This window comes from Eschscholzia californica, unplaced genomic scaffold (assembly GCF_041429995.1).
Source record: "Eschscholzia californica isolate CP2 unplaced genomic scaffold, dmEscCali1.0.p SCAF_1, whole genome shotgun sequence".
Taxonomy (NCBI): domain Eukaryota; kingdom Viridiplantae; phylum Streptophyta; class Magnoliopsida; order Ranunculales; family Papaveraceae; genus Eschscholzia; species Eschscholzia californica.
In genome coordinates, this window is record NW_028238198.1 from 19,408,728 (window position 1) to 19,462,492 (window position 53,765).

The 53,765-nt window shown below is 35.8% G+C and overlaps 5 protein-coding genes across 7 annotated transcripts in view; 3 read left to right on the top strand and 2 right to left on the bottom strand.

Annotated features, from left to right (window-relative positions):
• The window catches only part of LOC147564909 (uncharacterized), a 7,985-nt gene extending 6,921 nt beyond the window's left edge, over positions 1-1,064 (top strand). The window contains exons 21-23 of the mRNA XM_086651146.1: positions 17-211; positions 300-371; positions 712-1,064. Of these exons, the coding sequence (XP_086507272.1) occupies positions 17-211; positions 300-371; positions 712-864 (420 nt within the window). The 3' untranslated portion in view covers positions 865-1,064. The remainder of the gene's footprint in view (positions 1-16; positions 212-299; positions 372-711) is intronic.
• Positions 1,065-13,351: 12,287 nt separating this feature from the next.
• On the bottom strand, positions 13,352-17,062 carry LOC147564910 (ubiquitin carboxyl-terminal hydrolase 16-like). Its single transcript, XM_086651183.1, has 6 exons — positions 16,358-17,062; positions 14,559-15,834; positions 14,364-14,452; positions 14,106-14,191; positions 13,819-13,981; positions 13,352-13,722 (listed from the first exon to the last, which is right to left on the bottom strand). The coding sequence occupies exons 1-6, from the start codon at positions 16,639-16,641 to the stop codon at positions 13,692-13,694; spliced, it is 1,929 nt and encodes a 642-aa protein (XP_086507309.1). The 5' UTR covers positions 16,642-17,062; the 3' UTR covers positions 13,352-13,691.
• A 4,600-nt stretch (positions 17,063-21,662) lies between these two features.
• Positions 21,663-30,372, bottom strand: LOC147564911 (uncharacterized). Its single transcript, XM_086651220.1, has 19 exons — positions 30,212-30,372; positions 29,230-29,307; positions 28,890-28,965; positions 28,434-28,507; positions 27,284-27,307; positions 27,087-27,200; positions 26,303-26,466; positions 26,101-26,221; positions 25,745-25,969; positions 25,597-25,656; positions 24,516-24,652; positions 24,077-24,244; positions 23,892-23,997; positions 23,646-23,783; positions 23,379-23,540; positions 22,774-22,974; positions 22,489-22,683; positions 22,329-22,400; positions 21,663-21,986 (listed from the first exon to the last, which is right to left on the bottom strand). The coding sequence occupies exons 1-19, from the start codon at positions 30,305-30,307 to the stop codon at positions 21,834-21,836; spliced, it is 2,364 nt and encodes a 787-aa protein (XP_086507346.1). The 5' UTR covers positions 30,308-30,372; the 3' UTR covers positions 21,663-21,833.
• A 1,204-nt stretch (positions 30,373-31,576) lies between these two features.
• LOC147564912 (uncharacterized) lies at positions 31,577-39,567 on the top strand. Of its 3 annotated transcripts, none has more exons than XM_086651171.1 (23): positions 31,664-31,845; positions 31,967-32,030; positions 32,310-32,519; positions 32,796-33,028; positions 33,128-33,199; positions 33,273-33,407; positions 33,959-34,077; positions 34,177-34,461; positions 34,536-34,623; positions 34,705-34,810; positions 34,894-35,007; positions 35,628-35,791; positions 35,873-35,993; positions 36,125-36,349; positions 36,438-36,625; positions 36,897-37,064; positions 37,144-37,249; positions 37,358-37,495; positions 37,601-37,762; positions 38,167-38,367; positions 38,458-38,652; positions 38,741-38,812; positions 39,155-39,567. In XM_086651171.1, the coding sequence occupies exons 2-23, from the start codon at positions 31,983-31,985 to the stop codon at positions 39,305-39,307; spliced, it is 3,303 nt and encodes a 1,100-aa protein (XP_086507297.1). In that variant the 5' UTR covers positions 31,664-31,845; positions 31,967-31,982; the 3' UTR covers positions 39,308-39,567. The 3 variants fall into 3 exon arrangements, with proteins under 3 accessions (XP_086507281.1, XP_086507297.1, XP_086507289.1); XM_086651163.1 differs by having other exon boundaries at positions 31,688-31,845; positions 32,148-32,519; XM_086651155.1 differs by having other exon boundaries at positions 31,577-32,030; positions 32,148-32,519.
• A 4,193-nt stretch (positions 39,568-43,760) lies between these two features.
• LOC147564913 (ubiquitin carboxyl-terminal hydrolase 17-like) lies at positions 43,761-50,459 on the top strand. The gene is made up of 11 exons (XM_086651230.1): positions 43,761-44,609; positions 45,126-46,401; positions 46,513-46,601; positions 46,774-46,859; positions 46,984-47,146; positions 47,243-47,360; positions 47,503-47,660; positions 48,517-48,601; positions 48,687-48,899; positions 49,605-49,666; positions 49,761-50,459. Exons 1-11 carry the CDS (start codon positions 44,326-44,328, stop codon positions 50,413-50,415), a joined length of 3,189 nt encoding a protein of 1,062 aa, XP_086507356.1. The 5' UTR covers positions 43,761-44,325; the 3' UTR covers positions 50,416-50,459.
• Positions 50,460-53,765: the final 3,306 nt, after the last annotated feature.

The window sequence follows — 53,765 nt, forward strand, 5'->3', positions numbered from 1 at the left end:
TTCTTCTTATGCACAGACGAAGGTCCACAACATGACAAAGTTAAAAACGATTATTCAAGATTCGAAAGAAACGGTGGTAGAATCAGATGTTCGAAGTAGAATGCAACCATTAAAGGACCAACTTGCTAAAACTATAGATCATCTTCATACTGTCTTTGAGACTCGTTTGTTTTTAGTCATCTGTCGAAGATTTTGGGATCGGATGGGAAAAGTTAGTTAAACCGTTACCCAAATAGATTACTCCTTATATTACTAGAAGTATAATCATATCATTAATATGCCCTTTTACTTTGTTCCAGGATGTGCTAAGTTTGTTGGAAAATAGTAAAGAGAACCGATCCTGGTATAAAGGTGCAAGATTTGCAGTTGCTGTGAGTATTAGTTTATTTGTTCCTTTATCCTTGAGCTTTTCTTATGTCGCATGTAAATTTGGCTGGCCTAGGTCCGTCACTGGCCCTGAACCGGACAAGGCTGGACTGCCGAGTCTAGCCTGGGCCTGGCAGTCTAGCATGTTTAGCTTGGGCCTTTATAAAGGCCTGAGAGGTTGTAACGTGCCGCCAAGCGTGTTGGCTTTTATAAGGCCTGCTCTGTTCTGGCCTGGGCCTTCATGGAGAGTGTATGAAAAGCCCAGTATCTACCCGATTTTGGTTAAAAAATGTGAATTTGTTTGTGACTTGCACATTTTGATTAGATTATTTTTGATTTTTGCAGATGTTGGACGACATATTTGCCTCCCAGATGCAACAGTTACTTGGAAATTCACTAGAGGAGAAAGATGTGGAGCCACCCAGATCGATAATGGAAGTCCGGTCGGTGCTATGCAAAGATCCTGTTAATTACAAGGACTCCAACTACTACTTCTAGATTAAGGCCTGAGTTTCTCTGTAAATAGGTGAGGCTAAAAACCTGAGAAGATGAGAGAAATGGCTCAAGTTTTGATATTGATTAGGTAATTGATGTTCTTCTTGAACAACTAGTAGCATTGAGATGTGTACATACCCCGTGTTCGAATATGGACATCTGTTGATAGGTCTAATTCGAGCTCGCTAGATTTCTCTGTGGTACCTTTTTTTTTTTTTGTTGAGGTTTCTCTTAGGTACCTACACTAGCAGGGATCAACAGACTCAAAACCACTAAATAATAAAAATTTACTTGCACCACTTAGAGCAAATCCAATGGGGAGGAGTCCCGGGCCCTTAATTCAAATTAAGGGCCCGGGACACCCCATCCTCCCCATTGGAGTCCCGCCGGTCCCGGGCGGAGGGCGGAACCAAATAAGGGGCGGCCCCTTATTAGGGGCCGGCCCTTTGATTCCCAAGGGACCGTTGGGGATCCCCAACGGTCACCTTGGGGATCAAATCCCACCGTTGGATCACATCCAACGGTGATCCAACGGTGGGATTATTTTTTTTTCCTTTTTTTTTTTGTAAAAATAAAATAAAAATAAATAAAAAAAACTCATTAATTTAAAAACTTAAATAAAAAAACTTAAACAAAAAAACTTAAACTTAAAAAACTTGAATAAAAAAACTTAAATTTAAAAAACTTGAATAAAAAAAACTTAAAGAAACTTCAAATTTAAGGGCCCTGGGACCGCTCCCCATTGGAGTCGATTTTGAGGGTCTGAGCCCGGACCCTTAAATTTGAATGAAAAGGTGAATTAAGGGCCCTGGGACCGGGACTCATTGGACTTGCTCTTAAGTTGTGTAATTAGTCCCCCAAATGCGGTGTTTTATCATAAAGCCTGTTTTAGGTACCCGACGACTAGGGTCAACCACCCTGAGGCAACTTATGTGTGCGAAAAAAACTAAAAAGTGATTACCAGGAATAATAATTAGTGATTATCAGTAATCACTTAAATTATAGATTCCCCTTCAGGAGGGATCCTTTTGGTGGAATGTGCATTTTTGTGCACCTAACATAATATGTACGAGGTTCCTACCCCTGCCCTACGGGCGGGTTGATCTTTTTTCGCTAACGTGTGGTAAATCACATATCAGGAAAGGAAAAATATATTACAAAAAAAAAAAAAAATCAAAAGACTACTATTCACTTCTTCATAGAAATGGAAGACAAGATCATGAACAATTTTTTATTATATGCAAAATCTCTGATTTCTAAAAGTTAAATAGTTGATGACTTTTCTAAAAAAAAAAAAAAAAAGTTGATGACTTTGTGAGTTTTGACCATAATTAGTATCTTTTTTTGTTGAACTACCATAAATAGTATCTAGTGGTCGAAGTTTTATTGCAGCAAAAATAAAGCCACTTTAACATAAAAGTTACCATATACATATTTAACCAAAATTGACCTTATCAAGTTCTCTCTCAATAATCCAATTATATAATCCCTTTGGTTACAATAGGAATTCTTATTTTGCTATCGTTGTAATTATTTGTTAATAGACCAATTCTGATTCCAAAAAATATATAAATTTGTGGTTGCAAGATAAAAACAACATCGTGACGATTGTATATGTCAAAATCATTGTACTTAATGATCTGCATTCGCGAAATCATTTGACAACACCGCCTCTCACTAATAGCCAAACTAGAAAAACAAATAAATATTTAATTCCAATTCAAAGAAATTATTTTTCAAAGTAAAAATGACCCTTTAGATCATATTTTCACCTTATGTGTCTTTTGATTTCATTGATAAGTCATAAGCTTTTTTTTTGTTGAACAAGTCATAAGCTTAATGAGGCAATTAGAAAGCTCAAATAAACATCTTGTTCTCACATGTGTGTTGGCACGTGCACAGTACATCAATCACATAGTATTAAAAATAAATCACTTCTTTTTGTTCTTTTTAGTAGTGCGTTACAATTATTAACAAATAAAACCGAATGACTCTTCCTAGACGTATCACAGATAATGGAAGATTACGTTAGTTCTTTATCGTCGAGTATTATACAATAAACATTACCTAATTTATGTAATTATCTAATCTTTCTATATGTATTTTCTTATCACTATCAATGCAAGTGGAATTTTCTATATTTTTTTTGTTGTGAGAGAGAATAGAGACTTCTTTCAACAAAAAAAAAAGATAGAGACTTGAGTGAGAAAGAGAATATACTATTCTTTTTAATGAGTTCTTTGATATTAGTCATTATTCAACTTTATATTTGTATGGTAAATGACTAAATGTCAAGATTTCCATCAAGTTGGAGGGGGTTTTATGTAGTGATCCAACTTTTACCTAAAAAAAAAAGTATTTTCACAGGAGACATCTTACCTAGAAAAAGAAGATGAATCTCTTTATTTTATTATTGAATCTCATTGTCATGCCTTATATTTAATTAAATAATAAATACGTAAATAAATAAATAAATCAACAAATAACTAAACAATGGTAGTTGACAGATCCCATCTCATTGACAAGTATAGTATAGGGACATCTATTGAGACAAACTCCATGAAAAATGTCTTTAATTTCAACCTCTTAAACTCCATGTTAGGTGAGTCTAATTCTATAATGGTATTTTTAGGCTCATATAAACTTTCTAACCCCTATAAAACAAAGAATGTCAATAATAGATATTCTAGTAGAATAATTGGTCAATATTCAACTTGGGTCTCTACAAAAAATTATGCTAGTCTAGTGCTACAAAATATAATGGCACTAAATATAATGATATTGTAATGTTTATTCACGTGTAGTTAAAACAAATGATAAAGGTATAAAATAATAGGAATGATGGACCCGATTTATCGTCTTCATTTTATTGATAAAATATATAAGAATTTCTTCGTACATTATGGTGGTATAAGAACAACAATTTTATACTAAATCCAACACACTATTTGTTTTGAATTTAGTGAAAAAGGATCTTCAAAGGAGAGGCAACATCATAATTTTATCATGAATATATAGTGAATACCTTGGAATCAAGTTAGAAGTTTAGAACATATTGGCTTGCAACAAAGAAAAAGAGTTAGAACATACTGGTTACCAACCTGAGTAGGGATCCTAATTCCAAACAGGCCCCCACCACCAAAGTAAGAGAGAGAGAGGTCTCCTCTTTGGGTGGGTTAGGGATTAGGGTTTGTCCCTATTCCAACTTTTCTTTTTGTTGAAAGAGTCCCTATTCCAACTTGGTCTTCACTTCTTAATTTGGTGGATGGTGATCAATTTGGACATACCTTTCGTCCTTACTAATCTCCACCCCCAATATTTATTCTTTACTCCATTTAAAAGATATTAGAGCTTCACTTACTAAGCTTTGGTAATATAAAAAAACAATCCTACATGGAAAATGATATTTGACCCGATAAAAATTGTGTCGAACAATTCGAATATGTTGACGTCATGTACACAATTTATCTTGTCGGCCAAATAATGTTATTGTTTTTGCAATTAGTTGTATCAAATGCGATTTGTAATAAATTCTGAATACATTAGATTGTTCTCAATTCTTTTAATTAAATTACATGATTACATGAATATACTACACCATATACAATAGTACATCAAATGACTTGGTTATATCATTTATAACAAATACCTCACAATTGTATTGTGGTGTGAGGGTCTCATCGAAAAAAAAAAAAAAAAAAAACTGTGGTGCGAGGGGCTTGGAAGCACTTATAAAGCCTAGAACCCATATAAAATTACTCATTATCATAGATTAATATAATTTTATTATAATATGGGAAATGATAGAGTGCCCAGCAATTTTGCCCATTAAAATGCCCAACTTTCCTTATTTAGAAATAAAAGCGGTCCCCACCGTAGTCAAACTTTGAAAAACCCTTGTCTTTTAGTGATTCCACATCAGTTGGGCAATTTAATGGGCTAAAAACTGGGCACTCTAGCATATCCCTTATAATATTTATACCATTAATAAATAAACTTCATTCCCACTAAATATGGAATCTGCAACCTGTAGATATTAAAAAACGATAGGATCACTTATTTCGTAAAAATTTGTATGTACTAGTTAAAGAACAAATATTTTTCAGTCTAATACAACCCAGTTGTTTTTCATTCGTAGGTACAAAAAACCCTGTAACATATGTTCCCAAAATAACATCATGAGAAAGATTCTTTACCATTATAAATGGCATTTCTAAACAAATTCCATTATTGCAAACTGCAGTATTTTGTAGCTTGTAATTTACAAGCATTTTTCTACCATCTGCAGCATTTAAAATTTCAGTAGTTTTTGAAAAATATCTGGAGGGTATCAATCCTTCATTGATACAGTTTAAATCTGCTCCAGAGTCTACCATGGCAATTGCAGAGAGAGTATATTCTTTATGAACAATGATTTTAATTTTAATATGCCATTTATGGGTAATAACCCTGTCTAACATATTAACATATGTTAAAGATTCATCCTTCAAAGATCCTTCGTCTTTTGAAGATTTATCTTTAACAGATGTTAAAGTATCTAATTTTTCCTTTAAGGAATACCATTCTTCTTCATCTGACTCATGATCAGAATCAGACTCAGAAAGAATAGATTTATCCTTTTTAATTTCAAGAGAAGTTACTCTAGATTTAAGAGTATTAATTTCTCTTTTGAGAACTTTGACTTCATGCAGTAATTCATTAATGCGAGAAGATTCTCCAGGAGTTTCTTCTTTTGAAATTGAAGTTTTAGCTCTTTGTAAAATTTCTTTTAGACTATAAGTCTCTGGCTCTTCAAATTTTAACCTTTTGTCACCTTTCTTTCCATTGTAATCTTCCAAATACTTTTGAAGCATTTGTCTTTTAGCAATGGGATCAGAAAGTTGATCAATAAGGTCAAGGATGAAATTATCCTCTTTTGTTAAAGGAAATAGACCATTTGCCTGACATAAAGCTTTGTAGTAATCACAATTTCCTTCGCAAGAGTCATCCTCAGATTCTTCTATTTGATCATCAGATCCCTCTGAAGATGATTCTTCCTCAGGATTGTCTTCTGCAATAGCGGCTACTTTAAAATTTTTTCCTTCTTCATTAAGAAGTAATTTTTCAAGTGACCTCTTAAGGCCTTCATCAATATTCAGGCTATTGATTTTCTTTTTCATTCTACACTTATTAGCGTAGTGGCCAGGTTTCTGGCATTTCCAGCAGACAGGGATAGTCTTTTGCCGAGAATTATTCTCAGGTTCAGACTTCCTTTTCTTTCCTTTAAAAATTTTTTTCTTTTTCTGTTTGGGAAAATACTTCTGCTTGGCATAGACCTTATTGGTCCTTTTCCCTCTATTTTCGATAGAGGTTCCAATAGGTGGTAAGCCAATTTGCTCACAAAAGTCCCCTATAATTCTTTTGCCAAGGACTTTCTCTTTTTGGATTTGTCTATGCAATTTTATTTCATTGCATAAATTAATGCCTTCAGCAACCACTTCTGAGGATAAATCCCCATAAGTGTATTCGGAATAAGGAATAATTCCATTGTGTCTTTGCTTAATACGATTGCGTATTTTTTCCGCAAAGAAATGGGGTAGTCCTGATAAGAACTTCTCTTTCCAAAAATCATTTTGACTATCATGTCTGGTGAAGACTTTTGAAAAGAATACGTCTTTATACCATTTGAACTGAGATAAGTTCTGACATTTTAAATTCATCAGTTGCTCTTGAGATCTATCAATAAGCAACGATGTAGTGCCAATAAAATATTTTGCTATTGTATACAGAAGTGTATTGACACAATCTGTAACTTGTACAGCCTGATTGTCTCTAACTTCTGTTTTAACAGCCTGTGAAATATGTATTTTGGCTTCTTCAGGAAGGTAGAAATCCCACCATCCTTTTAATTGACCAGTAAATCCTTGAATTAAGGCTTTGGCAATATTTTGATCAGAATTACCATGTGCTTTACAAGCAGTTGCATACATAGTCATGTAGTGCAATACCGTTTGCATTTGGTATTCTGACATGCTATCTATATTCCATTCATTAATGGATTTTCCATCAAATTGAACAGTCATGAATTCATCATGTTGTTCTAATTGAAGGTCTACAGGTGTAGGCCTATGATAATAGGGCTTTGCAGGAATATTATAAGCCATTTTCTTTTTGTAGGAAGATGCAAGCTTATTTACTTGAAATTTATTTTCATTATTTTTTTGTTCTGATAAGAACATATTCTCCAGAAGATTGATCTTATCTTCTGTTTTTGAAGAATTTTCTGAAGCATCAGAATTATAATCTGACTCATGTGTCTCTAGAGGAGCACATTCATTGTCTTTAATTCCAAGATTTTTTTAATCTTTTTATAATCTCATCAACCATTTTGAAATCAAAGTTTTCAGAACTCATTGGTTTGAATAAAACCTTTTCTTCAAAAGTAGTTTCTGAAATTTTAGAAACATTTGAAGCCTTTTCTTGTTTTTCAAAATCAATATTTTTCTCAATTCTATTTAATTGATCTCCCATTGTTCTGAGAGTTAAATTTGTAAAATTGTTTTGTTCAACAACAGCCTCAATGTTGTCGCTTTTCCTGTAAGGAGTTGCTACAACTTCTTCGTTGTTGATTCTTATTGCTAATTGGGTTTCCGGAGGATGAACACTCCTAAAAACTTTTCCATTTTTAGCAATAAAATTCTTATAAGAAGCTTCAAGAGAAAATATGAAATCTTGATCCTTGAAGTCAGGAAATTCTTCATAATATTGTTCCATAAAAATGAAGAAATCAATAACTTCTCCATTTTTTATTAAAAACCTTTTATAGCGAGAAAACCATTTTTCATGACTCTTAGAGTCTTTAACAAGGAAAAACCATGTTCTCTTAAATTTGTTTTCTTTGGAATAAAATAATTCCTTTGGAAGTCCCCTAAAAGGAAATTTAAATTTGAATTTTTCTTCTTTATGGATCGTTATAGGCGAAAGGCTATAATAACCCATATCAGAAGGAGTGGGGGATGTTCTTTCACTATTAATTTCAGAAGTGGGTAAATTAACCCTATATTCAGGTTGGTTTACTCCGTCAGAGGTAAATTTTGTTCCAGAAATTTTTTCAAAATTAGTTGTTGGAACTGACGAAGTAGAACTTCTACCTGGAATAACTTTGTTGTTTAGGCTTTCCAATTTTAACCTTGCAATTCTCTGATTAGAGAAGACAATTTCAACATCACCGTCAGGGAACTCTTTGATTTCTTCGAGTTCACGGTTATCTTTTTTAACAGGCTCATTAGCCTTTTCAAGTATCCATTTTTCAGGTAAATTAACATGATCCCATGTGATCGTTTTTGGGACCTTTACATTGCTTTTTTCTAAATTGGTTATAAACAAAGTAGTAGACCCCTTTTGATCTTGTAAAATATTTTTCATCTTGGGTACTACGGTGTTCATAAGTTTATACTGAATCCTGTAAATAAGGATTATGTTTTCAGCTCCTTGCATCATATTAAATCCATCAGATTTAATGTCAAGGCAAAGAGAGTACATAATTGTGGGGTCGTTTAATGACAGAGTAAAATTTGGAAAACACGAAAAGAATATGGGTCCGTCACAAAGACTAGACTCCACTATTCCAAGTAATGAGTCATGAAATTTGTTGTGCCTTTTATCACGTACACAAATAATTGCGGACGTGTTTAAGCCTAAACGGGTAGCAGGTTTCAAACCTACTTGAATTAACCCAATATGCAAGAATTTGTATTGTTGTCTATGTTTATCAATCAAATTTTTTGACAACAGTTGGAATGAGTTGTAACCCTCAGTTAAGGGTATAGCCTCTTCTACAGTCTTTACGATATAATCAGAGGTGAATTCAAAAGTTCCTTTCTGTTTATAAACAGAACTTTGAACTGGTAAATTCCAGTTTTGTAAAGATTTTTCAAAATTTTCTTTTAACAAAATTTCTTTATTACAGCTACTATTAGCCTTATCTTGTCTCTTAGACATGGCTCTGGTTATCCCAAGCATATTTGCTCCTGATCACTGTCAACGATTTATGCCAATCCCTTACAACGCCCTCACCGGCTAACACGGGAATTCTAGGCTACGCGACTTAGGGTTTCCCCGGGTTTCACAGGACAAAATTACTTTAGTTCACCAAAGCCACGCTTCAAGACTTAATAAGTATGATAGTATTTAAAGAAATTTAATTTGGACAACAACTTAAACACTTAAAACAAAGATTAAAACAAAAACATAAAACATAAATTTACGAGAATTTAAATGAAACTAAATGGAATTAAAACTATGATATACTACATACCTACTAACTTGGCTCTGATACCACTCTCATGCAAGAAAGAAATATATTGTTACTCTGATATAGGAAGCACCGAGGAATTCTCAAGGTAGTGGAAGAATGGGTGATGATGAAATTAGGGAGAATATTATTCAAAGTTATTATTGCTATGTTACAAGATTGGAAGGTTTTTTTCTCCTCCCTCCCTGGAAGCTAATGGCACCGTTTATATAGATACTAAGAGTAACCGGATGACCTATAAACCGGTTACCGGGAACTTGAGTAGCAGGTAAAAGTAACCCCGGGTGCTCATTGGGCCCCATCGTCAGGTTATTAGTACTGCTAGTGCACGTTCCTTTACAAAAGATAATTGGCATTTTATGCCGACACCAAAAAGAAAAGTAAAATGACCGACAACCTAAAGTGCGAATATTTAAAGTAACTACAATTGTGGTGGATATAATAATATCCTTCTTTTTACAAAATGCTTGACTTTAATAAAAGCGATCATAATTGAGATTTAGACTTTTATGCAAATGGGTCCTGGGAATCTTGCATAGAGTCATCATCTTCAGTGTCGTCATCTTCATCAGATGAGTTGTTTAAAATTTCTCTCAACTGCTTCTTTAGGTCTGACTTTGAGGATGAAGCGAGCAGTTCCTTAAGAAGATCTGAGACATCCTTTTTAGGAGCTTTTGGTGGAGGTGCTGGTTCAAATGAAACAATTCCTTTTTCAGAAAATATCGAATCCTTAAAGAATTCAAATTTATCCCACCATTTAATAAGAATTCTTTTTCCCAAATAAGGGATATGAGAGACTGTTATCTCAAATTTTTTAATAGGAAGATTTGCAATAACAACGTCCCATCTAGCTATCCATGGAACCTGATAATAAGCTGCAAAGATAAGCTCGGGATTTTTTAATGATGGGTTAGATTTAATAAAATCATCAAATATATTCCTAACTTTGTCAGGGAAAATTATAGGGTGTGATCCCCAAGTGTAAAACCATTTGATGAACCACTGTGGAAGATTAGTGGTGTTGAAATCACGAAATTGGAGGAACCAACTGTGTTTCTTTAGTCTATTCTCATAACAGAAGGCTCCTTCCCAGGCTTTAATGTAGTCGAAGTAGTTAAACCAATATTTATCCAATTCTCTTCTTCCAGCTCTGGGTATTTCATGATATTTGAATAAATCACCCTGCCAATTTTCAGGGGTAACAACTTTCTTAATAAAGGCTTTAGAATAAGCCCATTCTGCGCCTGACCTTATGACAGAATCAAAATCCACTGATTGAGTTACTTGCAGGATTGCGCAGTAAAAATTGTATTCCTTAGGATAAAGGAATGGGTCTGCTGATTCCCTAAGGTAAAAGGATGAAGCTTCAACTGGAGAAAGATGAGCGTATTTTAGCTCAATAGGAGCTATCCATATAGTAGTGTAAGGAATATATGGATAGATATATTCATTAGTCTGATTAGACTGAATTGCTGCTAAATAAGCATCTTCTCTTAATTTTAACTCCTTAGGAGTCGCCTTTAAGGCTTCAGCTTTAAGCTGTTCCGTTGTTTTACAAATCATAGTCTTATAAGACTGAGAACTCGCGCTTGAGGGAGAAACTGCCAATTTAGCTTTCCCTTTTCCATTATCAGACTTCTTGCTCATGACTCTGCAAAAATTCACGAGTCAAGAAATCAGGTAGTGAATTACTACTTCCTTTGATAAACTCAATGTCAAAATCAAACACAGACAATATGCCTTGCCATCTGGCAAAAATTTGTTTTGATGCTAAATTTTTAACATCTTTTTCTAAAACATCTTTGGCTGATTTGCAATCAACCCTGACCAAAAATTTTTGGTTTAATAAATCACTTTCGAATTTCTGTATACACAGAACTATAGAAAGGATTTCTTTTTTAATTGTGGAATAATTTTTCCTTGGCCCTTGCCATATCCCAGAAGTAAATCTTACTAGGGTTTCTTTGTTATTAATCCTTTGTTTAAGGATTCCACCATAGCCTAATTCAGAAGCATCAGTTTCAACAATTTTAAAAGCTTTTGGATTAGCAATGGCAAGACAAGGGATTTCCTTAATCTTTAATTTTATCTTTTGGACTGCTTCTGTATGAACATTAGTCCAATCAGGAGGATTTTTCTTAAGCCTGTCAAATAAAGGCTTAGCATCAATTGCTAAGTTTTTATAGAAGTCAGAAATATAATTAAGACTTCCTAAAAACCTTTGCAATTGAGTTTTTTCTTTGATTTCATCTGGAAATTTATCCGCAAAAGCAATAGATCTATCAATAGGGAAAATAGTCCCTTCTTTGATGGTATGGCCAAGAAATCTTATTTCTGTTTGAAATAATTTGATTTTTTTGGCTGACACAACTAAACCAGCATGTTTGACAGCATTAATAAATGCTTGAAGATGTTTAAAGTGTTTATCTATATTCTCCGAAAACACTAAAACATCATCGATATAAACAATACAGAATGACGTATAAGGACTGAAAATGTCATTCATTATATTTTGAAATTCTGAGGGGGCATTCTTAAGCCCAAAAGGCATCACGTTCCACTCATAGTGGCCAAATGGAACTGTGAATGCAGTTTTGTATCTATCCTTTTCATCGATCTGAATTTGCCAAAACCCAGATTTCATATCAAATTTGGACATAACTTTGGCTGAAAACAGCCGATTTAATAAGTCCCTTTTATTAGGGATTGGATACCTTATCCATCTAAGAGCTTTGTTCAAAGGTTTGTAATTAATTACAAGCCTATGAACACCTCTTTCAAGTTCAGCAGCATTTTCAACATAAAATGCAGGACAACTCCAAGGGCTGTATGATTTTCTAATTAAACCTTTGAGTAATAACTCATCAACCTCTTTTTTGCAAATTTCCAAATGGCGAGGTCCCATAGCAATAGGTCTAGCCTTAGTGGGAATTTGCCTTTCATTGAAGTCTGGCTCATAAGGCAGACTAACAATATGTTTCTTTCTTTCCCAGAAGGCATTGGGGATATCAGAACATATTGTTTTGACAATAAGATCATGAAGATCATTTATTTTCTTTTGAATTAAAAGATGTTTGATTTTTTCAGTAATTTTCATGTAACTGATCTCCTGGGATAAGGAGTTAAGAAAATTTTCTTTTCTTTGAATGGGTGATGATGAAAGTAGGGAGAATATTATTCAAAGTTATTATTGCTATGTTACAAGATTGGAAGGGTTTTTTTTTTCTCCTCTCTCCCTGGAAGCTAATGGCACCGTTTATATAGATACTAAGAGTAACCGGATGACCTATAAACCGGTTACCGGGAACTTGAGTAGCAGGTAAAAGTAACCCCGGGTGCTCATTGGGCCCCATCGTCAGGTTATTAGTACTGCTAGTGCACGTTCCTTTACAAAAGATAATTGGCATTTTATGCCGACACCAAAAAGAAAAGTAAAATGACCGACAACCTAAAGTGCGAATATTTAAAGTTACTACAATTGTGGTGGATATAATAATATCCTTCTTTTTACAAAATGCTTGACTTTAATAAAAGCGATCATAATTGAGATTTAGACTTTTATGCAAATGGGTCCTGGGAATCTTGCATAGAGTCATCATCTTCAGTGTCGTCATCTTCATCAGATGAGTTGTTTAAAATTTCTCTCAACTGCTTCTTTAGATCTGACTTTGAGGATGAAGCGAGCAGTTCCTTAAGAAGATCTGAGACATCCTTTTTAGGAGCTTTTGGTGGAGGTGCTGGTTCAAATGAAACAATTCCTTTTTTCAGAAAATATTGAATCCTTAAAGAATTCAAATTTATCCCACCATTTAATAAGAATTCTTCTTCCCAAATAAGGGATATGAGAGACTGTTATCTCAAATTTTTTAATAGGAAGATTTGCAATAACAACGTCCCATCTAGCTATCCATGGAACCTGATAATAAGCTGCAAAGATAAGCTCGGGATTTTTTAATGATGGGTTAGATTTAATAAAATCATCAAATATATTCCTAACTTTGTCAGGGAAAATTATAGGGTGTGATCCACAGTGGTTCATCAAATGGTTTTACACTTGGGGATCACACCCTATAATTTTCCCTGACAAAGTTAGGAATATATTTGATGATTTTATTAAATCTAACCCATCATTAAAAAATCCCGAGCTTATCTTTGCAGCTTATTATCAGGTTCCATGGATAGCTAGATGGGACGTTGTTATTGCAAATCTTCCTATTAAAAAATTTGAGATAACAGTCTCTCATATCCCTTATTTGGGAAGAAGAATTCTTATTAAATGGTGGGATAAATTTGAATTCTTTAAGGATTCGATATTTTCTGAAAAAGGAATTGTTTCATTTGAACCAGCACCTCCACCAAAAGCTCCTAAAAAGGATGTCTCAGATCTTCTTAAGGAACTGCTCGCTTCATCCTCAAAGTCAGATCTAAAGAAGCAGTTGAGAGAAATTTTAAACAACTCATCTGATGAAGATGACGACACTGAAGATGATGACTCTATGCAAGATTCCCAGGACCCATTTGCATAAAAGTCTAAATCTCAATTATGATCGCTTTTATCAATCGCATACCTGCCAAATACAAAAAAATCAAAAAGAAAAATATCAACAAAATGAAACCACTTAATATGATGTGAACAGTTCAAATCTGCTCAAAGTCGACCTTACCTTAAAAATTCATGGGCATCTTCTTCTCTCCCTTGACCGAGATGACTCCCAGTGTTCTGCAATTGGGATAGAATCCTAATAGGAGTAAGAGGAGATATTCCTTCCTTTGCCTTCAGGATTAGATTTTCAAACTCACAAGTAAAGCACCATCCTTGTTTTGGGCCTGAAGGATGATAGAGAGAAAATGTCACAAATAGAGGTAAACGAAATTTAAGTTACCATATTATAAGAAATGGCGAACCATATAAACAAAAATTGCGTATATGGCATAAAGAGGAGCCCCATACATGCTTTCGAATGAAGTCCTTGGAGAAAATAAGCAGTAAGAGGCCGAGTAAATGCCAGGCATTGGAGCACTGCATTAGCATAACAGCTGCCAAAAAAAATCCTAATGATATCAGAAACACCATGAGAAACTAATGAAGTTGCTTTGATCTCTCGTGAACTGGAAAAATTTAGTAGGTTGTGCTAATTCAATACTACTATATGCCCAAACAAGTCTGCTTACAAGTCTACACTCATGAGGAAGAAACTTTCTACTTTACCTATTACCACAGTTCGTAAGGCCACATGGTTGGAGATCTGCCTTCTCCTTCTTATAAAGTTTGACAAACAGTTCATACGGAAACAGCATCTACAAAAAGAAAAAAAGAGAAGAAAATGAATCCGCTATATATCAAAATGCCTAAAGCAAATCCTATTTTCCAAGAAGGCAAGAACAGAATGAATCGTGCAAAAACCTTATAATTGTGCTTTGCGGCAGCATCACTTCTCAACGCTGGGGCATGATGCTTTAAAAGTTTAGTCTCTTTAAATTGCTGATTGAATTTTTGCACATATACTTTCAAATCTTTGATGGCATTCTGTGAATAATGTGCACTTTCAGATAACTTACTAGCCACCTTTTGCACATTATCTTCCTCTGATACATTTCGATTCAAAACTGAAAGTTCTCTAGTAGCTGAAGACAGATGACCATTAGAATCATGATATGATAAAGATCTGACTGCTTTAGGCTTTGATAGATTGGAACTACTATTCCTGTTATTATTAACAGAAGCTGACCTTGCAAAATGCAAGATTGGTATTTCCGTAACAAGAGGCATAACTATCTTTTCTGACACAGAAGTTCGTTTAGCAGACGGTTTAACAGGACGCTCTACCTCAGATATCACAGTCTCGGGCTTAGAACATTCTGAGTGTGAAATCGAGACAGCATCCCCAGAGAGGTTAAAAGAAAATTGTAACCGGTTGCTAGAGCCAGACAAAATGTCATTGCCACCTTGCACTGAAGGAGGGTGAGTAGATTTACTGTTAGGATCATTTCTAGGCTCAAGGGAACCTAAGGTGCCCTTTGTGGAATCAAACTTGACCTTAGAAGGCTCAGAAGTTGATGAACTCTTAGAGCTTCTGAAACCTGAGCCTGAAGAACTGGCTGTTCCCACGCTGCCCATTTCAGAACTCGTACGGGTACTATCCTTACTTTGAATAGCTGAACAAGAAAAGCTATTCACAGAAGCCTCAATGCTGTTAAATTTTGAAGCTGGTAATCTAGAAATTTCCGTGTCATTTGTACGGATATTTTTGTCAAGTCCCTCGCTATTATTCAATAAAATCGCCTCTGATTTATCAGAAATGCTTGAAACCCGGAATTCTCCAAAAGCAACATCGATCGAGCTATTAATGGAGGAAGCTTTAGCGTAGTCAATCAACCTGCTGCAAGGTTTGGAAATGGCAGCTACTCCTTTGCCATCTACTGAGAACCTAACTTCATCGTAGTGCTCGCCACTTGAAAATTCAGGTAACCGACTTTGTGTAAATGATCTAGCTTCCTCATAAGATGTTTCATATGGCTTGACATCCAAGCTGCCGAGCTCTAAATCATTGTCAATATCTTCAAATATTGCCTTTCGACTGGAGGTGCTCCGTAAAACATTAGGTTGAGTACTGGGAATTGGAGGTCGACATTCTTCCTTGTGACCTTGTCTCCAATGAATAATTTGGCACTTACCAGAGCTACAAAATGTATTCAGGTGTCAATATTACAACTAAATCAAATAAACCTAAAATCCTTCATGTCTTAATTCATAAAACAAAAATTCCCATGCAGTTCAATGAAAATTCAGTAAGAAGCCAAATAGTCTTTCAAGTTGAAACCATTAGTAAAATGCACAATATCTGATTCTTCTTTTAATTATTTTCATAAATGATTTCAGTAAAACCCTAGACTCTTGATTCATCCTACCCCCAAGCCCCCAAGTACCATAGTTTCCCAATTTTTTGCCCTAGTTTTTCTAAAAAGTCAATTTCCAATTAAAACTCTCAGATACAGCTATGAATGCCAGAAAACCAATCAATTCAAACGAATTGCAATGGGAGAGAGAGATAAATTGGAAAAAATACAAACTTTCAGAGAAAATTAGCTTACTATCATAAGACACAAAAAAGGACCTTAACCCTAGAATTTGTTCTATTCCTTAATCTATAACCCAAACCCTAGAACAAAATAAAGAATTCAGTAAAGAAGATAGAAAATTACCAGTAACGAACAGATTTACAACGAGAACAACGAGTGGTCGTAGGAGAAAAGCACAAAGCGCACTGGTATTGACGAGCAACGGAAACAGTTTCATACTCAACAGATGATTCAATTTCAACCCTTTCAGCTTCTTCAGAAGCTATGGCGACAAGCTTCAAGATCTCCATATTCCTTTCCTCTGCAATTCTCCATTGCCGCCGAATTATTAACCCAATTACCGGGCAAACTAAGAAGAAGAAGATTAAACTAAAACCCGGAAACCCTAGATCCCCGGGGGCAAGCATTTAACCTCCTTCAGAAGAAATGTATTCAAAACTCTTATCTTCACAATACATTGACAGTTGAAAGATTCCGATCGTATTTGCAAAAACAATCACCAACCCTCAATTTTTAAGTACAATTGACGCCAGTAACGATCTGAAATGAACAATTTTGACAATAAAGATGTCAATTTGAAAACGGCAACGAATTCTAGAGAGAGAAAGAGAAGAAGGAGAAGAGTGGCGCTTGGAGAAGCAAAAGGGGGGCGACCGTTGAGATGAAGATGGTGATGATAATAACAGGAAGAATCCAAGCAGGACCTACAAAAATTTTGACAGAAAGTGGAGAGAGAAAGACTTTGTGTGAGAGAGAGAGAGAATGAAAAGAGAAAGTTAGGACAAGATAGTCTATTTTTGTTCTTATTATGGTTATAAAGATTAGGTTAAAAATTAAATGACACAATTTTAGAAATTAAAGTAAGAGCATCATCTCTCAACCTTAGAAAGTTGAGTGCCACTTAGAAATTTTAGAGTTTTTTCTTAAAAATCATCTCCAATGCAACACTCTATTTAAATATCTAAGATGACGTGTCGAGGGTGGAATAGAGATATATCAAGCTGACGTGTCGAGAGTGGAATAGGATTTTTTCTTAAAAATCCTCTCCAATGCAACACTCTATTTGAATATCTAAGATGATGTGTCTAGAGGAATAGAGATATATCAAGATGACGTGCCCAGGGTGGAGAGTGTCCTCTTGAGATATCTCTAATTGTCCAACTCATCAATATTTGATTTTCAACCAATAGAAATCGAGTCTTCTATATTTTCTAAAATAATTTATTATTTATTTACCAAAATAACTATTTCATATAAGTAAATAAGATAAGTTTAGAGTTTTGCATTGGAGACAAAAACAATTGAGGATCTCTATTAACGCCGCCTAAGAGCATCTCCAATGCAAAACTCAAAAAAAATCTCTATTCGTCCTATTTGTCAAGTTCCAATTGAGATTCTCACTCCTAGGTATCGAAAATAGAGATCCTCCTCAATTCTTGTATATCTCCAATGCAACACTCTAAACTCTTTTATTTTACTTACTTGTCATGGTTATTTTTGTAAAAAACAATTAGTTATTTTGGAAATATACGAAGACTTGATTTCTATTGGTTGAAATTTAAATATTGATGAGTTGGACAATTAGAGATATCTCAAGAGGACACTCTGAAAATAGCGTGCCCTTTTGAGATATCTCTATTCCACTCTCGGGACATCATCTTTGAGATCTTAGTTGGGTTTTGCATTGGAGATGATTTTTTAAGAAAAACTCAAAAAATCCTATGTGGCACTCCGAGTTTCTAAGATTGAGTTTTGCATTGGAGATGCTCTAAGAGTGAGAATCTCAAATGAAAGTTGACACATAGGATGAATAGAGATATTTTTGAGTTTTGCATTGGAGATGCTCTAATACACATATATAAATACTCTTAAGACATAAAAATAAAATTTTCCACACATCCAACTAAAAATGTTTGATCCTAATCTAATAAGTTTATATTTACATGATAGAGTAAAATGTGGGAACATATGTTACAGGGTTTTTTGTACCTACGAATGAAAAACAACTGGGTTGTATTAGACTGAAAAATATTTGTTCTTTAACTAGTACATACAAATTTTTACGAAATAAGTGATCCTATCGTTTTTTAATATCTACAGGTTGCAGATTCCATATTTAGTGGGAATGAAGTTTATTTATTAATGGTATAAATATTATAAGGGATATGCTAGAGTGCCCAGTTTTTAGCCCATTAAATTGCCCAGCTGATGTGGAATCACTAAAAGACAAGGGTTTTTCAAAGTTTGACTACGGTGGGGACCGCTTTTATTTCTAAATAAGGAAAGTTGGGCATTTTAATGGGCAAAATTGCTGGGCACTCTATCATTTCCCATATTATAATAAAATTATATTAATCTATGATAATGAGTAATTTTATATGGGTTCTAGGCTTTATAAGTGCTTCCAAGCCCCTCGCACCACAGTTTTTTTTTTTTTTTTTTTCGATGAGACCCTCACACCACAATACAATTGTGAGGTATTTGTTATAAATGATATAACCAAGTCATTTGATGTACTATTGTATATGGTGTAGTATATTCATGTAATCATGTAATTTAATTAAAAGAATTGAGAACAATCTAATGTATTCAGAATTTATTACAAATCGCATTTGATACAACTAATTGCAAAAACAATAACATTATTTGGCCGACAAGATAAATTGTGTACATGACGTCAACATATTCGAATTGTTCGACACAATTTTTATCGGGTCAAATATCATTTTCCATGTAGGATTGTTTTTTTATATTACCAAAGCTTAGTAAGTGAAGCTCTAATATCTTTTAAATGGAGTAAAGAATAAATATTGGGGGTGGAGATTAGTAAGGACGAAAGGTATGTCCAAATTGATCACCATCCACCAAATTAAGAAGTGAAGACCAAGTTGGAATAGGGACTCTTTCAACAAAAAGAAAAGTTGGAATAGGGACAAACCCTAATCCCTAACCCACCCAAAGAGGAGACCTCTCTCTCTCTTACTTTGGTGGTGGGGGCCTGTTTGGAATTAGGATCCCTACTCAGGTTGGTAACCAGTATGTTCTAACTCTTTTTCTTTGTTGCAAGCCAATATGTTCTAAACTTCTAACTTGATTCCAAGGTATTCACTATATATTCATGATAAAATTATGATGTTGCCTCTCCTTTGAAGATCCTTTTTCACTAAATTCAAAACAAATAGTGTGTTGGATTTAGTATAAAATTGTTGTTCTTATACCACCATAATGTACGAAGAAATTCTTATATATTTTATCAATAAAATGAAGACGATAAATCGGGTCCATCATTCCTATTATTTTATACCTTTATCATTTGTTTTAACTACACGTGAATAAACATTACAATATCATTATATTTAGTGCCATTATATTTTGTAGCACTAGACTAGCATAATTTTTTGTAGAGACCCAAGTTGAATATTGACCAATTATTCTACTAGAATATCTATTATTGACATTCTTTGTTTTATAGGGGTTAGAAAGTTTATATGAGCCTAAAAATACCATTATAGAATTAGACTCACCTAACATGGAGTTTAAGAGGTTGAAATTAAAGACATTTTTCATGGAGTTTGTCTCAATAGATGTCCCTATACTATACTTGTCAATGAGATGGGATCTGTCAACTACCATTGTTTAGTTATTTGTTGATTTATTTATTTATTTACGTATTTATTATTTAATTAAATATAAGGCATGACAATGAGATTCAATAATAAAATAAAGAGATTCAATAATAAAATAAAGAGATTCATCTTCTTTTTCTAGGTAAGATGTCTCCTGTGAAAATACTTTTTTTTTTAGGTAAAAGTTGGATCACTACATAAAACCCCCTCAAACTTGATGGAAATCCCTTCAACAAAAAAAAAAAAAAAAGTTGATGGAAATCTTGACATTTAGTCATTTACCATACAAATATAAAGTTGAATAATGACTAATATCAAAGAACTCATTAAGGGGAGAAAGAATAGTATATTCTCTTTCTCACTCGAGTCTCTATTCTCTCTCACAACAAAAAGAATATAGAAAATTCCACTTGCACTGATAGTGATAAGAAAATACATATAGAAAGATTAGATAATTACATAAATTAGGTAATGTTTATTGTATAATACACGACGATAAAGAACTAACGTAATCTTCCATTATCTGTGATACGTCTAGGAAGAGTCTTCTGTTTTATTTGTTAATAATTGTAACGCACTACAAAAAAGTACAAAAAGAAGAGATTTATTTTTAATAATATGTGATTGATGTACTGTGCACGTGCCGACGCACATGTGAGAACAAGATGTTTATTTGAGCTTTCTAATTGCCTCATTAAGCTTATGACTTGTTCAACAAAAAAAAAGCTTATGACTTATCAATGAAATCAAAAGACACATAAGGTGAAAATATGATCTAAAGGGTCATTTTTACTTTGAAAAATAATTTCTTTGAATTGGAATTAAATATTTATTTGTTTTTCTAGTTTGGCTAGTAGTGAGAGGCGGTGTTGTCAAATGATTTCGCGAATGCAGATCATTAAGTACAATGATTTTGACATATACAATCGTCACGATGTTGTTTTTATCTTGCAACCACAAATTTATATATTTTTTGGAATCAGAAGTGGTCTATTAACAAATAATTACAACGATAACAAAATAAGAATTCCTATTGTAACCAAAGGGATTATATAATTGGATTATTGAGAGAGAACTTGATAAGGTCAATTTTGGTTAAATATGTATATGGTAACTTTTAGGTTAAAGTGGCTTTATTTTTGTTGCAGTAAAACTTCGACTACTAGATACTATTTATGGTAGTTCAACAAAAAAAAAAGATACTATTTATGGTCAAAACTCACAAAGTCATCAACTATTTAACTTTTAGAATGAGAGATTTTGCATATAATAAAAAATTGTTCATAATCTTGTCTTCTATTTATGTGGAGAAGTGAATAGTAGTCTTTTGATTTATTTATTTTTTGGAATATATTTTTCCTTTCCTGATATGTGATTTACCACAAGGACATTAGCAAAAAAAGATCAACCCGTCCGTAGGGTAGGGGTGGGAACCTAGTACATATTATGTTAGGTGCACAAAAATGCACATTCCACCAAAAGGATCCCTCCTGGAGGGCGAATCTATAATTTAAGTGATTACTGATAATCACTAATTGTTATTCCTGGTAATCACTTTTTAGTTTTTTTTTCGCACACAGAAGTTGCCTCAGGGTGGTTGACCCTGGTCGTCGGGTACCTAAAACAGGCTTTATGATTGAAGCCCTAAATGGACAATAGATATATTATACACGATAAAACACCGCATTTGGGGGACTAATTACACAACTTAAGTGGTGCAAGTAAATTTTTATTATTTAGTGGTTTTGAGTCTGTTGATCCCTCCTAGTATAGATACCTAAGAGAAATCTAGCGAGCTCGAATTAGACCTATCAACAGATGTCCATATTCGAACACGGGGTATGTACACATCTCAATGCTACTAGTTGTTCAAGAAGAACATCAATTACCTAATCAATATCAAAACTTGAGCCATTTCTCTCATCTTCTCAGTTTTTAGCCTCACCTATTTACAGAGAAACTCAGGCCTTAATCTAGAAGTAGTAGTTGGAGTCCTTGTGATTAACAGGATCTTTGCATAGCACCGACCGGACTTCCATTATCGATCTGGGTGGCTCCACATCTTTCTCCTCTAGTGAATTTCCAAGTAACTGTTGCATCTGGGAGGCAAATATGTCGCCCAACATCTGCAAAAATCGAAAATAATCTAATCAAAATGTGCAAGTCACAAACAAATTCACATTTTTTTTTATCAAAATCGGGTAGATACTAGGCTTTTCTTACACTCTCCATGAAGGCCCAGGCCAGAACAGGTCGGGCCTTATAAAAGCTAACACGCTTGGCGGCACGTTACAACCTCTCAGGCCTTTATAAAGGCGCACGCTAAACATGCTAGACTGCCAGGCCCAGGCTAGACGAGGCAGCCCAGCCTTGTCTGGTTCAGGGCCAGTGACGGACCTAGGCCGGTCAAATTTACATGCTACATAAGAAAAGCTCAAGGATAAAGGAACAAATAAACTAATACTCACAGCAACTGCAAATCTTGCACCTTTATACCAGGATCGGTTCTCTTTACTATTTTCCAACAAACTTAGCACATCCTGGAACAAAGTAAAAGGGCATATTAATGATATGATTATACTACTAGTAATATAAGGAGTAATCTATTTGGGTAACGGTTTAACTAACTTTTCCCATCCGATCCCAAAATCTTCGACAGATGACTAAAAACAAACGAGTCTCAAAGACAGTATGAAGATGATCTATAGTTTTAGCAAGTTGGTCCTTTAATGGTTGCATTCTACTTCGAACATCTGATTCTACCACCGTTTCTTTCGAATCTTGAATAATCGTTTTTAACTTTGTCATGTTGTGGACTTTCGTCTGTGCATAAGAAGAAACAAGAACTTGTCAAATTCATAGCACAATATTCGTCCCGGAATTAAAGAGACTCGATTATATAATTATACCCACATTTTCTACAAGTTTCTCCACGATAGCCTGCATGTAATTTCTGAACTTAGCTCTAAGCATTACTGTTATTTCACTGAGGCGCTCTCCTGGGACTGAATTTCCCTGATCAGGTAAACAAGAACCCCATGACTTCAACTGGTTCACTATCCTGGGCCGGAGCACATCAAGCATCCTCTTCATGGAGTTTAAGAGAACACCAAGCTGAAACGAGTTGTTTGTCGATGTTAGCCCAAAGAAAGAATAGTCCCACATGAAAAAGATAAGTCTCATGACCAAAGATATTATTCCTAAGGTCTCTTTACTCATTTCCAATTGGTTTGCCCCCACGTCATATGACCAGCAGCCACAGGGTTTCCTGTCACCCAACAAAAAGAACGTGCTAGGCTCAAAGAATACCACGTGAGAGAGGGCACCTGAGAAAAGTCCACGTGGACAAGGAATCACATGACCAACACTACAATAACGAAAGTCTCTCCACTCATTGCCATTTTTTTGTCTGACTCTTTTTAATGGATGATTTGGCTCGATTTAGATCCATTTGAGTCGGAGAAGCCAAATTAAGACAATGAAAGAAAAACAAGCAACAGTTTGATAGAACAACTAACTTCTTCCGGAACGGTGTAAAGAGCTACAGAGTGCCTGGCAAGTATTTGGACATATTTAAGACCAAATTTCTTCGATGCCAAATTGTCTTTCAGAGGTGCTAAAACTTCTGCGCACTGCTTTTCCAACACCTCCACCAATGCCTTCTCAACGTCGGCAACGGCCTAATATGTACAACAGAATAAATAAATCAAAAATCCTTAGCGAGTTTGCTAAGCCGAGGTAGAAAATTGTGAACTAAACATACATAATACACTTCTGGGACTTACGTTTTCTAGAGCAAAAGTATACTCGGGCCAGCGGCAAATGATGACCTCATATTCACTTAACGTTTCTTTTAGTTGATCATATATTTCATCCACAAGTGGAGTGGTAGAATGTCGTGTCCTAACTCCTGACCACTTGATCTGCAAGTCAATTGTTTCATTTAGTTCTTAAGTTCATACATTTAGAGGAAATAACTACGGCAAATAATTCAACATTATGAAATCAGAAACAAATAGTTCACTTCCTACCTTATGTAACTTGCAGGATTCGAGCAGGGAAAGACGTTTATCTTGTATCCATAAAATGATGTACGAATGGAACAACTCTTTTGCATCGATGCCTCCTTTGATGGGACTGAAATTTTTTTGCTAGAAAGTCAGGTAGGCTAATTAGGATACCGTGTGAAAGATGTGAGTCTTGAAATAATAATTACTTGATTTTCCAGCTTGCGAGGTCCATCTGCAAATCAGAGGTAGCAATTACAAGCTCCGTTACGGGCTGAGATGGGCTTGTGGGTGGGCATGCAACAAGGAATGCACGCAACCTAGTACAGAGGCCCAAACTGTATATGGCTGAAGATATCTTTGGAAGATCTATGAAGCTGCAAAATATGATCTGGATTGTTCACACATTGAAGTAATAAAAGAACAGGAAGCTGCAGTAAAGATCATGGGTTGTGGGCAATCAAGGCCTATGCCCTGTGACAGGCCCTGCCGAGGCGGTCCGGGGTTACCAACCCCCCTCGACCGCCATAACCTTTTTTGATATGGGTCGTCCAGTGGAAATGGGGTAGAACGGGTTGTTTCCGGCTGACATGGCCTACAGTGAAAATGTATTGTGGGCTCAACCCGGGAAAATAATAAAAATGTTACCTGGGTAGTAAATGTTGATTGTGGATCTCTATATCGGTAAGAACTTCATTTCTAATATTCAAACAAAGAGACCTCATCTTCTGGTAAGCAGTAGAAAAGGTCAGAGCAGTGTTGTTAAAATCGTGCGATTTGGGATTCAAATCGCACGATTTAAATCGAGTCGGTTGTATTTCGATTCGAATCGCTCTTCAAATCGGATCTGACCTAAAATCGTGGGATTTTCTCATTAAATCGTTTAATGAGTCGAGAATCGTGGGATTTATTGTGAATCCCACGATTCAAAATTCGGCCAGAATTTCAAGGGTTTTGGCTTCTGAATTAGTAATCCAAGTCCCAATTAAAGAAATAAAGGGGGAAATCAGAAGAAGTAAGAATAGAAAACCCTAAGAACTTTGAGCTCTGATCTTGATTTCTGGTTCCTGGTTCTTTAACTCCTTTTCATGGTGTCTCCTCTCTCTCTCTCTAGAAAAATATACATAGCTCTCTCTCTCTCTCTCTCTAAAATGACGAGTATCTCTCTCTAGTCTATCTTTCATCTACTGTATGTTCTTTTATTTACTTTGCTTTTTTTTATTATTATATTAGATTAATTGTTATATTAGATAATAGTAGGACACGTCAACAATTTTACTGTTTTTGTCTTCTTACTTTTACCAGTTATTATATTATTAATAAAAGTTACTGTTTATCTTCCTTTTATACCCATATCTGATTTCCAGTTTTTTCTTTTCTTTCTTTACTCTTTTTTTTTTTTCTGAAATTCTTTCTTTACTCAATACTTTTTTTATGGTATAATAATAATAATAAATATAATAATGTGTTATTGCTTATTATATTAGATAAGTATAAAAATCAGTAACTTACAGTTATATTAGATTATACTCGTATAAATTAATAACTTATTAATATAGCAATAAATTAATATATATATATATATATATATATATATATATATATATATATAAATCCTACGATTTTCGATTCACAGATACGATACGATTTAATAAATTGAAAAACGATTTACGATACGATTGACGATTTGACAACATTGGGTCAGAGCATCCATTACTGATCCTTCATAGTTGATAGTGAACTCGTCAGTCTCAGCCAAGTGCCTCCGTGATCTTTTTTTTGCTGCAACCTTGATGAAATCATCAGTTCTGTTAGCGTGAACAAACAAATAATTGGAACTAACCCGAGTTAGGAAAAAATTGAGCCTCGGATCTTACCTGGAAATAACTGCATAGTTTCATCTGTGTCTCAGAAGATAATATATCATGGAGAAGAGTATATAGCATTACAGCAGGTGCCAAAGCAGGAGCTAGAGATCCAGTTGCGGGCCTAAAAATGTCCAGCAATCCTGATGGCGATGATTCATCTAATGACTTGTAATTCTCAAAAACAAGAGCGAGAATGTGCTTTATTCGATCCTCAACTTCTGCCAATATGCGGTTCTGATCATATAAACCCCCAGAGATATATAAATTTATGAGAAAACAACTTATACATGAAATGAAATACAATATACAACTAGAATTGTCACTTGAGAAAACATTATCATACTATCTGAAAGAAAGAAACATACTTCTTGATGGCTTAGTGTACCCTTATTGTGGCCTTCGATTATTACGGGTAGTAGCAAATCGAGCACGAGGTTGAGACAATCAGCCGTTGGTGTAGCCACATCCATGACATAAGAAAGGTATCTGCCAATATTATAAGTTCAAAGCTCTTAAAAAAGAATAAAAGAAATAAAAAATTAGCTCCTCCAACTTGAAATTACATACCTTAACTTTGTGTATGCGTCTGAAACCCCGTAGTAGTTCGCAAATTCGGTCAGTAACCACTTCCAATGGCCATATAATAACAAATTTCTTTGCTGAAAATGCTGAACTTTCATTGCAACTTCTAAGACAAGGTCATAGGTCACAGTTTCTGCGACAGAACCATACTACGAACAATAAGAAATGAATAAGTGTTTCTGGGAGACCAGGGTCGAATCCTACTATTTGAAAGTATATAGATTATACGTAGTGTATTAGCCAATTAAAATAAACAGATAACTGTTACATTGATATGTTTCAGGATATAGTTATTCGTATGATTAGACACCAAAGTCTACTATGGCCGATCAAGAACGATATAAATAAAAAAGGCGGGCCACCAAAATAAAAATTTAAAAAGAAAATCGTCTTAGAGCCTCAATGGATCTGTGACAAACGACCGAATAGCAAGTGGTGCTTTCTCTAGCTGGGTGATTCCCGCCGAAAAGCGAGATCGGGCAGAGGAGTCTAACTAATGAGGAGCCACTGTGGGTTGGCGGGGAACCGACACCATATAATTATATATGGTTATATTACATCTTATATTATAGTATATAGGCTATTTGATATGCATTGTACATAGTAAATTAGTCAAGTAAATAAACAGATATACGCTATGTTAGATACAGTTATTTGAATGAAAAATAGAGCCTTTTTAAAGCTCGTGACCCCTTTAGGTAGAGTACTTCCAAAAGAAATCTAGTAGGGAACCCTAAGTTTTACCCTATAGTATAGGATGGATTTTTACCTTAAGATGACCATTTTCTTCTGCACTAGTACAATAGTTTACGTTGAGTTTTATTCTGCCAACAAGTTCATGCTCTGGCTCATGGTAAATAGACCACCACCGTACCTTGTCACCCTGAAATCTGACTTAAATGTAAGCCCTGATATAGTATTATGCCTTAACAATCATGAAGATACCAATTGAATATGTATCATTACCAGTTCTTCGGCAATAGTGGCCACCTGAGCAAGCGCATGACCAATGTTGTCAAATCGTCAATCGTATCGTAAATCGTTTTTCAATTTATTAAATCGTATCGTATCTGTGAATCGAAAATCGTAGGATTATATATATATATATATATATATATATATATATATTAATTTATTGCTATATTAATAAGTTATTAATTTATACGAGTATAATCTAATATAACTGTAAGTTACTGATTTTTATACTTATCTAATATAATAAGCAATAACACATTATTATATTTATTATTATTATTATACCATAAAAAAAGTATTGAGTAAAGAAAGAATTTCAGAAAAAAAAAAAAGAGTAAAGAAAGAAAAGAAAAAACTGGAAATCAGATATGGGTATAAAAGGAAGATAAACAGTAACTTTTATTAATAATATAATAACTGGTAAAAGTAAGAAGACAAAAACAGTAAAATTGTTGACGTGTCCTACTATTATCTAATATAACAATTAATCTAATATAATAATAAAAAAAAGCAAAGTAAATAAAAGAACATACAGTAGATGAAAGATAGACTAGAGAGAGATACTCGTCATTTTAGAGAGAGAGAGAGAGAGAGCTATGTATATTTTTCTAGAGAGAGAGAGAGGAGACACCATGAAAAGGAGTTAAAGAACCAGGAACCAGAAATCAAGATCAGAGCTCAAAGTTCTTAGGGTTTTCTATTCTTACTTCTTCTGATTTCCCCCTTTATTTCTTTAATTGGGACTTGGATTACTAATTCAGAAGCCAAAACCCTTGAAATTCTGGCCGAATTTTGAATCGTGGGATTCACAATAAATCCCACGATTCTCGACTCATTAAACGATTTAATGAGAAAATCCCACGATTTTAGGTCAGATCCGATTTGAAGAGCGATTCGAATCGAAATACAACCGACTCGATTTAAATCGTGCGATTTGAATCCCAAATCGCACGATTTTAACAACACTGCGCATGACCACAATACTTTCCCTTCGAGTCCTGAACTTCAACAATTAAATCGTCTCCTAGACTATCAGGGAAGCTATTTCACACAAAGAAATATGTTAGTAAAATAGCACCAAGTCAATGGATAAAGAGATGTGTATGCATAAAACTTGAAGAGGTGGGAAGTATCTACTCACGATGATATTACAATCGTATACGTACAACATCCCTTTCCTGTCATATTCACTCCTTTTGCTAGGATCACTTAGAACTGTGACACAACCGTACCAAGTCAGATATGACTAGTGTTTATGAACGGGTCGTGCAACGCCACAGCCGGCCCCGGACGACCCATTTCGTAATGGACTGGAGTACTGGACGTTCCAAGGGGTTGGCATCGCCCGTATAACCTCTATATATGAAGGTACAAGTATGCCTGTTAAAATCATACCATCCTACTAGGTTTTATTCTGCATCTTAAATTATTTCATTAACAAGGAGAATTAGAACCTAAGTACTTGGGCTCGAGACTAGCTCGGTCAGGCCAGATCTGTGAGTCGAGTGACTCGGAAGTCAATCAGCCAAAGTAGGTCAATGTGTTACTATATTTGACAATGGCAGGTGAGAGTTGGGATACTACTAAAAAAGCGGACCTGTGTAAGCCTCGTTAATCTCTTGAAATCTTGAAGTTGCACCATCCTGATCTTTTCGCTTATCCGGATGCCATTTCTGCTTATAAGCATATAATAAACCACGAAAAAGACTTTAATTATAAGCTAACATACAAGTGGGCCTAGTATTACAAAAACATAGTTATAATAACAGGTCTTGATTGGGTAATTCATAGTTCTGATACCACCAAATGTAAACGAACATGATTTGTCACATCTATAACCCAAGCCTTCAACAACATCGAAGAAACTATACCTCAGAAGTGAGTCAAGGAAGTGATGCCTAAGAGAACTATGTGAACTATAAATTTAAAATACGGACCAGTGCAAGACGGATATAGTTGGATCTGATTGTGTCTTCTGAAGCATCATAGTCTACTTCTAATATTTTGTAGTAATCCTGCACGAGTATTTCACACTGTTAGTTATTCGAACTGTTTGAATTAGATCGATCTTACTAGAGATGGGTCTACATAGAAATGTAAAACCGAACTCCTATTTGTCTAATAAACCCGAGTTATTTCTGACTAAACAACATTACTAATTACGAGAAAGAGAACAACGGACTAGCTAATACAGAATTCAAATTCTCAGCATGAAATAAGTCCTCAGGTATTCAGATGCCCTTGTTAGACCCCATTGGGCCTAACTCTCCTAGAAAACCGGCTTGTGAGGAAAGGATTGCCAATGCCTACGCAACGTGGGATAGTGCTAATACCTCCCCTCAATGCCAGAGCTGGACTCACTCTGCATTCCCTTCCACGCAAGGCTAAGGTTACGAAAGTGCTGACCCATCCCTGAGACACAAGTCGTGATACAATGTTAGAGCCCAAGGGGCATAACTCTCCTCAGGAACCGTCTTTCCGGGAAGGCTTATCGACTTTGTAAAATCTAACACCCTTACAATGTGGGATATTGCTAAATTGCTAATAGTCGTCCCCTCTATATGATTCCTTACTAGAATCTAATAATCTTGCTAAATGAATTATAGATGGAAGAGGAATAAACCCCCAATGCTTGTGAGTTGTCATACCAAACACATCCTACAGAAAAGAACCCAAGTATCAACTGGGACAAATAAACCCTAAATGAAGACACAGAAACCGAAAAACCCCAAAATTTATTTTCTGTAAAAACAAGAGACGAGTGAGAGAAGGAGGTGAAATCATGGTTTCAATCTACCCTTCCTTCCCGTAGTAGTAACCCTATAATTTGTGTGAATAGTAGCTAAAAGAGAAGGTAAGTTGAAAAAAAAAATCACAACCCAGACAAGAGAAAGAAATGAAGAGGTAGAAAAAACAAACCTTGGGGTTGGATAGAATTGAAAGGAAGTCGAAATCAACATGATTGTCTTTCTCTGTCTCACCTTCTTCTTCTTCGTACCACTCGTCCCAAATCATTCTCTCTCTCTCTCTCTCTCTCTCTCTCGCTCTATAAATTTACTCTTGAGAGTTCAACAGCACCATAGATAAGGTGTCATCAGTAGATATAAATAAGGGTAAGAATGTTCGCGAGGCTCTCAAAGCGTTGGCAAACTCATTCACATTATTGCAACATAAAACGTTGCTAAAGGTGGTACAAACGTTGCAAAGGTAGCGTCGTATAAGTGACAAAATTGATGCAAGAGACGGTAGAAAATAACATGGTACACCGGAGTGGTGCCGCCCCAAAACTCTGATGGTCAAGTTAGCACGCTTAGAAGAAGGAGAAAAAGAACAAATGTAATGTTAAGAGTATCACCGTATTGTACCGCCAGGATATAGATCGACTCGTAAACTGATACGAGCGTCGCCTCTACAAGGTAGCTAGCTAGAGTAGTCTTTAAGTAGGTCGGGAAGTCGAGTAGATGAGAGAATCCCAAATTATGAGAGGATTGTCGTTTGGATGCCTTGAGTACAGGTAGTTAACCTTGATACATGTGCAAAAGTAGCTTAGATCTATAAAGTTCTTCAGATCATTTGATGTCCTTGAAGAAGATAGTCTCCCCGTATTTATATCCACTTTGGGACTCATAGGTGCCTTTGACCGCGTGACATCCATTAGGCTAAAATATTCGAGGACAAGGATGATCGAATACTTCAGGGAGAGACATGTTTGAGTCGTCCATTTGTCGCCTAAAGTAGTTCGACAATAAAATTGTATAGCTTAGTGTTTGAGTCCTACTTGATCAAACATGAGGCCAAGATTATAGAAACAATCCAAAGTTTCAAGTTGCCTTGTTAAGGATGTGTAGTGCCATATACTGAGTCGAAACTGACTAAGACAATTTGTGGGCTCGTGTGAAGGGCTCCTTGGGCAACTCTCTCCCTTGACGACTACTACCTTAAACATGACTTGTTGGATAAATGGTCACAAACGCTTTACATGTGTTGAACTCTATTGGGTCGTTTCAATTTCTCGACAAAGTGTCCAACGAGCAGATTCGCTTATAAGTTGAAAGTTTACTTAAAGTAAGTTGGCTGGACTCAGGTGACGTTTGGCGGAACGGACTGAACCCATAAAACGTTATATGGACCGGGCCCGAAGATAGTTTACAAAAATTCTTAAACAAGAACGTGCCAGTTGACTTCGAAAAAAGTCAAATACCACGATAAAACGTGACCGAACTGTATAATTTAGCGGTCCCACGATTTCTATATTGGGCCGCCACAATGAAAAAACCGGATTTTACGCTGCCACGTCAGGGAATACCCGTTACGACTTACGTGCCCTTAACTTTCGGAGAATATTTTATTCATACTTTTTTCCTTCCTAGTACGTAAAGATCTTCACTTTCATTCAATTAAGAAATTAAAAAACGTTTTTTTTCTCTTTTCTTGATTCTTGATGGAGAGAAGAAGAAACCAGCAAGTGGAAAAAGAGCTCAGGTTTAGAGAGATAGTGAATTTCTAGAGGGAGAAAATCGAAGAAAGAATCAAGAAGAAGAAGAAGGGTTTGGGTATGGGGAAATGTGAAGTTTATGATACCCTCTTTTCTCTTCATCTTCACTATTAAATAAAGCAAAAAAAAAAAGCTGTTCTTTTCAAGTTCTTCCATTTTTGGTGATTTTCTCATTTCAGAGAAGTAAAGAAAGAAATGTTTATTGAAGGTCTTGATACAAATTCTGTCAAATGGGTCAAAGAGGTAATCTTCCTCTTCTTATTCAATCAATCAAATTAGAAATTTGTGTAACTTTCTTGATTCTTCTGCAAATTCTGAACTTGGGTTTTTTCTTACTTGCTTCAATTTTCTTGAAATCAGAGGGAAATCCCAATTTTAAATTCAAAACAACAAATTAGAATCGATTCTGTTTCTAAAATGGTTAATGGTGGTAAGGGTATTGGTGAAAGCTTGGGTGGTGGTTATGAATCGGGGTCAGACATGGATGTATCATCCGATTCTGATATTGAAATTTTTGGTCAGGAGAAGTGTAGATGGGAAAATGGAGGAAACCCATTTCAGAAGAATGAAATTAGAGAAGATGATGAGTGGTCTGATTCTGTTTCAAACTCTGAATTTGTGTCTACTCAAGTTGGTAGCAATAGTATAAGTGTGAATCAAAGAGGTACTCATTCTGAGGGTTACTCTTCCAGTGTTCTTTCACAAGTTAATCTTGAGAGATTTACTGAAAAGGTGTGTTTCTTCAATTACCATTCTTGATTCTTTTTTAGTTTTGACACCCAGTGCCAAGCCCAATGGTTAGAGGGTTTTGTTCCCGGCAAAAGCTCCACGAGCCCCGGCTCAAAAATACATGGAGACTTATTAAGCTTGAGCACACGCCTATAGCTCAAGCTCTGGATGCTCTCACAAGTGATGTGGGACTATCATAGGCCATGCCAATCTTCTCTATACCGTTCCAATATTATCGGATGTCACACATTGATGCTTACTTTGTTTTGATGTTTCTAGGATTTCAATGTAAAATGTTCACAAAATAAGATTTTTGATGATGAAGTTCCTAGTGCACCTCCGCTTGGTGATACTCAACAAGGAGGGGAGGAAGATCGAGAATCTAGATCACCATTGGCTGCAGATTCAGATTCTTTCTTGATTAGAAAGGACCAAGGTCGATACTCGGATCTGGTTTCCGGAGTTGCCTCACAGGATACTACTGGGGACTGGTTTGACGGTCAGTCTATAAGGTCGGTAAGTTGTTGTCAAACATTCTAAGTTTTAACACTTAAGCAGCTATGTTTTTCTTTTGAATTTGAGCAAATGGTTGTCTTTATTATGCTATACAGGACTAATGTTGGTGCAGGAGCTGCTGTTTCTTCGACTTCATTACCGGCCCGACTTCCCACTTTTCATGCAAGGTAAATTTAACAAGGTACATCCATGATTTTTTTTTATCATTTCATTAGCTATTCTGATAACTTGGTAACGCAGTGCACTAGGACCGTGGCATGCTGTGCTCTCATATGATGCATGTGTTCGGCTTTGTCTCCACGCATGGGCCAATGGTTGTACAGAAGCATCCGTCTTTCTTGATAATGAATGTGCATTATTAAGAACTGCATTTTGGTGAGTTCTCTCTGCATTATGGTAGTTGACACTGCAGGTTGATTTGTCTTAGTTTTCTGATTGTATCATTGATGTAAACTAGATGAATATGGTAACCGAAAATGAAGCAAGAAACTATAGATAACTTGGAGAGAAAATGAAGCTAGATCATATTTCCTAGTAGAGAATTTCTACTAGAATACTGGGGTATGACATGGGGATGAAGAAAGGGCGGATTTTCGGCGGGGATTGGATTATTGTGAACTTCAAAACCTTACAAAATTTCTATGTTTCCTAGTATAGATATTGTTAACTGTAATCTTAAACTAGATGTGCTTGAAGGTTATACATTGAAAAAAATCCTAAACTAGATGTGCTTGAAGGTTACAACCTTTGTAACTTCATGGTTGCCCATGGATTGGCAGAGCAATGTTGTCTCAGACTACCTGTCTCCTTGTAGTTGGATCTCCAAGTTTTTGAACAAAATATGCTTAATATTACAAGGAATTTGATATACATTTGAAATTACAACATGGGTCCTTGTTCATACTGACTTTATGCTTGTAACATAGTTTACAACACGTATTGCTACAATCAGAAGAAGAATTGTTTACCAAACGTTCATCAGATATTGCGGGCGGGGGATCAACACCTAAACCTAAGACTACTATTGGCAAGATGAAGGTTCAAGGTACTGTCACATTTTCGCTTTTGGCATCTAATTTCATGAACTACAAAAGTATTTTGCTTGGAATTATACAGTGTGTCTATTTCTCTGGTCATTCTTCAGTTCGTAAAGTGAGGATTGGATTAGACCCACCCACAAGATGCAGCTTTTCATCCCTTCATATGGAGAGCTTTCAATATCGTTTATCCAATATAAAGTCCAAACTTTTTTCCGGATGGCGAGAAATTTGTAAAGTTCGTCTTCAACACCAAATACCTGCCAACAGTTCTTTTTCGGAAAAGAGCGTGGCTTATATTAATGCCAGCGGTCGATATCTAAAGCAGGTATCAAAACTTGTAAAAAATGGCGTGACAACTCTGAGTTCATCATCATATGAAGTAGTTCAAGGTATTTGTTTTTCCAAAAACTCGTCTTTTACTTTATGGATTATGAACTAAGAGCGGTTTGGTAAATTTTATCAGAGACACACACTTGCCTTTTGAGGTTGAAAAGTGCGAAAGACGATGATGTAGTTAAAATGCAACCGGGATCCGACGAAACACATATATTGTATGACAAACTACCAAATTTCTTATCCATGTATTTTCTCCTTGGTGCTATTTTACTAACATATTTCTTTGTGTGAAATAGCTTCCCTGATAGTCTAGGAGACGATTTAATTGTTGAAGTTCAGGACTCGAAGGGAAAGTATTGTGGTCATGCGCTTGCTCAGGTGGCCACTATTGCCGAAGAACTGGTAATGATACATATTCAATTGGTATCTTCATGATTGTTAAGGCATAATACTATATCAGGGCTTACATTTAAGTCAGATTTCAGGGTGACAAGGTACGGTGGTGGTCTATTTACCATGAGCCAGAGCATGAACTTGTTGGCAGAATAAAACTCAACGTAAACTATTGTACTAGTGCAGAAGAAAATGGTCATCTTAAGGTAAAAATCCATCCTATACTATAGGGTAAAACTTAGGGTTCCCTACTAGATTTCTTTTGGAAGTACTCTACCTAAAGGGGTCACGAGCTTTAAAAAGGCTCTATTTTTCATTCAAATAACTGTATCTAACATAGCGTATATCTGTTTATTTACTTGACTAATTTACTATGTACAATGCATATCAAATAGCCTATATACTATAATATAAGATGTAATATAACCATATATAATTATATGGTGTCGGTTCCCCGCCAACCCACAGTGGCTCCTCATTAGTTAGACTCCTCTGCCCGATCTCGCTTTTCGGCGGGAATCACCCAGCTAGAGAAAGCACCACTTGCTATTCGGTCGTTTGTCACAGATCCATTGAGGCTCTAAGACGATTTTCTTTTTAAATTTTTATTTTGGTGGCCCGCCTTTTTTATTTATATCGTTCTTGATCGGCCATAGTAGACTTTGGTGTCTAATCATACGAATAACTATATCCTGAAACATATCAATGTAACAGTTATCTGTTTATTTTAATTGGCTAATACACTACGTATAATCTATATACTTTCAAATAGTAGGATTCGACCCTGGTCTCCCAGAAACACTTATTCATTTCTTATTGTTCGTAGTATGGTTCTGTCGCAGAAACTGTGACCTATGACCTTGTCTTAGAAGTTGCAATGAAAGTTCAGCATTTTCAGCAAAGAAATTTGTTATTATATGGCCATTGGAAGTGGTTACTGACCGAATTTGCGAACTACTACGGGGTTTCAGACGCATACACAAAGTTAAGGTATGTAATTTCAAGTTGGAGGAGCTAATTTTTTATTTCTTTTATTCTTTTTTAAGAGCTTTGAACTTATAATATTGGCAGATACCTTTCTTATGTCATGGATGTGGCTACACCAACGGCTGATTGTCTCAACCTCGTGCTCGATTTGCTACTACCCGTAATAATCGAAGGCCACAATAAGGGTACACTAAGCCATCAAGAAGTATGTTTCTTTCTTTCAGATAGTATGATAATGTTTTCTCAAGTGACAATTCTAGTTGTATATTGTATTTCATTTCATGTATAAGTTGTTTTCTCATAAATTTATATATCTCTGGGGGTTTATATGATCAGAACCGCATATTGGCAGAAGTTGAGGATCGAATAAAGCACATTCTCGCTCTTGTTTTTGAGAATTACAAGTCATTAGATGAATCATCGCCATCAGGATTGCTGGACATTTTTAGGCCCGCAACTGGATCTCTAGCTCCTGCTTTGGCACCTGCTGTAATGCTATATACTCTTCTCCATGATATATTATCTTCTGAGACACAGATGAAACTATGCAGTTATTTCCAGGTAAGATCCGAGGCTCAATTTTTTCCTAACTCGGGTTAGTTCCAATTATTTGTTTGTTCACGCTAACAGAACTGATGATTTCATCAAGGTTGCAGCAAAAAAAAGATCACGGAGGCACTTGGCTGAGACTGACGAGTTCACTATCAACTATGAAGGATCAGTAATGGATGCTCTGACCTTTTCTACTGCTTACCAGAAGATGAGGTCTCTTTGTTTGAATATTAGAAATGAAGTTCTTACCGATATAGAGATCCACAATCAACATTTACTACCCAGGTAACATTTTTATTATTTTCCCGGGTTGAGCCCACAATACATTTTCACTGTAGGCCATGTCAGCCGGAAACAACCCGTTCTACCCCATTTCCACTGGACGACCCATATCAAAAAAGGTTATGGCGGTCGAGGGGGGTTGGTAACCCCGGACCGCCTCGGCAGGGCCTGTCACAGGGCATAGGCCTTGATTGCCCACAACCCATGATCTTTACTGCAGCTTCCTGTTCTTTTATTACTTCAATGTGTGAACAATCCAGATCATATTTTGCAGCTTCATAGATCTTCCAAAGATATCTTCAGCCATATACAGTTTGGGCCTCTGTACTAGGTTGCGTGCATTCCTTGTTGCATGCCCACCCACAAGCCCATCTCAGCCCGTAACGGAGCTTGTAATTGCTACCTCTGATTTGCAGATGGACCTCGCAAGCTGGAAAATCAAGTAATTATTATTTCAAGACTCACATCTTTCACACGGTATCCTAATTAGCCTACCTGACTTTCTAGCAAAAAAATTTCAGTCCCATCAAAGGAGGCATCGATGCAAAAGAGTTGTTCCATTCGTACATCATTTTATGGATACAAGATAAACGTCTTTCCCTGCTCGAATCCTGCAAGTTACATAAGGTAGGAAGTGAACTATTTGTTTCTGATTTCATAATGTTGAATTATTTGCCGTAGTTATTTCCTCTAAATGTATGAACTTAAGAACTAAATGAAACAATTGACTTGCAGATCAAGTGGTCAGGAGTTAGGACACGACATTCTACCACTCCACTTGTGGATGAAATATATGATCAACTAAAAGAAACGTTAAGTGAATATGAGGTCATCATTTGCCGCTGGCCCGAGTATACTTTTGCTCTAGAAAACGTAAGTCCCAGAAGTGTATTATGTATGTTTAGTTCACAATTTTCTACCTCGGCTTAGCAAACTCGCTAAGGATTTTTGATTTATTTATTCTGTTGTACATATTAGGCCGTTGCCGACGTTGAGAAGGCATTGGTGGAGGTGTTGGAAAAGCAGTGCGCAGAAGTTTTAGCACCTCTGAAAGACAATTTGGCATCGAAGAAATTTGGTCTTAAATATGTCCAAATACTTGCCAGGCACTCTGTAGCTCTTTACACCGTTCCGGAAGAAGTTAGTTGTTCTATCAAACTGTTGCTTGTTTTTCTTTCATTGTCTTAATTTGGCTTCTCCGACTCAAATGGATCTAAATCGAGCCAAATCATCCATTAAAAAGAGTCAGACAAAAAAATGGCAATGAGTGGAGAGACTTTCGTTATTGTAGTGTTGGTCATGTGATTCCTTGTCCACGTGGACTTTTCTCAGGTGCCCTCTCTCACGTGGTATTCTTTGAGCCTAGCACGTTCTTTTTGTTGGGTGACAGGAAACCCTGTGGCTGCTGGTCATATGACGTGGGGGCAAACCAATTGGAAATGAGTAAAGAGACCTTAGGAATAATATCTTTGGTCATGAGACTTATCTTTTTCATGTGGGACTATTCTTTCTTTGGGCTAACATCGACAAACAACTCGTTTCAGCTTGGTGTTCTCTTAAACTCCATGAAGAGGATGCTTGATGTGCTCCGGCCCAGGATAGTGAACCAGTTGAAGTCATGGGGTTCTTGTTTACCTGATCAGGGAAATTCAGTCCCAGGAGAGCGCCTCAGTGAAATAACAGTAATGCTTAGAGCTAAGTTCAGAAATTACATGCAGGCTATCGTGGAGAAACTTGTAGAAAATGTGGGTATAATTATATAATCGAGTCTCTTTAATTCCGGGACGAATATTGTGCTATGAATTTGACAAGTTCTTGTTTCTTCTTATGCACAGACGAAAGTCCACAACATGACAAAGTTAAAAACGATTATTCAAGATTCGAAAGAAACGGTGGTAGAATCAGATGTTCGAAGTAGAATGCAACCATTAAAGGACCAACTTGCTAAAACTATAGATCATCTTCATACTGTCTTTGAGACTCGTTTGTTTTTAGTCATCTGTCGAAGATTTTGGGATCGGATGGGAAAAGTTAGTTAAACCGTTACCCAAATAGATTACTCCTTATATTACTAGTAGTATAATCATATCATTAATATGCCCTTTTACTTTGTTCCAGGATGTGCTAAGTTTGTTGGAAAATAGTAAAGAGAACCGATCCTGGTATAAAGGTGCAAGATTTGCAGTTGCTGTGAGTATTAGTTTATTTGTTCCTTTATCCTTGAGCTTTTCTTATGTAGCATGTAAATTTGACCGGCCTAGGTCCGTCACTGGCCCTGAACCAGACAAGGCTGGGCTGCCTCGTCTAGCCTGGGCCTGGCAGTCTAGCATGTTTAGCGTGCGCCTTTATAAAGGCCTGAGAGGTTGTAACGTGCCGCCAAGCGTGTTAGCTTTTATAAGGCCCGACCTGTTCTGGCCTGGGCCTTCATGGAGAGTGTAAGAAAAGCCTAGTATCTACCCGATTTTGATAAAAAAAAATGTGAATTTGTTTGTGACTTGCACATTTTGATTAGATTATTTTCGATTTTTGCAGATGTTGGGCGACATATTTGCCTCCCAGATGCAACAGTTACTTGGAAATTCACTAGAGGAGAAAGATGTGGAGCCACCCAGATCGATAATGGAAGTCCGGTCGGTGCTATGCAAAGATCCTGTTAATCACAAGGACTCCAACTACTACTTCTAGATTAAGGCCTGAGTTTCTCTGTAAATAGGTGAGGCTAAAAACTGAGAAGATGAGAGAAATGGCTCAAGTTTTGATATTGATTAGGTAATTGATGTTCTTCTTGAACAACTAGTAGCATTGAGATGTGTACATACCCCGTGTTCGAATATGGACATCTGTTGATAGGTCTAATTCGAGCTCGCTAGATTTCTCTTAGGTATCTATACTAGGAGGGATCAACAGACTCAAAACCACTAAATAATAAAAATTTACTTGCACCACTTAAGTTGTGTAATTAGTCCCCCAAATGCGGTGTTTTATCGTGTATAATATATCTATTGTCCATTTAGGGCTTCAATCATAAAGCCTGTTTTAGGTACCCGACGACCAGGGTCAACCACCCTGAGGCAACTTCTGTGTGCGAAAAAAAAACTAAAAAGTGATTACCAGGAATAACAATTAGTGATTATCAGTAATCACTTAAATTATAGATTCGCCCTCCAGGAGGGATCCTTTTGGTGGAATGTGCATTTTTGTGCACCTAACATAATATGTACTAGGTTCCCACCCCTACCCTACGGACGGGTTGATCTTTTTTTGCTAATGTCCTTGTGGTAAATCACATATCAGGAAAGGAAAAATATATTCCAAAAAATAAATAAATCAAAAGACTACTATTCACTTCTCCACATAAATAGAAGACAAGATTATGAACAATTTTTTATTATATGCAAAATCTCTCATTCTAAAAGTTAAATAGTTGATGACTTTGTGAGTTTTGACCATAAATAGTATCTTTTTTTTTTGTTGAACTACCATAAATAGTATCTAGTAGTCGAAGTTTTACTGCAACAAAAATAAAGCCACTTTAACCTAAAAGTTACCATATACATATTTAACCAAAATTGACCTTATCAAGTTCTCTCTCAATAATCCAATTATATAATCCCTTTGGTTACAATAGGAATTCTTATTTTGTTATCGTTGTAATTATTTGTTAATAGACCACTTCTGATTCCAAAAAATATATAAATTTGTGGTTGCAAGATAAAAACAACATCGTGACGATTGTATATGTCAAAATCATTGTACTTAATGATCTGCATTCGCGAAATCATTTGACAACACCGCCTCTCACTACTAGCCAAACTAGAAAAACAAATAAATATTTAATTCCAATTCAAAGAAATTATTTTTCAAAGTAAAAATGACCCTTTAGATCATATTTTCACCTTATGTGTCTTTTGATTTCATTGATAAGTCATAAGCTTTTTTTTTGTTGAACAAGTCATAAGCTTAATGAGGCAATTAGAAAGCTCAAATAAACATCTTGTTCTCACATGTGCGTCGGCACGTGCACAGTACATCAATCACATATTATTAAAAATAAATCTCTTCTTTTTGTACTTTTTTGTAGTGCGTTACAATTATTAACAAATAAAACAGAAGACTCTTCCTAGACGTATCACAGATAATGGAAGATTACGTTAGTTCTTTATCGTCGTGTATTATACAATAAACATTACCTAATTTATGTAATTATCTAATCTTTCTATATGTATTTTCTTATCACTATCAGTGCAAGTGGAATTTTCTATATTCTTTTTGTTGTGAGAGAGAATAGAGACTCGAGTGAGAAAGAGAATATACTATTCTTTCTCCCCTTAATGAGTTCTTTGATATTAGTCATTATTCAACTTTATATTTGTATGGTAAATGACTAAATGTCAAGATTTCCATCAACTTTTTTTTTTTTTTTTGTTGAAGGGATTTCCATCAAGTTTGAGGGGGTTTTATGTAGTGATCCAACTTTTACCTAAAAAAAAAAGTATTTTCACAGGAGACATCTTACCTAGAAAAAGAAGATGAATCTCTTTATTTTATTATTGAATCTCTTTATTTTATTATTGAATCTCATTGTCATGCCTTATATTTAATTAAATAATAAATACGTAAATAAATAAATAAATCAACAAATAACTAAACAATGGTAGTTGACAGATCCCATCTCATTGACAAGTATAGTATAGGGACATCTATTGAGACAAACTCCATGAAAAATGTCTTTAATTTCAACCTCTTAAACTCCATGTTAGGTGAGTCTAATTCTATAATGGTATTTTTAGGCTCATATAAACTTTCTAACCCCTATAAAACAAAGAATGTCAATAATAGATATTCTAGTAGAATAATTGGTCAATATTCAACTTGGGTCTCTACAAAAAATTATGCTAGTCTAGTGCTACAAAATATAATGGCACTAAATATAATGATATTGTAATGTTTATTCACGTGTAGTTAAAACAAATGATAAAGGTATAAAATAATAGGAATGATGGACCCGATTTATCGTCTTCATTTTATTGATAAAATATATAAGAATTTCTTCGTACATTATGGTGGTATAAGAACAACAATTTTATACTAAATCCAACACACTATTTGTTTTGAATTTAGTGAAAAAGGATCTTCAAAGGAGAGGCAACATCATAATTTTATCATGAATATATAGTGAATACCTTGGAATCAAGTTAGAAGTTTAGAACATATTGGCTTGCAACAAAGAAAAAGAGTTAGAACATACTGGTTACCAACCTGAGTAGGGATCCTAATTCCAAACAGGCCCCCACCACCAAAGTAAGAGAGAGAGAGGTCTCCTCTTTGGGTGGGTTAGGGATTAGGGTTTGTCCCTATTCCAACTTTTCTTTTTGTTGAAAGAGTCCCTATTCCAACTTGGTCTTCACTTCTTAATTTGGTGGATGGTGATCAATTTGGACATACCTTTCGTCCTTACTAATCTCCACCCCCAATATTTATTCTTTACTCCATTTAAAAGATATTAGAGCTTCACTTACTAAGCTTTGGTAATATAAAAAAACAATCCTACATGGAAAATGATATTTGACCCGATAAAAATTGTGTCGAACAATTCGAATATGTTGACGTCATGTACACAATTTATCTTGTCGGCCAAATAATGTTATTGTTTTTGCAATTAGTTGTATCAAATGCGATTTGTAATAAATTCTGAATACATTAGATTGTTCTCAATTCTTTTAATTAAATTACATGATTACATGAATATACTACACCATATACAATAGTACATCAAATGACTTGGTTATATCATTTGTAACAAATACCTCACAATTGTATTGTGGTGTGAGGGTCTCATCGAAAAAAAAAAAAAAAAACTGTGGTGTGAGGGGCTTGGAAGCACTTATAAAGCCTAGAACCCATATAAAACTACTCATTATCATAGATTAATATAACTTTATTATAATATTTATACCATTAATAAATAAACTTCATTCCCACTAAATATGGAATCTGCAACCTGTAGATATTCAAAAACGATAGGATCACTTATTTCGTAAAAATTTGTATGTACTAGTTAAAGAACAAATATTTTTCAGTCTAATACAACCCAGTTGTTTTTCATTCGTAGGTACAAAAAACCCTGTAACATATGTTCCCACATTTTACTCTATCATGTAAATATAAACTTATTAGATTAGGATCCAACATTTTTAGTTGGATGTGTGGAAAATTTTATTTTTATGTCTTAAGAGTATTTATATATGTGTATCAGAGCATCTCCAATGCAAAACTCAAAAATATCTCTATTCATCCTATGTGTCAACTTTCATTTGAGATTCTCACTCTTAGAGCATCTCCAATGCAAAACTCAATCTTAGAAACTCGGAGTGCCACATAGGATTTTTTGAGTTTTTCTTAAAAAATCATCTCCAATGCAAAACTCAACTAAGATCTCAAAGATGATGTGCCGAGAGTGGAATAGAGATATCTCAAAAGGGCACGCTATTTTCAGAGTGTCCTCTTGAGATATCTCTAATTGTCCAACTCATCAATATTTAAATTTCAACCAATAGAAATCAAGTCTTCGTATATTTCCAAAATAACTAATTGTTTTTTACAAAAATAACCATGACAAGTAAGTAAAATAAAAGAGTTTAGAGTGTTGCATTGGAGATATACAAGAATTGAGGAGGATCTCTATTTTCGATACCTAGGAGTGAGAATCTCAATTGGAACTTGACAAATAAGACGAATAGAGATTTTTTTGAGTTTTGCATTGGAGGATGCTCTTAGGCGGCGTTAATAGAGATCCTCAATTTTTTTTGTCTCCAATGCAAAACTCTAAACTTATCTTATTTACTTATATGAAATAGTTATTTTGGTAAATAAATAATAAATTATTTTAGAAAATATAGAAGATTCGATTTCTATTGGTTGAAAATCAAATATTGATGAGTTGAACAATTAGAGATATCTCAAGAGGACACTCTCCACCCTCGACACGTCATCTTGATATATCTCTATTCCACTCTAGACACGTCATCTTAGATATTCAAATAGAGTGTTGCATTGGAGAGGATTTTTAAGAAAAAATCCTATTCCACTCTCGACACGTCAGCTTGATATATTTCTATTCCACTCTCGACACGTCATCGTAGAGATTCAAATAGAGTGTTGCATTGGAGATGATCTTTTTAAGAAAAAACTCTAAAAATTCTAAGTGGCACTGGAAGTTTATAACATTGAGGGTTGATGTTCTTACTTTAATTTCTAAAATTGTGTCATTTAATTTTTAACCTAATCTTTATAACCATAATAAGAACAAAAATAGACTATCTTGTCCTAACTTTCTCTTTTCATTCTCTCTCTCTCTCTCTCACACAAAGTCTTTCTCTCTCCACTTTCTGTCAAAATTTTTGTAGGTCCTGCTTGGATTCTTCCTGTTATTATCATCACCATCTTCATCTCAACGGTCGCCCCCCTTTTGCTTCTCCAAGCGCCACTCTTCTCCTTCTTCTCTTTCTCTCTCTAGAATTCGTTGCCGTTTTCAAATTGACATCTTTATTGTCAAAATTGTTCATTTCAGATCGTTACTGGCGTCAATTGTACTTAAAAATTGAGGGTTGGTGATTGTTTTTGCAAATACGATCGGAATCTTTCAACTGTCAATGTATTGTGAAGATAAGAGTTTTGAATACATTTCTTCTGAAGGAGGTTAAATGCTTGCCCCCGGGGATCTAGGGTTTCCGGGTTTTAGTTTAATCTTCTTCTTCTTAGTTTGCCCGGTAATTGGGTTAATAATTCGGCGGCAATGGAGAATTGCAGAGGAAAGGAATATGGAGATCTTGAAGCTTGTCGCCATAGCTTCTGAAGAAGCTGAAAGGGTTGAAATTGAATCATCTGTTGAGTATGAAACTGTTTCCGTTGCTCGTCAATACCAGTGCGCTTTGTGCTTTTCTCCTACGACCACTCGTTGTTCTCGTTGTAAATCTGTTCGTTACTGGTAATTTTCTATCTTCTTTACTGAATTCTTTATTTTGTTCTAGGGTTTGGGTTATAGATTAAGGAATAGAACAAATTCTAGGGTTAAGGTCCTTTTTTGTGTCTTATGATAGTAAGCTAATTTTCTCTGAAAGTTTGTATTTTTTCCAATTTATCTCTCTCTCCCATTGCAATTCGTTTGAATTGATTGGTTTTCTGGCATTCATAGCTGTATCTGAGAGTTTTAATTGGAAATTGACTTTTTAGAAAAACTAGGGCAAAAAATTGGGAAACTATGGTACTTGGGGGTAGGATGAATCAAGAGTCTAGGGTTTTACTGAAATCATTTATGAAAATAATTAAAAAGAAGAATCAGATATTGTGCATTTTACTAATGGTTTCAACTTGAAAGACTATTTGGCTTCTTACTGAATTTTCATTGAACTGCATGGAAATTTTTGTTTTATGAATTAAGACATGAAGGATTTTAGGTTTATTCGATTTAGTTGTAATATTGACACCTGAATACATTTTGTAGCTCTGGTAAGTGCCAAATTATTCATTGGAGACAAGGTCACAAGGAAGAATGTCGACCTCCAATTCCCGGTACTCAACCTAATGTTTTACGGAGCACCTCCAGTCGAAAGGCAATATTTGAAGATATTGACAATGATTTAGAGCTCGGCAGCTTGGATGTCAAGCCATATGAAACATCTTATGAGGAAGCTAGATCATTTACACAAAGTCGGTTACCTGAATTTTCAAGTGGCGAGCACTACGATGAAGTTAGGTTCTCAGCAGATGGCAAAGGAGTAGCTGCCATTTCCAAACCTTGCAGCAGGTTGATTGACTGCTCTAAAGCTTCCTCCATTAATAGCTCGATCGATGTTGCTTTTGGAGAATTCCGGGTTTCAAGCATTTCTGATAAATCAGAGGCGATTTTATTGAATAATAGCGAGGGACTTGACAAAAATATCTGTACAAATGACACGAAAATTCCTAAATTACCAGCTTCAAAATTTAACAGCATTGAGGCTTCTGTGAATAGCTTTTCTTGTTCAGCTATTCAAAGTAAGGATAGTACCCGTACGAGTTCTGAAATGGGCAGCGTGGGAACAGCCAGTTCTTCAGGCTCAGGTTTCAGAAGCTCTAAGAGTTCATCAACTTCTGAGCCTTTTAAGATCAAGTTTGATTCCACAAAGGGCACCTTAGGTTCCCTTGAGCCTAGAAATGATCCGAACAGTAAATCTACTCACCCTCCTTCAGTGCAAGGTGGCAATGACATTTTGTCTGGCTCTAGCAACCGGTTACAATTTTCTTTTAACCTCTCTGGGGATGCTGTCTCGATTTTACACTCAGAATGTTCTAAGCCCGAGACTGTGATATCTGAGGTTGAGCGTCCTGTTAAACCGTCTGCTAAACGAACTTCTGTGTCAGAAAAGATAGTTATGCCTCTTGTTACGGAAACACCAATCTTGCATTTTGCAAGGTCAGCTTCTGTTAATAATAACAGGAATAGTAGTTCCAATCTATCAAAGCCTAAAGCAGTCAGATCTTTATCATATCATGATTCTAATGGTCATCTGTCTTCAGCTACTAGAGAACCTTCAGTTTTGAATCGTAGTGTATCAGAGGAAGATAATGTGCAAAAGGTGGCTAGTAAGTTATCTGAAAGTGCACATTATTCACAGAATGCCATCAAAGATTTGAAAGTATATGTGCAAAAATTCAATCAGCAATTTAAAGAGACTAAACTTTTAAAGCATCATGCACCAGCGTTGAGAAGTGATGCTGCCGCAAAGCACAATTATAAGGTTTTTGCACGATCCATTCTGTTCTTGCCTTCTTGGAAAATAGGATTTGCTTTAGGCATTTTGATATATAGTGGATTCATTTTCTTCTCTTTTTTTTTTTTTTTTTTGTAGATGCTGTTTCCGTATGAACTGTTTGTCAAACTTTATAAGAAGGAGAAGGCAGATCTCCAACCATGTGGCCTTACGAACTGTGGTAATAGGTAAAGTAGAAAGTTTCTTCCTCACGAGTGTAGACTTGTAAGCAGACTTGTTTGGGCATATAGTAGTATTGAATTAGCACAACCTACTAAATTTTTCCAGTTCACGAGAGTTCAAAGCAACTTCATTAGTTTCTCATGGTGTTTCTGATATTGTTAGGATTTTTTTTGGCAGCTGTTATGCTAATGCAGTGCTCCAATGCCTGGCATTTACTCGGCCTCTTACTGCTTATTTTCTCCAAGGACTTCATTCGAAAGCATGTATGGGGCTCCTCTTTATGCCATATACGCAATTTTTGTTTATATGGTTCGCCATTTCTTATAATATGGTAACTTAAATTTTGTTTACCTCTATTTGTGACATTTTGTCTTTATCATCCTTCAGGCCCAAAACAAGGATGGTGCTTTACTTGTGAGTTTGAAAATCTAATCCTGAAGGCAAAGGAAGGAATATCTCCTCTTACTCCTATTAGGATTCTATCCCAATTGCAGAACACTGGGAGTCATCTCGGTCAAGGGAGAGAAGAAGATGCCCATGAATTTTTAAGGTAAGGTCGACTTTGAGCAGATTTGAACTGTTCACATCATATTAAGTGGTTTCATTTTGTTGATATTTTTCTTTTTGATTTTTTCGTATTTGGCAGGTATGCGATTGATAAAATGCAATCTGGTTGCCTTAAGGAAGCTGGGATAAATGCAGGCCCAATAGCCGAAGAAACAACTCTTATGGGCCTGGTATTTGGGGGTTATCTTCGATCTAAGGTAATCTAGTGTATTTTAAGGAAATATGTATGCATTCTTATACAGCGGACAATAACCTCCTTATATTGTGTTGAAAGATTGTAGTTTGTCACGAAGTCTACTTAATTGGCAATATGTTTGTTGATTTGTTAACTGGATGTAGATAAAGTGCATGAAGTGCCACGGTAAGTCTGAGAGAAATGAGAGGATGATGGATCTCACGGTTGAGATAGATGGGGACATTGCAACTTTAGAAGATGCCCTTCGACAATATACAGCTACAGAAGTCTTGGATGGACAGAACAAGTATCATTGTAGCAGGTTGGTCAGTTTGCGACGTTATTTAAACTTATGCCTTCCCTCCTCTTCACCTTTACATGATACCAAAAGGTTTCACGAAAGACATGGTTATCAAGTGTTGTCAATTCGTGGAATTCAGTATCCCGCTCCGTTCTGATTTGAGTTGAGTCAATCGAATCAGCCGTCTCAATGTCGGTTAAAACCATCTATATGCTAGATATTGAATTGATAATTTGACATTATGCAGACGGTCGTCTCTGAAATGGCCAATTGTAAGCTATCCCCAATAGACGATCACTCTAGACTCTTCCTAATTGAAATTGGTAGCTCCTGAGTTAGCAATCCATGATACTGAACACTCTATGTGTGACGATTTCCTTGTTGTAAAATGTTGTTTGTACTTGAGAAAATGGTTAGAGTTTTCCTTAGGTTATACGACACAGGTCCTGATGATGAAATTTGGCATGAAAAAGGTTGCCGCATAAATAAGTGAAACTTACCCTAATATCCGTTGGAATTGACGAGATAATAATAATTAGGATGTCATATTGTGAAACACTGGAGCATGAATAGGAATTAGCATTTCGTGATAATGGTCTGTAAAAACCCAAAAACTAAAAAATAGATTGCTTTTCAATGCCCACGATCTCTAACCAGAAACAACTACGCAAAATTAAAATTTCTATCTATATGTTTTTCGTGCAGATAATCAGATACCCAAACGTGTCTTCTATAAGAATTTAAAGAAGCACCAAGCAAGTCATATGCCTTCTTTTGCTATACATAGTTTAAAAATTGTCGGGTTTTTTAGCACTAAGACAGCGTAAGTCATACATTTAGTTTCTTGATGTTCACTGCTGAGAGTTCTCTGTCTCAGATGCAAATCTTATGAGAAGGCTAAAAAGAAGTTGACGGTTTTGGAGGCTCCTAATGTCCTTACGATTGCATTAAAGCGCTTTAAGGTAATTCTAGTAATCAGATTCAAACTCGTGCTTCTCTAGTTTCTTACAGCTCATAGTTCCTTAACTTTGTGTGTTTTCTTTACAGACAGGTAAATTTGGGAAGCTCAATAAAACAGTTCGCTTTCCGGAATATCTGGACTTGGCCTCATATATGAGTGGAAGTAGTGATAAATCGCCTAAATACAGTTTATATGCGGTGGTAGTTCACTTGGATACGATGAATGCTGCATTTTCTGGGCACTACGTTTGTTACGTCAAGAACAGCCAGGGTAAATGGTTCAAGATTGACGACAGTTTGGTATGTTTCAACCACCTGAAGTAATTTAATTTGAAGTCTAGTTTTTGTTATTTATCTTTTTCAGTTCTAGATAATCCCTATTATAATTGGCTCATGTCATTTGTTCTAGGAGATACTATGTCACTACTTAGGAGCAATGTTTTAAAATACGTTTTTCAGCCTCGAGGCGGTGGGCTCTCAAAAAGCGAAGTGGTGCCTCGAGGCGTATGCCTTGATGCGTTAAATACGTAGTTTTATATATATTTACCATAAAAATAGTTTTACAGTGTATAACACTATAATTAGGACTCAGGACTCAGGACTCAGGACTAGAGGTTACCGCTGTCTCGTGCAGCGGGGCTTGTTTGTAGAGGCCTCTGTTTTGACAAATACTCTGTCTGGCCGGAACTCGCTCCTCGACAGCCATAGAAGGGGTTTATTTTTATTAAAATATCCCCTTTTGTGGGTGGTCATCCGTCCCAGGCATGTGCCCATACCGGACCCTTTCCATGGTGAGGTTCTTGTTGGGCAATTTCTGGTCCAACACAACCTGTTGATAACCTATAGTTAGGATTTCCACATTCTAAAAATTTCAAAACTTTGTACTAAAGAATTACTTATGCACTAGCAAGTAGGTCATTTAGCATACCAGCTTTAAGTTCTCATCAGTTTTATACTTGTTTGTGTTTGGTACTTTAGTTCTTACAAAACCCCTCTGATATATAGGTAAAATCTGTGGAGCTTGACGAAGTGTTGTTGGAAGATGCATACATGCTCCTTTATGCAAGGTGAAAATGTCTCCTGAATTTTGCGACCCTTTCCAAGTTATAATCAAATAGTGGTTATGGACATTGAACGTATTTGATTTTCTCATTTTTTTAGGTGCTCGCCTAAGGCTCCAGGTTTAATACGGAGTCCAATTGCAACTCATGAGAGTAAGATAAAGCGAACCAAATCCTCTGAACCATTGTCTTCACTAACAAGACCGCCAAGTTCTGCAGTTTCAAGAACTATCCCTTCAATTGCTCATTGTTGTCATGAAGAAACTTGCCGAATCAACAAGGATCGCTCTGCCAGTTTTGAGAGCATTGATTCATTTGACAGAAAATACCAGAGGATTTCAAGAGGAGGGTATTCATCATCAAGCGACAATTCTTCTCTCTTCAGCTGCTCCGACGAAGGATCGTGCAGTACTGAAAGCACCAGAGACTCATTCAGCACAGATGAATTCCTATCTGATTATATATTTGGCGAAACAGGATATAAATGCCCAATCAGGGTTTCGGAGGACTCAAGTAGTTCTTCGCCATCACCTGAAACAAGTTGGACGAGGGGGATACACCTAGATGACCGGGGAAATCATCCCTTTGCATACTCTGACACAACTAACCGATGTATAAAGTTAAACCATAGTAATAGCAGTAGAGAAGGTAGTGACTTAGAAAGAATAGCAGGGTGGGGTAATTCTTTTGATGTGAGATCTGGTGTTTCATTGAGAAGATCTATTAAAGAAAGAACAACTCAATCTTTTTACTAACATTCAAAAATAGTTATATGCATCAATCAATTGAGATTATCCCATTGGAGTTCGTTTGTGGAATAGTGAGTCATAATTCATACTTGAATCGGTGCAGGGAAATGACAAATTTGTCTGTGGATTAAAGTGTGTTCCAAAATCCGAACCCAAGGATGTAGAGAGAGGGTTCAACTGTTGAATCCCACTTTGACTAGTTGCTAAATCGTGTTTCTCTACTAGGGAGACTAGGGTTCGAATCGTGCTGTTTCAAGAAGGAAAAAAGAAAACTGTTAGAAGAATTAGTCTGGTTTCTCTCTTGAACTTCTCTTTTTCTTGTTCATGTCTCACCTGCTCCTATTGTCAACTTCCTTTGAATGTATGATAATTCTTTACCTCTGCAAGTCGCAGCAATGTCGACGATCTATGATTTCTTGTTTTACTTTGACGATGATCTACTATACCTTGGTGTTACTCTTTTAGTTTCTCTTCTCGCATTCCGCTCCAAGGTGAACGAAAAGGGTAAGAAAAGGAGCTACCCATTACAGGATAAATGAAGAGTGGTTGGTGTAGTAGAGCTTCAATGGGTGCCATCGAGTGGGCTAAATGGCTAGGCAGAACCTTCTATCTGTACTCGACCCACTAAATCTAATGAGTCGGGAATATTGCACTTCTCGGGTGCACCGCCAACTCAATTGGCCTAGGGCGGTTAGGAGCGGATGTGACTAGCGGATTTTCCCAACCATGATTAAATAGTTACGAGGTCAAAATCTAATAGAAACTAGAAAATAGAACTTTGAAACTTGAACATAAATATTACAAGAAAGGTCGTATATAATAACATAAATTCAATTTAAGTTCGAAAGTACGTGGCTAAAACAGATAGTGTACATCAATAAAAATGTATTTATTTTTCCATGTAAGACTTCAAACATGTAAAAGAATTTCTACGAAAGATGCAATCTCCTAACGGTAGCGATATTCAATCTTCTTTGAAGTCATCTTCCTTTTCTTGTCGTAGAAATATGAAAAAAGAATTCATTCCTTGGTTTTAGGACGAAGAAATCTTCTCCTACTACAATAACTTCAAAACCGCTCCACACATCTTATTTTGTACCAAAACTTACAGAAACGGCCTCCTCACTCCAATTATTGACACTCTCCATGTTTATATCACTAAGTATCCGAGTCTTCGCCGTAACTGCTTTTCCCTTGACTTTTTCTCCCCGTCATAAGAGCTATATTTCCGTTGACTTCTAAAAGCATAAGATCACCAGTATAACTACATGGACTCGCAAATGGCTTGGTCAATTGATCTAGAATGAAATAAGGGCTTGCGATGTGTCTAAAAGTTTCAGTTGGAACATCCAACAATAGTATTATGACTTTGTGGTGATAAGTATAGATCATATCTACCACTTGAGATTGAACAAAAGATGTTGTTTGTTGAGTGATGATGTTATGAATTGAAAAAGAGTATTGTGAGTTTATTAGACATATGAAACCATTGAGTGGTTTAAGAGGAATTTGGGAACGCGATGGGACGATAATTTGTTTTAACACTATTCTATTGAGCCAAATTCGGCCAGTACAAACAATTTGCACTTTAGATTGTGCGAGTTTCATCATAGGTCCCTCCCAACCCGACTAGTTACCCCGCTACCCTCATTTTTAATATAATTTCTACCTCAATCAATAGGATTGTTCAATACGTGTCTATGGTACATTTTTTAACTAAGACTGAACCAATCGATTTTACGGTTGAATATACATAGTTTGGGTACTTTCTCTCTTTGTAGATATCTTGTATTTTCATGATTGTAGGTGAGACTTAAATACATACAAGGTCTACGGTTTCCTCACCCAAAAACCTAATTATCAATCTCTCTTACTGGGACACTAGGTATGAAGTATCTAGTGGGACTGTGGGAGCCCAAATTCAGCCAGTACCAACCCTTAGGCTCATAATCCTTCTTTCAGAACAAAATCTTATAGGCCAGGATACAAAATAACGAACCCAGCTTCATTTATGTAAGACATGATCTAAGTAATTCAAAGGTGGGTATTCATGATCCCAATGGCTTGAGTAGAAAAAAAAACCAAGATATTAAACTATATTGATTTGATTCAATTTTTTCTAAATATTTGATACTGAACCTCTAAATTAAGCGGCTGCCTACGTACCCAAATAGAGCATCGTTACTACTCATATAAGGGATTACATTAATCATTTTTACATCAACAAATACACCTGACTTGTCGTAACTCCACACCTAATCTTCGTTTTCCGTCTGTCCGATTTTCTCTTTCCGAATTGAACTAGTTTAATGGCTAGCTGCTGCCGACTACGCACGAAACAATAACAGTAATATCATCAATCTTTCCTCCACAATGATGCTTTCCGAACTTTTCAGACTCAATCTGGAAGGGAGTGCGAACATAAGCGTCGAACGAATTATATAACGCAAGCTCACCTATAATCTCAGCTAACTCCCTTGGCTCTTTTCCTGATTCCTTTGCTTTCTTCACCGTTTCTTCAATATCGCTTTCAAATATGTTGTCAAATAGTCCATCTGTTCCAGCAACTATTATGTCACCTTCTTTTACTTCAATCTTAAGTTTCTGAGCTGAACGGGGACGATCGCATTTCTTGTGATAACCTAGTTGATACGGGCAGTTAAACCCACGTTGCTGTTTTGGAGAACGATAAATTGTATTTCCATCTCTTATTACTAAGAAACCACTATCTCCAACGTTCACTGCTTTCAAACACTGCAAATATCAAACATGTTACAAAGATGAATTTTTTGACCTTGGAAAATGTTATCGAAAGGAATGGGTCATAAAAAATAAAACAGAAAATATAATGTTGTATAAAGTACCTGTTGATTTGTTAGCGTTATGATGCAGGCAGTTGATGATCCTCGCGATGTAGTTTTCCAGTAAGCCTCACTAAGAACACTCTCAAGATCTAACTCATTACCAGTTTTGTTTTCATATCTTTCAACTGCTTTCAGTGCATTCCTCATAAGACCACGCGAGTACTCCCCTGAGTCAATTCCTTCTGTGCTCCAACCACCAACACCGTCTGCGATGCCAATGGTGCACCCATTCTTGCTTATGAAATGTGCATCTTCTCCTTGAGGTTTACTTTTGTTGTCTTTTGGAAGGTAAACTGATCCTGAATTTAGCTTCAACAACTTCTTCTCACTGTTTTTTTTAACAATTATCATCACAAGTAAGCATTTGAAGAAAATTTAACAAAAACTAAAATCTGACACTGGTTTGGATAGTCTCGAGTTAGGTTTCATGTTTGTTTTTTATCTACCGTTCAGACGTTTATGACACTGATTTTATATCCATTTGAGTCAAAC

Bases quoted from the DNA above. Each gene is read 5' to 3' on its own strand.
- LOC147564910 (XM_086651183.1), bottom strand. From the start codon at position 16,641: ATGCTTGCCCCCGGGGATCTAGGGTTTCCGGGTTTTAGTTTAATCTTC. The intron at 15,835-16,357 runs GTAATTTTCTAT...TACATTTTGTAG, and splicing joins TGTAAATCTGTTCGTTACTG to CTCTGGTAAGTGCCAAATTA. The intron at 14,192-14,363 runs GTAAAGTAGAAA...TTTTTTTGGCAG, and splicing joins CTTACGAACTGTGGTAATAG to CTGTTATGCTAATGCAGTGC.
- LOC147564911 (XM_086651220.1), bottom strand. From the start codon at position 30,307: ATGATTTGGGACGAGTGGTACGAAGAAGAAGAAGGTGAGACAGAGAAA. The intron at 26,467-27,086 runs GTAAAAATCCAT...TATTGTTCGTAG, and splicing joins AAGAAAATGGTCATCTTAAG to TATGGTTCTGTCGCAGAAAC. The intron at 22,401-22,488 runs GTTAGTTAAACC...ACTTTGTTCCAG, and splicing joins TTTGGGATCGGATGGGAAAA to GATGTGCTAAGTTTGTTGGA.
- LOC147564912 (XM_086651155.1), top strand. From the start codon at position 31,983: ATGTTTATTGAAGGTCTTGATACAAATTCTGTCAAATGGGTCAAAGAG. The intron at 33,029-33,127 runs GTCGGTAAGTTG...TATGCTATACAG, and splicing joins TTTGACGGTCAGTCTATAAG to GACTAATGTTGGTGCAGGAG. The intron at 37,496-37,600 runs GTAAGTCCCAGA...TGTACATATTAG, and splicing joins ATACTTTTGCTCTAGAAAAC to GCCGTTGCCGACGTTGAGAA.
- LOC147564913 (XM_086651230.1), top strand. From the start codon at position 44,326: ATGCTTGCCCCCGGGGATCTAGGGTTTCCGGGTTTTAGTTTAATCTTC. The intron at 47,361-47,502 runs GTAATCTAGTGT...AACTGGATGTAG, and splicing joins GGGGTTATCTTCGATCTAAG to ATAAAGTGCATGAAGTGCCA. The intron at 49,667-49,760 runs GTGAAAATGTCT...TCATTTTTTTAG, and splicing joins TACATGCTCCTTTATGCAAG to GTGCTCGCCTAAGGCTCCAG.